The sequence below is a fragment of the Oncorhynchus gorbuscha genome, linkage group LG17 (genome assembly GCF_021184085.1).
Source record: "Oncorhynchus gorbuscha isolate QuinsamMale2020 ecotype Even-year linkage group LG17, OgorEven_v1.0, whole genome shotgun sequence".
NCBI classification, from domain to species: Eukaryota; Metazoa; Chordata; class Actinopteri; order Salmoniformes; family Salmonidae; genus Oncorhynchus; species Oncorhynchus gorbuscha.
The window spans coordinates 28,784,558-28,856,646 of record NC_060189.1 but is presented as its reverse complement, the minus strand read 5'-3'; the positions used below and the strand labels follow the sequence as shown (position 1 = coordinate 28,856,646).

At 42.5% G+C, this 72,089-nt stretch overlaps 2 protein-coding genes across 5 annotated transcripts in view; one reads left to right on the top strand and one right to left on the bottom strand.

Moving 5' to 3' along the window:
* The window catches only part of LOC124001452 (COMM domain-containing protein 8-like), a 17,564-nt gene extending 6,222 nt beyond the window's left edge, over positions 1 to 11,342 (top strand). For all 4 annotated transcript variants that reach the window (XM_046308190.1, XM_046308192.1, XM_046308191.1 and 1 more), the window contains exons 3-5: positions 7,164 to 7,316; positions 7,628 to 7,783; positions 10,673 to 11,342. In XM_046308190.1, the coding sequence (XP_046164146.1) occupies positions 7,164 to 7,316; positions 7,628 to 7,783; positions 10,673 to 10,693 (330 nt within the window). In that variant the 3' untranslated portion in view covers positions 10,694 to 11,342. The remainder of the gene's footprint in view (positions 1 to 7,163; positions 7,317 to 7,627; positions 7,784 to 10,672) is intronic.
* Positions 11,343 to 15,687: 4,345 nt separating this feature from the next.
* LOC124001451 (gamma-aminobutyric acid receptor subunit beta-1-like) lies at positions 15,688 to 62,349 on the bottom strand. The gene is made up of 9 exons (XM_046308187.1): positions 61,644 to 62,349; positions 61,446 to 61,537; positions 61,238 to 61,305; positions 35,260 to 35,480; positions 27,146 to 27,228; positions 24,810 to 24,944; positions 24,413 to 24,565; positions 17,605 to 17,858; positions 15,688 to 17,433 (listed from the first exon to the last, which is right to left on the bottom strand). The coding sequence occupies exons 1-9, from the start codon at positions 61,721 to 61,723 to the stop codon at positions 17,059 to 17,061; spliced, it is 1,461 nt and encodes a 486-aa protein (XP_046164143.1). The 5' UTR covers positions 61,724 to 62,349; the 3' UTR covers positions 15,688 to 17,058.
* Positions 62,350 to 72,089: the final 9,740 nt, after the last annotated feature.

Here is a 72,089-nt window from a genome sequence, read left to right as displayed (position 1 = left end):
CACTCTAGTGGTAGCATGAGACGGAGTCTACAACCCACACAAGGCTCAGGTAGTGCAGCTCATCCAGGATGGAACATCAATGCGAGCTGTGGCTGGAAGGTTTGCTGTGTCTGTCAGCGTAGTGTCCAGAGCATGGAGGCGCTACCAGGAGACAGGCCAGTACATCAGGAGACGTGGAGGAGCAGGAGGAGCACTGCCAGAGCCCTGCAAAATTACCTCCAGCAGGCCACAAACATGCATGTGTCTGCTCAAACGGTGAGAGACGGACTCCATGAGGGTGGTATGAGGGCCCGACGTCCACATGTGGGGGTTGTGCTTACAGCCCAACACCGTGCAGGACGTTTGGCATTTGCCAGAGATCACCAAGATTGGCAAATTCTCCACTGGCGCCCTGTGCTCTTCACAGATGAAAGCAAGTTCACACTGAGCACATGTGACAGACGTGACAGAGTCATGAGACGCCGTGGAGAACGTTCTGCTGCCTGCAACATCCTCCAGCATGACCGGTTTGGCGGTGGGTCAGTCATGGTGTGGGGTGGCATTTCTTTGGGGGGCCGTACAGCCCTCCATGTGCTCGCCAAAGGTAGCCTGACTGCCATTAGGTTCCGAGATGAGATCCTCAGACCCCTTGTGAGACCATATGTTGGCCCTGGGTTCCTCCTAATGCAAGACAATGCCTCATGTGGCTGGAGTGTGTCAGCAGTTCCTGCAAGAGGAAGGCATTGATGCTATGGACTGGCCCGCCCGTTCCCCAGACCTGAATTCAATTGAGCACATCTGGGACATCATGTCTCGCTCCATCCACCAACGCCACGTTGCACCACAAACTGCTCATCAGGAGCATGCCCCGGCATTGTAGGGAGGTCATACAGGGACGTGGAGGCCACACACACTACTGAACCTCATTTTGACTTGTTTTAAGGACATTACATCAAAGTTGGATCAGCCTGTAGTGTCGTTTTCCACTTTAATTTTGAGTGTGACTCCAAATCCAGACCTCCATGGGTTGATAAATTTGATTTCCATTGATCATTTTTGTGTGATTTTGTTGTCAGCACATTCAACTATGTAAAGAAAAAAGTATTTAATAAAAATATTTCATTCATTCAGATCTTGGATGTGTTATTTTAGTGTTCCCTTTATTTTTTTGAGCAGTGTAGTTACGAATCGAACATTAATTAAATGAGTTGACTCTTCACATGGGATGATTTTGCTGAATAACCAAAGAAAGGGAATATTGAATGATCCATCGCATCTCCCAAAAACGCTTTCAACATACATCTGTAAAATGATAGTCTAGAAACTAAAGCTTTGGTTGTCTTCCTCTCAAACTTGCATGTCTTCTCCCTGGACCTCCTCAATGTCCAGCTCTTGAACATCAGACTCTGAGGCCTCATCTTCACTGTCACTTTCCAACCTTGTTGAGGATGGCTCGTTGTCAGGCTCAAAAAAATCTAATTTGGCCGGATGGCCACCAATTTTTCAACCCTTGTATTGGTCAGCCTGTGTGTGTGTTCCCAAACAAGGATGACGGAGGCAACAGGGGAAAGAGCCTCAGAGCCACGAAGTCCCTTCCACCAGGTGGCTGATGATATATGTTGGAACGACATATATGTTGGCACAATATACCATATTTCATCTCCATCCCAAAGCCCTTGCTTGGAAGTGTATTTTGCCAGACTGCCAAGAACCTTGCCCTCATCCAGGCCAAGGTGGTAATACACGATAGTGATGCCACCATAGGCTTTGTTGATCTCTGCACCAGACAGGATGCTCTTGCCAGCATACTTGGGGTCCAACATGTATGCTGCGGCGTGAATGGACTTCAGGCAGAAGTCTTCGTGCTTTTTGATGTATTTCAGAACTGCAGTTTCCTCTGCTTGGAGCAACAGTGAAATGGGCAGGGCAGTACAGATTTCTTCTCAAGCAGAGTCTGAACATCAGACAGTATGGCATTGTCTCCCTCAATCTGTGAAATGGCTTCTGTTATAGGTTTCAGGAGTTTCAGGCTGCTTACCACTCTCCCAAAATACATAATCCAGGAGGATCCTCTTGATGGGGCTGTCCATATCAGCAGACTGTGATTTGGCCATTTCTTGGAGAGACTCCTTCCCCTCCAGGAGACTGTCAAACATGATGACAACACCCCCAACATGTGTTGCTGGGCAGCTTCAATGTGGTGCTCTTATTCTTACTTTGCTTGGTGAGGTAGATTGCTGTTATAACTTGATGATCCTTCACATACCTAACAATTTCCTTAGCTCTCTTGTAGAGTGTATCCATTGTTTTCAGTGCTATGATGTCCTTGAGGAGCAGATTCAATGCATGAGCAGCACAGCCAATGGGTGTGATGTGAGGGTAGGACTCCACTTTAGACCAAGCAGCCTTCATGTTCACAGCATTGTCTGTCACCAGTGCAAATACCTTCTTTGGCCCAAGGTCATTGATGATTGCCTTCAGCTCATTTGCAATGTAGAGACTGGTGTGTCTGTTGTCCCTTGTCTGTGCTCTTGTAGAATACTGGTTGAGGGGTGGAGATTATGTAGTTAATTATTCCTTGCCCACGAACATTTGACCACCCATCAGAGATGATTGCAATACAGTCTGCTTTCTCTATGATATGCTTGACCTTCACTTGAACTCTGTTGAACTCTGCATCCAGCAAATGAGTAGATAAAGCATGTCTGGTTGGAGGGGTGTATGCTGGGCGAAGAACAATCAGACATCTCTTCCAATACACATTGCCTGTGAGCATCAGAGGTGAACCAGTTGCATACACAGCTCAAGCATCAGCATTTCTCTGACTACGTTCCTCCATTGAGTCAAAAACACTTCTGATTCCAGGACCATGAGCTGTTGCTATCAATAAGGTGTCTGATTAATAATTTCACCTCGAATAGAAGTAGAGGGACTTTTGTCAGAGGTTGACTGTTGTGAGCACTGAGGGAACTTTATGCACTTGGCCAGATGATTCTGTATCTTTGTTGTATTCTTCACATATGATTTGGCACAGTATTTGCAAATGTACACAGCTTTTCCTTCTACATTAGTTGCAGTGAAATGTCTCAACACATCAGACAGTGCCTGTGGTATTTTCCTGTAAAGATTAGGAAAAAATGAGTAAAAAAATTAATAAATACAATTTCATGTACAGATAGATTAAATAACTCCTTTGTAAGATAAATGTTTCAAAGTAAGGAAGTAGGTGAATTAACACTCCTCAGTTAGCAGGCTCTATCTAGCAAGCTAAAACCCACATGGTAGCAAGAACTAACTAGCAGAAATTGTTAACAAGTTAGAAATAAGTTCGATTTAAACACACTTTTCTGTAGGCTACTATTTACTAGTTAACAAAAAATCATGTATGTCATATAAAATATATTCACCCAACCCAGTATTGTAATCAAAACTTACCAGAAAGCATGTAGTCCTTGGCTCAGACAGTGTTGTAGTAGTGTGGGCTCAATAGCATCTCATTAGTGTGCAAGATCTTGAGAATCAGCTGTACATGTGATGGAAGAGTGCACTGCACATGTGATGGAAGAATGCACTGTGCATGCAGAGGTTTGCAATTCCATTGCATTGGGGATAGTTTAACCAAAATATGTGAAAAGACCTAGAATTGCCTTATGTGTATCCCACAAAAAAGGTTCACTGTTATAAGCTAACTTTTTTGACGAATTTAAGCAAAACTTCCAATGGAAAATTTCCGGGGAAATTCTGGAAATTTACCAAAAACTTTCCGACCCTTTGCAACCATAGTTACAGTTCATATAAGGAAATCAGTCAATTGAAATGTTTTCATTAGGCCCTAATCTATGGATTTCACATGACTGGGAATACAGATATGCATTTTTTGGTCACAGATACCTTTAAAAAAAAAAAGTAGGGCGGTGAATCAAAATCAGTCAGTGTCTGGTGTGACCACCATTTTCCTCATGCAGCGCGACACATCTCCTTCTCATAGAGTTGATCAGGCTGTTGATTGTGGCCTGTGAAATGGTGTCCCACACCTCTTCAATGGCTGTGCGAAGTTTCTGGATATTGGCGGGAACTGGAACACACTGTTGTACACGTTCATCCAGAGTATCCCAAACATGCTTAATGGGTGAAATGTCTGGTGAGTGTGCAGGCCATGGAAGAACTGGGAAAATTTCAGTATCCAGGAATTGTGTACACATCCTTGCGACATGGGACCGTGTTTTATAATGCTGAAACATGTGGTGATGTCGGCGGATGAAAGGCACGACAATGGGCCTCACATTATCTCTGTGCATTCAAATGACCATCAATAAAATGCAATTGTGTTCGTTGTACGTAGCTTATGCCTGCCCATACCATAATCCCACCTCCACCATGGGGCACTCTGTTCACAACGTTGACATCAGTAAACCGCTCGCCCACACAACGCCATACAGGTACATTGGAAACCGGAATTCATCCATGAAGAGCACACTTCGGTGGCCACTGGCATGCTGGAGAAGGTGAGCATTTGCCCACTGAAGTCTGTTACACCGCCAAACTGCTGTCAGGTCAAGACCCGGGTGAGGATGGCGAGCACTCAGATGAGCTTCCCCGAGATGGTTTCTGACAGTTTATGCAGAAATTCTTCAGTTATGCAAACCCACAGTTTCATCAGTTGTCCGGGAAGCTGGTCTCAGATGATCCTTCAGGTGAAGAAGCCGGATATGGAGGTCCTGGGCTGGCGTGGTTACACATGGTCTGTGGTTGTAAGGCCGGTTGGATGTACTACCAAATTATCTAAAATAACATTGGAGAAAGCATATGGTAGCGAAATTAACATTCAATTATCTGGCAACAGCTCTGGTGGATATTCCTGCTGTCAGCATGTCAATTGCACGCTCCCTGAAAGCCACAGATGTCTCAAGTTTTGTGTTTTGTGACAACTTCACATTTTAGTGGCCTTTTATTGTTTCCAGCACAAGGTGCACCTGTGTAATGATTATACGGTTTAATCAGATTTTTGATTAGCCACACCTGTCAGGTGGATGGACCAACACTTTGTGTTGCATTTATACTTTTGTCCAGTGTAGTTTCGTTTGTGCAAAAGTAATAGTGGGAAAAATAGATAGGATCATTTTTGAATAAGTTCCTCTTTCTGAGTAATATTCAAACAGATTTAACCTCCAAGCCACCAAGTGCTTTAAAAATGTGTATATAGTTACAGATCAGGTGAAGGTGATGAAACAATTCCAAAATGCCATAATAACCCTTTGAATATGGACAAGTATGGCAATTAAGCTGTTGATGGTGTTACATATCAACTGGGTGCTGAGAGGATCTGTCAGTCCTTCCTAACATAGTTATGGGAGAGAATGAGAACTGCTCAGAGATGTCACTATAAGGCCAAAGGTGATTTTAAAACAGACACTGAGTTCCTTTGCTGAGCTGTGAGAACTGTGGATGGATTAGCAACATTGCGTTAATTTCCCATTACAGTGGAAAGAAGAAAGCATGTGCTAATAAAATCCATTCCAAATCATCCTTCCTGTTTGCAAAATGGTCATTTAAGTAATACTTTAAGAGAACATAACAAATAAATGAACTTTTTTGCAAAAACTTTCGGTTTAGGGCAAATCCAACTCGACACATCACCGAGTGAACCTTCCATATTTTCAAGAATTGTGGCAGCATCATCATGTTATGTTATTATTGTCACCGGCAGGGATTGGGGAGTTTTTGTCAGGACCAAAATAAATATGAAAAACGTAGTATTCTGAAGACCTCACACTAGGATATAGATTTATGTTTGAGGGCAACAAATGATAAAGCCAAAGACACACGAGTGGCCTTCCGTGAGGTGTTCAGTGATTCTGAGTCGTCTAGTCTCAGCCCTGACTTAAATCTGTGTGAAAATCAGTGACAATACTGGAATATTGCTGTCCATCAATGATCTACAACCAAATTGAATGAGCTTGATCAATTTTGACAATAATAATGGATAGATGTTGCCCTAAGGGCTGTGCAAAGTTGGCGGGACCTTATTCAAAATCATTTTCAGCAGTAATTTCTGCCAAAAGTACTTCCATCAAGTATTAACTCATGTCAGGGATGTGAAGACCTACTAAATAAATACATTTTCATTTAAAAAAAATAAATGTTTCTTTCACTTTGAAAGTGTGAAGTAGGCTGTCAATCAGTGGGGTAAAATCCCAATTTAATCTCTATTTTTTTAGATTTTAATTTAAGGGACCAAACTGTGACAACTGTGTAAAGGTTGTGTAGATTTTCTCTAGGCACTATATGAGTTAATTTAGTAGCGAAGTTATTTCAGTAGCGAGTTATTGACAATACTAATGAAATATTACAGGGACATAGACTCATCTGTTTCAGTTTCAAAACTAAATGTTTTATGTGTAAATAGAATTACAGGCAGACTGAAACAAGACCAGCCATTTGATATTCATTGCACAATCACCAGCAGCTGTGGCACAAGATGGGAACAACGAGCTGCGGAACATATTTACAAAAGTCATGTATTAATAAATATTGTATGTCCAGTGTTGACAGTTTGTGTATCATGTGTGTTTAATGTAGGCCAATGTGCAGGTAACTGCCAAAATAAAGGAAACACCAACATAAAGTGTCTAAATAGGGCGTTGGGCTATTAAGCCACCAGAACAGCTTCAATGCTCCTTGGCATATATTTGACTAGTGTCTGGAAATCTATTGGCGGGATATGACACCATTCTTCAATGAGAAATTCTATAATTTGGTGTTTTGTTGAGGGTAGTGGAAAATGCTGTCTCATGCGCCGCTCCAGAATCTCCCGTAAGTGTTCAATTGGGTAGAGGTCTGGTGACTTGCACACATTCTTTAAACCCTCTATGCTCCTTTACAAATTCACTGAGATGTATTCTAGCCATGGTACCGAAAATAATGGGCAACTGGTATTTTAAAATATGACCCTAAGCATTATGGGATATTAATTGCTCTACACCTGTGTGGAAGCACCTGCTTTCAATATATTTATATATTTTGTATCCCTCTTACTGAAGTGTTTCCTTTATTTTGGCAGTTACCTGTACCATCCCACACAAGTTATTTTGAATTTGAACTGTGTAGTTTGCCAATAAAATTGAATATACAGTATGAGAGATTTATTGATTACTGCAACTGCCAACCTCTTCTGCTTTGGGCAGGTGCTGGCATCGTTGGCAGACGTGGGCAGTGGGTATGGGGAGGCTGTGCTGACTGTCCTGAGGGCCAGACGAGAGGAGATCCGTCAGGCGCTGGTGGAGAGGACCAATAACGTGTCCAGCTCTACCCTCCAGGATTTTGACTGGCAGATAAAGGTGAATTCCCTGCACTATAGTGAGGAGACAACAATCTCCGTTTGATTGAGAAACTGATTGGTCAGGACTCCCTTGAAAAATATATATATTTTTTTATCTCAAAGGAATATCTTGGTTAAATACAGGTCAAATGAAAAAAGTGTTTTTACTTGGTATGCAGAAATTCAGTGAGAAATTATGCTTTATCAGTCATTGATTTGGGGTGAAATACTGAGTTGTAATGGTTCACTACCTATCTACTACTGCTACCACAATGATTTCTATACATTTGAATCCTAAGCCTTTCTCGCGCTCTCTGTTTCTCTGTTCAGCTGGCATTGTCCAGCGATAAGATCTCATTTCTCCATACCCCTCTACTCAACCTCCGTTTGGATGTGAAGGAGAATGGTGCCCTGAAGCCTCTGTCTGTCGAGATGAACAGAGAGGAATTACAAACACTCATCAGCTCATTGGAGGCTGCCAATAAGGTACAATCTTCGGGGGGACACATGCATGCACTTATACACAAATTATTAGGGTATTGACTTGTGTGCGTCATTTCCGATCGAATGCGTTTGTGTCTGTGTCAGTGTGTTTGTCCAATGTTTCAGTTGTGCATAGTTATGCAAAGCATGTGTGTGAGTGCTTGCATGTATGTGTGTGTGTGTGTGTGTGTGTGTGTGTGTTTGAGTTTGACCAGCATCAGTGGAGGGTATAATTTGGATGGGTTGAGAACAGTTTTCATGGCAGTTCCACCAATAGTCTAATATCATTACACCTACTGATGTCAGAGGCGCAAGAGCCTGTGATTTCTGCCAGCCATTGTGCCTTCATTCACTTAATGTTTTTTCCCCCAGTCTCTCCATATTCCCTGTCGTATAAGACATTTGTATGTATGTATATACAGAAACATATTCGTATCCCAACTGCAGTTCAGTCTGACTGTACACTCCTCCCACAAGTCTCCAGAAAACTTGTTTTTGGACAGAGAGTTACCTTTTCATTAAAACGTTAGAGGACAAAATGTCCTAGCGTGTGAGAAACATGTTTGCTGGCCTCAAATGCTAGTCAGCTAGCAAATATTTAGAAGCAAATGTAAAATTGTTTAGCGAGTCATGCTAACCCGTTGCAATCCGTTTAGTGTTGATTGCTAGCTACAGATGTTAGCTGGCTAGTTAGCTACAATAGTTAGCTACAGCCATCAGTTGTTGTGTTATCATATTTTGCCTATTCCACCGTTTGTAAAAGGCATACTGGCATTTGAATATAGCACATGAATAGGGAATCTAGACACACTGTGGACACGAGACACATTTAAATGTACACTATCGTTCAAAAGTTTGGGGTAACCTAATGTCCTTGTTTTTGAAAGAAAAACAACATTTCTTGAACATTAAAATAACAACAAATTGATCAGAATTAGTGTAGACATTGTTAATATTGTAAATGACTACTGTAGCTGGAAACAGATTTTTTTTACGGAATATCTACATAGGCCCATTATCAGCAACCATCACTCCTGTGTTCCAATGGCACGTTGTGTTAGCTAATCCAAGTTTATCATTTTAAAAGGCTAATTGATCATTAGAAAAGCCTTTTTCAGTTATGTTAGCACAGCTGAAACCTATTGTGCTGATTTAAAGAAGCAATACAACTGGCCTCCTTAAGACTAGTTGAGTATCTGGAGCATCAGCATTTGTGGGTTCGATTACAGGCTCAAAATGTCCAGAAACAAAGGACTTTCTTCTGAAACTCAACAGTCTATTCTTGTTCTGAGAAATGAAGGCTATTCCATACGAGATATTGCCAAGGAGTCGCCTCTTCACTGTTGACATTGAGACTGGTGTTTTGCGGGTACTATTTAATGATGCTGCCAGTTGAGGACTTATGACGTGTCTGTTTCTCAAACTAACTAAATGTACTTGTCCTCTTGCTCAGTTGTGGTTAGCGCCAGTTTGCGCTGTTATTTGAAGGGAGTGGTACACAGCGTTGTACGAGATCTTCAGTTTCTTGGCAATTTCTCACATGGAATAGACTGATAGTTTCAGAAGAAAGTTATTTGTTTCTGCCCATTTTCAGCCAGAATGCTCCAGATACTCAACTAGTCTAAAGAAGGCCAGTTTTATTGCTTCTTTAATCAGCACAACAGGTTTCGGCTATGCTAACATAATTGCAAAAGGGTTTTCTAATGATTGATTAGCCTTTTAAAATGATAAACTTGGATTAGCTAACACAACGTGCCATTGGAACACAGGAGTGATGGTTGCTGATAATGGGCCTCTGTACGCCTATGTAAATATTCTGTAAAAAATATGCAATTTCCAGCTACAATAGTAATTTACAACATTAACAATATCTACACTATTTCTGATCAATTTGATGTTATTTTAATGGACAAAAAAAGTTGCTTTTCTTTCAAAAACTAGGACATTTCTAAGTGACCCCAAACCTTTGAACAATAGTGTAAGTATAGATGCATGACTCATTCGGAATTCCATAAACAGAACTCTATGATCAGAATACTAAAGCTGTGTGAACTGTCAAGTCTAGACACGGCCCTAGAGAGCCCTTCTCCTATATATACATTGATCTTTTCTTTGACAGCATAGGCCTCAAAGGTACTGCCTATCTCCAGTTTAAAGTAGTCAACTTATTATTCTACTTTTGAGTTTATTGGCAGTTTGTAAATAAACAAAAAAATGGTCATTACAGCTACCGTGCTGGAGTGTGTATAGTCTGAACAGGTATAAAGCCAATGTTGGTGATATACTGCAACCTGCAGTTATGGATTGTTTGCCTAGGAATGTAATTCATTGGCTGACCCCCTCCTGCTGATCTGGGTTCTTTCTAGAGCCCGACCGATATATCGGTTCACCAATATTAGCCTTTTAAAGCTATATCGGTATTGGCTGATAACTCCACTGATAGCCTCTATTCAATAAATAGGATGAAAAAAGGGAATCTCATGCTTATCTGAAAACTTGCTGCCATTCTCATGATGTGTCATTATTGTTAAAATGTGTGATATCAACATTTGAAGCATAGTTATTGGACAATTGCTCTTCTGGGTGGCAATTTGAAAACAGTGTGGGGAAAATTACACTTCTTCAGTTCCCTGCTGTTAAACAGTATATCGGCAAGTTTTGCCCCTCAAAAAATCAGAATCGGACCCTAAAAATCATATAATTCGGGCTCTAATCCTTTCTTAACCCATAGTAAATCCCACCAAGTTGACGACTTTAAAATGGTGGAAGCCCTCAATGGTGCTGTCTATGCTAATGCAGGATTTGTAGCACAATAGCTCTCTATCCATCTCTATGTGCACACTTTACCTCTGTGTGTGTATCCTGACAGTGTGTGTGTTTGTGACCTTACAGGTGGTACTACAGCTGAAGTGATGGCGTCGATGGACATTTCACTGTGCCCTTTTTATTTATGGCTCTTATTAAGGGGACATCATAGAGGGACACTGAGCTATGATGCAGGGGAACAACTCTTAGCCTTCAACCCACTAGGCACTGATTCCTTACGCCTCGATCACACCTACAGCGTCATTGCACAAAATGAAACACAGCAACATCTGGATATGTGTGCAACAAAAGTTCAACATTCACCTTCTGCTACCATTTCTGTCAATCCTTCTACACATATAATTTGATGCATACGTTTGATAAATCCAACGCATGCACCACACAGAACGCACTGCGACTGCCTCTGCAACGCACATGCAGTGTTCCATTGGAAATTAATGTACTTCTGGTGTACCAAAACGCAACGATGCTGTCTGTGTGAATGAATTAAAAAGCATTGAATTTGTATAAGCATGGGATAGTGGGTGTTGCACCATATTCCTTTTCTTCCATTTCTTTTAAATCCATGAGGGGGAGTGAATGAGTGCACATTTTGGGGAGAAGGTTAGAGAATTGTACTGCAGCCTAAGATATATTCCCATGACTGCAGCAGTCTTTTTTTGTACTTGTTGTTTTGCTGTTTTTTGTTGTTGTAATCCATTCCATTACTGTATAAAAAATGAATGTTTAACCTTTATTTGACCTTTTCTTCAATGGAATGCATTTTAGAGCTCTAGGCTGTCTCCATACTCTGAAATGTCTTCATCTCTTTGTCTCTTGTCCTTCCTGATCTCTGTTGATTGGCTAGGTTAAAATATTGGCAAGGTCATCCATCTCCAGAGGCAATGTTATATATCAGACCAAATAATACCCCTTCCATGAGGGTTGCACTAACGTTATATATCAGACCAAATAATACCCCTTCCATGAGGGTTGCACTAACGTTATATATCAGACCAAATAATACGCCTTCCATGAGGGTTGCACTAACGTCATATATCAGACCAAATAATACCCCTTCCATGAAGGTTGAAAAGGCCCTTTTCATCTGTCTATTGAATATTTAATACAGATCACACTGTGCAAAATCTTCCTTTGCGTATGCCTGTGTACTAGTCAGCATGCCTATGATGTTATGCATGAAAACAGCAGTGGGGGGTAGTGAGTTATTGAGGGCCTAACTTTCCCTGTTTTCCTAAATTCATCACATCTGGACCACAATATGGCAACGCTATAATGTTTTGATGAGATATAAAAAAAGACCACGTTGCATGAGAATCCAGTGCGTGTTCTAGTTTGCCATATACAGGATTTGCAGTTACTGTAGTCTTTTTTAATAGAAGTAACCTGGCCTTGCAAGATTGGCTAGGTATTTAGAGGCAGTGAGACCACAGAGGTGCATCTTGCGTGAACAAATACACACAGAGTGCAAATGATACCGTGGCATTCTATTGGGTGCACGAAAATGTTTTACATAATGACCAAACCGGCTCCGTGCCTGCATGTTGAGTTTGTCTATCCCCACCAGACAGATCAGGACACGCAGGTTGAAATATCAAACATTTATTTGGGGACAGGTCAAAACACAAATGAAATATTCATGGGAATTTAACTTGCTAGCTTGCTGTTGCAATTTAATTTGTCCTGGGATATAAACATTGGGTTGTTATTGTAGCTGAAAGGTTATTTTTGTTGCTGGATCTTTGTAGAATTTGGACAAATTGAGTCACAAAATTGTGTGTTCTATACTCCAACAATTAATCCACAGATAAAAGGGGAGACCTAGTTAGTTTCTAATAATCTCTCCTCGTTCAGTCTTCTGTGTATTTTATATGGTGGTTGGAATCCAACTTCAAGGTCACTCATGTGGGTATATGCTCTTAAAAACGAATGAGATGGGAGAGGCAGGACTTGCAGCGCAGACATTCGCAAACAGTTTGGATGAAATGATTGAATAACGTGTACATTTTTATTTTGCAACGCTCACGCACACAAGGCGGGCGGTGTGGTCAGCATGTTATGGGCCTAATAGTAAAGATGTCATTTAACTGTAAAAATGTGTTACATTTTAATGTGGCATGACATTTTCATCTGATTGTCAAGAAATCCCTTAAAAAGTAGGCTACCTGCGCACGTTCGTCCACTAATTCCAGCATCCAAACAGTGCCCTATGCACCCGCCATTTGATGAATGGAAAGAGACATCTGTTACAAACACTACATTCGGCGCTTGTCATTAGGCCTACACAGTGGTATGTATTCATGGAAGCCATGCTTCCCCCAAAATGTTAACAATAAAACAAACCTATTAAATCATTTCTGTATTTTTAATAATTTTCCTTCAATTCGCAAGTGGCTGAATGTATCTGATGCTGCCTGACCAAAAAGACATGGCATACTCCTTTTGGCCAGACAGCATCAGATACATTGGCTACACATACTGAGACAGAGGGGCGCTGTTTCACTCAATCTGATGCTTTCTCGGGAGAGACTGATGCATCTTTCTGTCGGTGCACGTCTCTTCAAATTATCAATATTTTTTTTATAGAAAGTCCCCAAAGTTGGACTTTTTGGTGCCTTTAGGGGAACTCCTGTCTCATTCTGTAATACACACAGACACACACACACACAGACACACAACCAGAAGCATAATGCCCTAAAGCTTGTTTAAGAGAAGATGCAAGTGTCCTAACGCCCTGCCAAATGTTGCTTATGATTTGATCATGTCTCAGCTTATCCTGCTCGTCATTGTCCTCACGAGGCGGTCCTAAAAGGGTCATGGTAACCATGTAAACTGAACTTCAGTAATGTTACACAGGCCATAAAAACAAACTAAAACATGTTTTTTCAATGCAATAACACTTCGGTCATTGTAATGAGTGTTACATAGCCTATATGTCCGAAGGCTTCATTTGAAGACCCCACAATTGTCACATGGTTTCACTCGCTTGCACACACACTGCCCACTGTGTGGAAGAAAGGCGATCACATCCAAATGAAGCTCCATAACTCATCTACACGGATTCCCTCTAGCTGCGGACCATTATCACATGGTGACGTTTGTGTCCTAGCCATGCCCCTACAGTAGATGGCAGCCTGTCTGATTATTAATGAGAGTGGCACTACAGCGCATGGCCCTACTAACTGGTCTAATGGCATTACTCTTTGCTTAGTCGCTGGAGATTTATCTTTGACCTTAGATCTCGAGGATACTGTAGATTGCCTTGTAAAGATGCTAGTACAGAATGGTGTATACTATTAAGTTCAAGTTAATTCTCCCACGCATCATGTTTTCGCAAACAGCACTATATTGGAGACAAACTAAGAGATTTTGAGTTAGTATTGTTAAATGAGAGTGAAGCTTTTATTGGGTTGGTGAGATGTCAGTTATTTTATTTGAATTTCTTACCATCTCAAACAAAGGATTTGTATGATTGTGTTCTCTCTTACACACAAACACCCACACCCACACACACACACACACATTCCCGGTCGCACATGCTTGCTTGTACACATGTTACCAAGCAGAAAAACACACATGCTTGCTGACAAACACGCCAGGACACTCAAACACACTCTTCTCTCACACACACACACACACTCCTTTATACATGAGAGCACATATAGAGCACGAGAGAAAATTGTACAGTAATTTCACACAATAGAGTTCAGTACATTTCATTATCCCTTGGAAGCTTGAGGGAAGCCAGTTGTTAAGGCTTCCATTTCACTATGGCCGTCCAAAGAAAACATGTGTCCCATCTGTTTCTGTATGTGAGAGTCTGCTGAGTGGAAAGACCATTTTATTGTTCACCAGTCCATAGAATTCCATTTCGCCTGAAAACAACGACAGTAACGGCAACGAAACCAAACTTGCAGGACATTTTCTGCAATGAATTCACAGATTGTCATCATAAATGCTGGAATGTCTGACTACTACCTACTTTGAGTATGTATTTAGAGCGACATAAAAGTCAGTCTGTGTTGTTGACCGCAGTTTCATTTCTTAATCTTCTCTAAAAAAAAAAAAAAAAGTACAAGTTTATTAATTTTAAATTCTACACACTAGTTATAAGTTAAGTTAAACCCTGTGAAAATATTGAGATTCTTGTTAAAGGCACAATATTCAGCCATGAGGAGAGAGCACACTGCTACTTATTGTGTCATGTAGAAGCCTATCTGGTTCAGCTTTTTTTTGGTAAGCCCTGATAACACAAGCAGTTCAGATGTCTACTTGGAATCCACCTGCTATTATAATAATTAAGTAGTTACATCAAAGTAGTCATTGGCCATTTTGATTGCTATGCAAAGCAATAGTCATGGGCAAAACCATTTTAGCCATGGAAAAGTACTCTGATATATTTGTAGAGGGAAACTCTACCATTGTTTATTCAGAAAAAAAAATGTCATTTTTAGTTCCAAATGTGAGAAAAATTTCATCATCTGAGGACTGTAGAAATGGACGAGCCAGATTTTGATGTGGCGTGGCCAGCCAAACAGAGAACCCTGCAGGATGTTATCAGAGTGTAGATCAAAGTTAGGATCACATAGAATGCTGCGTTGCCAGTTTAGCTTTTTTCCCCATCATCCAAATTGTGAGGTGACAAATTATGTAATGAGTCCAACCTACGCTAATTTAATTTAAACCACACAACCTACTTATATAAGCTATTATGGCACTAATTGCTGCCCTTTAATGCTACAAAATTACACCTTTACAACTAGGCTATAGCTACTTATCCTATTTGTTTTGTTGAACTAATATAGTAGACATTCTAGCACAGCTTTTTCTACAATTGCAATAAAACCAACAATGAAACCAGCAATGAAACAAGTAGGAATTACAGGGAATTGTTCAGGTTCATACAAGTATTCATCAGTCTTGAGTAGTATAACAGAGGAGTCAAGAAATCCATTGAAATCCAAATAACTCTAGACCATCGCGCCTGTTTTTTTATGCACTAAAGCAATGAGGTCAATTGATTTCCATGCCAAATCTTATAGGTGTAGAACACCTATTGCTATTCTATGCCAGTTTTTTAAAAATGCTGGAACAGTTTTCACAGGGGTCAAGGTGTTTATGAGTGGAATTTAGTATAATGCTAATGTTAACGTTAGTAAATCTACTTCAAGTGTTTGCCATTTAACAAATAACTTTTTGAATAGCTGAGCTGCACTTTAGAATACTATACTTTGTGCAAATATGCTATACACTACTGTGTATTTGAAAAGATGTTGTCTTGGCTGCACTTGGCTCAACCATCTACAGCATGTATTATCAGGGCTTGCATGTTTTGATGTGGTTTCGAAAGCGTGGTGACATCATAAGTCATTCTTTACCTGATTTCTTTTAAAGAAAATTACATTTTACATGCTCACAGACGCTGTGAGAATAGATACAAATTTAGTTTTTTGAGATTAGTCTATTTCCAATTCACTTCTGTCCTGTACTTACGCTAAATGCAATGCTTGTTGTTCAAAAGCACACAGTAGAATGATTATAATACAGGTAGGCTCAACTATGGAGGCTTTGCTAAGCTTTTTATACAAATGAAAGAAAACAGGCTTTGTTTTACAGTGCAAAAAGCTGGTAAGTGCACATGCACCTAGCATAAACCAACAAAATCATGTCACACATTAAGAACATGCAAGGTAGCATGTTCTTCAACTCGCTGAATACCGCCTTAGTCACAAGGTGGGGACTCAACACAATGAGAACTGCCTTAATCATGGTATGGAGAGTTAATACTTCATTGAGGATGAACTTAGTCATAGCATGTTGTTAAACCAAATGAGGACTACCTTATTCACAGAGATGGAGTTCAACCAAACAAGGACTTCCTAAACCACAGGATGAAGTTTAAATAAGCAAGGATTTACTTCAATCACAAGATAGGGTTTAACCAAGAGAAAATTGTCTTTGTTATTACCCACAGTTTTTGCACTGGGCTTTTTTTCTCTTTAGAAGCAAATAAAAGTTGTGTTACAGTCCGCATGCAGAGAATGAGAGGAAATAAGTTGAGAACAGGATTTCCAATAAATAAAATTCAGTTGCAGCCAAAGAGTAACAATAAAGTCACCAAAGTCTATTTTTGGCACAAAGTTCAGACTTACAAATGCAGGCTTCACCGAGTCTTTAATTCTGTACTAATTTTCACTATTTCTATTTTTTTACGGATGAATACAGCAAAAAGGTGAGAGAATTTATTAAATAAAATTTATATTTTTTATATATATATATATATTTATATAATATATTAAAATGTATTTACATTGAAAAGACATCCGCTTCGCATCGCATTCCTCAAACAGAAGTCATATAAATGGGGCTGAATTTAACGCCCCTCTCTTTTACCCTCGCTGTACAAGAACCTAGCTAGCTAAACAAACCTCTAGTGAGAATAGCCATGTCCCTTAGTGGACGTAGTACATCCAGTAGACCAGGTTGAAGAAGGTAAAGGCGATGGGGAAGATGACGCGAGACCACTTGTCTATGGCGTTGACATCCGTCAGGTCTGGGATCTTGACTTTGAGCTGCGACGCCCTCCTCCTCAAACGACTCTTCTTGTGGCCGACAGGCCGGTCGAGGGCCGGTCGACCATACAGGTCTCGGCTGGCCATGGGCTTGCGGTACTGTATGCTGGCGCTGTCGTAGGAGAACATGGTGGCCCGCGGGTCGTTGAGAGCCCCTATCATCTCGGCCCCGGTCATCCCGGCCATGCCACCCATCCCACCCATCTCGTTACGGATCTCCAGATTGGTCAGGAGGATGTTGCCATGGGCGTCCACCTGGGGAGGGAGATGGGAACAGGAAGAGAGGTCACAATATATTACAGAACACAACAGACCATGAGATTTGAGCGTTTGAAGTTTGGAAAACGTTTAAGCTCATAATGCCAATTCTAATCTCTTTCGTCGATTTTAATATGCCAGAGACGCAAGATTACTCCCAATCCCTACCTGCACTTTGTTACTCTCCAGACGGCTCTTGTTTTCATTATTGGTTTTAGCTGCTTTCTCCGCCACCTTTTTCTGTAAGTGAGGCCCCCGACCGAAGAAGATGTAGTTAACAAACGCGTACTCCAGCAGGGCCAGGAAGACAAACACGAAGCAGCCCATCAGGTAGATGTCTATAGCCTTGACATAGGGGATTTTGGGTAAAGTCTCTCTCAAGTGGGTGTTGATCGTGGTCATGGTCAGCACAGTGGTTATACCTGGTGGAGGAAGGGAAATGAAGGAAAGGCTCAGGGTCAGGGTTAGTTTAGGGTTCAGATGAGGGCACTTCAACTCCTATACAGGGTGTGGAGGCTTTTGTCTTTCAAGACACATGCCCTAAGTAATGGGAGACTTCTGAGTACCACCATATACAGTGCATTCGGAAAGTATTCAGACCCCTTGACTTTTCCCACATTTTGTTACATTACAGCCTTATTCTAAAATGGATTCAATAGTTTTTTCCCCTCATCCATCTACACACAATATCCCATAATGACAAAGCAAAAATAATGTTTTGCAAATTTATTAAAAATAAAAACCGGAAATATCACATTTACATAAGTATTCAGACAGGCCCTTTACTCAGTACTTTGAAGCACCTTTGGCAGCGATTACAGCTTTGACTCATCTTGGATATGATGATACAAGCTTGGAACACCTGTATTTGGGGAGTTTTTCCAATTCTTCTCTGCAATTTAAAAAAATATTAAAATAAAATGTAACCTTTTTAACTAGGCAAGTCAGTTAAGGATGGCCTACCGGGAACCGTGGGTTAACTGCCTTGTTCAGGAGCAGAACGACAGATTTAAGAATGGCAGATCTTCTCAAGCTCTGTCAGGTTCAATTGCTGCACAGCCATTTTCAGGTCTCTCTAGAAATGTTTGATCGGGTTCAAGTGCGAGCTCTGGCTGGGCCACTCAAGGACATTCAGAGACTTGTCCCGAAGCCACTCCTGCGCTGTCTTGGCTATGTGCTTAGGGTCATTGTCCTGTTGGCTGTTGAACCTTCACCCCAGTCTAAGGTCCTGAACACTCTGGAGCAGGTTTTAATCAAGGATCTCTCTGTACTTTGCTCCGTTCACCTTTCCTTCATTCCTGACTAGTCTCCCAGTCCCTGCTGCTGAAAAACATCCCCACAGCATGATGCTTCACCGTTTAAATTGTTTTGTTTTTTTTACCTTTATTTAACTAGGCAAGTCAGTTAAGAACAAATTCTTATTTTCAATGACGGCCTAGGAACAGTGGGTTAACTGCCTGTTCAGGGGCAGAACGACAGATTTGTACCTTGTCAGCTCGGGGGTTTGAACTTGCAACCTTCCAGTTACTAGTCCAACGCTCTAACCACTAGGCTACGCTGCCGCCCGTTGGGATGGTGCCAGGTTTCCTCCAGATGTGACGCTTGGCATTCAGGCCAAAGAGTACAATCTTGGTTTCATTAGACCAGAGAACCTTGTTTCTCATGGTCTGAGAGTCGAGGTGCTTTTTGGCAAACTCCAAGCTGTCATGTGCCTTTTACTGGGGAGTGGCTTCCGTATGGCCACTCTACCATAAATGCCTGATTGGCGGAGTGCTGCAGAGATGGTTGACCTTCTGGAAGGTTCACCCATTTCCACAGAGGAACCCTGGAGCTCTGTCAGAGTGACCATTTGGTTCTTGGTCACCCCCCTGACTAAGGCCATTCTCCCCCTATTGCTCAGTTTGGCCGGGCGGTCAGCTCTTGGAAGAGTCTCAGTGGTTCCAAACTTCTTCCATTTATGAATGATGGAGGCCACTTGGCTTGGTTTTTGCTCAGATATGCACTGTCAACTGTGGGACCTTATATTGACAGATGTGTGCCTTTCTAAATCATGTCCAATCAATTTAATTTACCACAGGTGGACTCCAATCAAGTTGTAGAAACATATCAAGGATAATCAATGGAAAGAGAATGCACCTGAGCTCAATTTCAAGTATCATAGCGAAGGGTCTGAATATGTATGTAAATAAGGTATCTGTCGAATAACCTGTTTTTGCTTTGTCATTATGGGTTATTGGGTGTATATTGATGAGGAAAAAAAGATGTGTATCCATTTTTGAATAAGGCAGTAATGTAACAAAATGTGGAAAAAGTAAAGGGGCCGGAATACTTTCCGAATGTACTGGGGGAAAGGATGTGGAAATGCCCCCTGCATGACTTGAAGATCCCTTCACCCCAATAACGCAACCCAGTCCAAAGCTGCATTTTAAATGCATTGACTTCTGGATGGGGTACACGCTCAGAATGCTAATAAACCACTCATATTATTGGCTTTGTATTAAACCAAATTGTGTGAATAAGGGGAAAATGATGAACTGTTTGGGATCTGAAGGTGGTTCATACCATTATGTTACCTACGTTGACCTGATACATACCTTATCAAATTTACCTGTGAAAATGTCAGATGACTGTGGCCATCAGTGCCCGTCACATGCATGACACCTCTGAGGTCCAGGTGAAAACACTGGACAAGCATAGATCCAGAACATCAGAGCAGTGTGATATTCTATTCTAGTGCGACAGTCCTCAGAAGAGCAATACACAGGTAGATAGTGCCTTGGTGTGAAGTTGTCACTCAGCCACAACGTTACATTCACTGTGACACAGAGACTCTTGAGAGCCTGAGTTGACAAGAACAAGCTGACCGAACTCTAACATGGCTCAGTACACAGGCATTCCAATCCCTCATACACTTCACCTCATATCAGTCAACTGCTCACTTCACACAAACAGATGGATGCAAAATAGTGCCCTGCATTAGCTAATTGTACTGGGATCACAAGATTCAAGATCACACTTCGCGTGTTTTTTTTTGTTGTTGTTGTACAATGGTCTACACAAAATTATTACATTAAAATAACATGAGTTTCATGTCATTATCAGTATATAAGACGTAGGTTTGTAATACTTTAGTATACACAACTTTGTACACCAATGTAGGCTACATGTATGAACTGTATAAAATGATGTACAGTATATTACTCACTTAGGCGTGAGACTCATAAAGGAAGAGACACGCTCCTGTAATACTCAGCCATGCATAATCAGTTCCACATTAGATACAGCGCCGTGAAAAAGTATTTGCCCCCTTTCTGATTTCCTCTACTTTTGCATATTTTTGATTCTGAATGTTATCAGATCTCCAACCAAAACCTCACATTAGATAAAGGGAACCTGAGTTTACAAAAAAATCAAATAATGTATACTTAATGTAATTAACAAAAGGTATGCCACACCCAATTCCCTTGTGTGAAAAAGTAACTGTCCCCTAACAATAACTGGTTGTGCCACCTTTAGCTGCAATGACTGCAACCAAATGCTTTCTGTAGTTGTTGATCAGTCTCTCACGTCGCTGCAGAGGAATTTTGGCCCACTCTTCCATGAAGAGCTGCTTTAACTCAGCGACATTTGTGGGTTTTTATGCATGAACTGCTGGTTTCAAGCATCTTAATTGGGATTAGGTCTGGACTTTGAACAGGCCATTCCAAAACTTTGTTTTGTAGCTTTTTAACCATTTTCATGTAGACTTTTGTGTGTTTTGGATCATTGTCTTGCTCCATGACCCAGCTACGGTTCAGTTTCAGCTCACAGACAGATGGCCTGACATTCTCCTGTATAATTCTCTGATCCAAAGCAGAATTCATGGTTCCTTCTATTAAGGCAAATCATCCAGGTCCTGAGGCAGCAAAGCTTCCCAAACTATCACACTACCACCACCACCACGCTTGACCGTTGATATGAGGTTCTTACTGTGGAATGCAGTGTTTGGTTTTTGCCAGATATAACGAGACCCATCTCGCCCACAAAGTGGACTGAAGTTAGCCAAAAAGCACCTGGAAGCACCTGAATGATCATCAAGACTCTTGGAAAAGGTTTATATGGACAGATGAGTAAAAAGTATAACTTTTTGGACAACATGGGTCCCATTATGCCTGGAAAAAAACAAACACTGCATTACACAGTAAGAACCATATACCAACGGTCAAGCATGGTGGCGATAGTGTGATAGTTTTGGTTCATGCTTGAAAACCCACTGAGTTAAAATAGTTACACATGGAAGAGTGGGACAAAATTCCCCCACAGCGATGTGAGAGACTGATCAACAACTACAGGAAGTGTTTGGTTGTAGTCATTGCAGATAAAGGTGACAAAGTCAGTTGTTGAGTGTAAGGGGGGAATTACTTTTTCACATAGGGGCATTAGGTGTTGCATAACGTTTGTTTATGATAAAAATTAAATAAGTATGTAATTGTTGTGTTATTTGTTCACTCAGGTTCCCTTTATCTAATATTAGGTTTTGGTTGAAGATCTAATAACATTCAGTATCAAAAATATGCAAAAGTAGAGAACATTTTAAATACTTTTTCACAGCACTTTAGTTCGTAGTCAAGATTCAACATTTTTGCACGTACAGTACCAGACAAAAGTTTGGACACACCTACTCATTCAAGGGTTTTTCTTTCAAAGCTGTAATCAAGACAGTGTGGCTACTTTGAAGAATCTCAAATATAAAATATATTTTGATTTGTTTAACACTTTTTTGGTTACTACATGACTCCATATGTGTTATTTTATAGTTTTGATGTCTTCACTATTATTCTACAATGTAGAAAATAGTTCAAATAAAGAAACCCTTGTAAAGCACACCCCCAAGCGTGCCATCATCTTGATAACAGTAAGCCTGCCAGACTGCACATTATAAACAGCAGGCATTAAAGGTGACCGAAGAGTGTGAAATACTTGGAAAATGTGACCACATTTCAGGCATTTGATCATTCAAAGCACATGCAGTATCTGTATATGCTGTATGTGTTTTCTTTAAACCCAGTAGCCTGTATTAGTGGATACGTCCCAATCAGAAAAAAATTGAACACAACTGGAGCCACAATTTTTGTACCAGGAACAAGGACCGGAAGCAGCGTTATGGTATTTAGCCAAAGAGTACAGGAGCAGTAGTCGCTCTAGCTAGCTTAATAACTGTGGCGTTAAATATTTACACTTTTACAGTTAGTTAGTTAGCAACTGTTTCTTCACTAGCTACAGTAACGCTCCCTCATAATGCCTCCCAAAATGTTGTTTACTGATTCTCTAGTTCTCTGCTCGTTCCAGAGAAGGTCTAATGAGTTTGCTTTTGTACATTTCAGCTCTCACCTTAAACTCAGGTCATATCCCTGATGCACACCAATGAGTCAGTAGCTAGTCAGGGGTGTTTTTTGTAAGGGTACAAACTGCCTCAGGGGTAGGACAACCATGAATGTGAGGCCACAAGGACACACTCTGCTGAGGGGTGTGTGTTTGTGTGCACACTCAGGGATGACTGAGAATTTCAGGATTAATCTCTGACCTCCATGTTTTGGGTGTAAGGAAACTCATATTCCCATGGGTCGGTGGATGGGGTAAAATAATCACTGTGTTTTAGAGGATGAATACTGTACCTTTGGGGCTGTGTGTGTCATTCAGACTGTGATACATCTTCAGACTGTGATGCATACCGCCTTGGGGGCAGTGTGTAAGTAGAAGTTCTGCCTAGGGGGTAGTGTTAGTGTACACTCTGCCTAAGGGGGCTGTGTGTGTGTAAGTATACACTCTACGCTACCTAAGTGGCTATGTGCAAAGATACACTCTAACGAGAGGGATGTGTGCTATATGCCCATAGGGAGCAGTGTGCAAGTATACACTGCCTTGGGTACTGCGTGGAGAGACATTCTATGCTCTGCTGTGTATAGGGGCACCTTCTGCCTGCCTGGGAGGCAGTACAACACAAGCCTACAAAGACAACGACCTAACCCCCCCCCCCGGACAGCCCATAGAATAACCCTAAGAGAAAGACCTAAACCCCCCACATGGACAACTCATAGAATAACCCAAAGACACCGACCTAAACCCCCACATGGACAACTCATAGAATAACCCAAAGACACCGACCTAAACCCCCCACATGGACAACTCATAGAATAACCCAAAGACAACGACCTAAACCCCCACATGGACAACTCATAGAATAACCCAAAGACACCGACCTAAACCCCCACATGGACAACTCATAGAATAACGCAAAGACAACGACCTAAACAACCCCCACATGGACAACTCATAGAATAACCCAAAGACACCGACCTAAACCCCCCACATGGACAACTCATAGAATAACCCAAAGACAACGACCTAAACAACCCCCACATGGACAACCCATAGAATAACCCAAAGACACCGACCTAAACCCCCCACATGGACAACCCATAGAATAACGCAAAGACAACGACCTAAACAACCCCCACATGGACAACCCATAAAATAACCCAAAGACAACGTCCTAAACAACCCCGACATGGACAACCCATAGAATAACCCAAAGACAACGACCTAAACAACCCCCACATGGACAACCCATAGAATAACCCAAAGACAACGACCTAAACAACCCCCACATGGACAACCCATAGAATAACCCAAAGACACCGACCTAAACAACCCCGACATGGACAACCCATAGAATAACCCAAAGACACCGACCTAAACCCCCCACATGGAAAACCCATAGAATAACCCAAAGACACCGACCTACAGCCCCCCACATGGACAACCCATAGAATAACCCAATGACACCGACCTACAGCCCCCCACATGGACAACCCATAGAATAACCCAATGACACCGACCTACAGCCCCCCACATGGACAACCCATAGAATAACCCAATGACACCGACCTAAAGCCCCCCACATGGACAACCCATAGAATAACCCAAAGACACCGACCTAAAGCGACTCTGGCCGCAGACGCGTCATAGTTGATCCAGAAGGAGACCCAGGATAGGATGGTGATCAGGGTGGAGGGCATGTAGGTCTGTAGGATGAAGTAGCCAATGTTCCTCTTCAGCTTAAAACTCAGAGAGAGCCTCGGGTAGGAGCCTGGGAGACCAAACACAGTTTTCACGTCGGAGTAGGATAAAGTTTCCCCCTAGACGCTGAACTAAGGTCAGTTTAGCATTTAGGGGTAAGATTATCCTATCTTTGTGCCTGAGAGAACTTCTACCCGGTGCTTATGTGGCAGTTACATTCTGCCACATTCTCTAATGTTAGACACTCTTAAGTGGAACATCAGAAACTTTAATTAATAATAGACTCTTGTAAGGGTTAGTAATCAGATTGTTACCTGTAGCAAACACTGCTTTTGTGGATTGGATGTGGTAGTCTATAATAGAGAATTGGGGAAGTTCGATGTTCTCCACCCCAGTCACTGAATTATCACCTTTCCAGTAGAACTCGATGTCATCAGTGGTGTACCCATCTGTGAGAGGGAGAGACTGTTACATCATCTAAAATGGACAGACAGAAGGCTACCTACCGTATGTCACGGGTGGTGTACCCACCTGAGAATCTGACAGAATGGAACGCCATTCAACATAGACAGACAGGCAGAAAGCTGCAGTGTCATTGAGAGTGTACTTGTCTGAAGCGCTGGGTCAAGTCTTTTTCTAACACTTCTCTTTGCCTGGTATTAGATGGAACAGGAATGAAACAGTCAGTTATTGGCCTTTCAGTAATTAGGCAAACTTAATTGGACTGCGTTGGCTTTTTCTCCCATCAGACTCCTCCGCTTATCTAAAGGGAACCGCAGGATTTCAGGGAATTAGCTGCTTCTCCTTACTGTCTGTACTCAGTGGTTTTGTCTTTCTTTCCCATTCCCCATTTAATGTATGCGTGAGAGGGTCTTGGGTTATCAGATCACCCCTGAAGCCATAAGGGTATAGGAGAATGACATGTAAAGAAATGTGTAGACCAATATGGAGATTTTTTTTTTTAATGAGACTGCGAAGAATAAAACAGCAGAACTGGATGTTTTCCCATGTATCAGTGTCCACAGCTAGAAACTGGACCAGATTGTCCACAGCTAGAAACTGGACCAGATTGTCCACAACTAGAAACTAGACCAGATTGTCCACAACTAGAAACTGGACCAGATTGTCCACAGCTAGAAACTGGACCAGATTGTCCTCAGCTAGAAACTGGACCAGATTGTCCACAGCTAGAAACTGGACCAGATTGTCCACAGCTAGAAACTGGACCAGATTGTCCACAGCTAGAAACTGGGCCAGATTGTCCACAGCTAGAAACTGGGCCAGATTGTCCACTGCTAGAAACTGGACCAGATTGTCCACTGCTAGAAACTGGACCAGATTGTCCACTGCTAGAAACTGGATCAGATTACCCACAGCTAGAAAATGGACCAGATTGTCCACTGCTAGAAACTGGACCAGATTGTCCACTGCTAGAAACTGGATCAGATTACCCACAGCTAGAAAATGGACCAGATTGTCCACTGCTAGAAACTGGACCAGATTACCCACAGCTAGAAAATGGACCAGATTACCCACAGCTAGAAAATGGACCAGTTTACCCACAGCTAGAAGCTGGACCAGTTTACCCACAGCTAGAAGCTGGACCAGATTACCCACAGCTAGAAGCTGGACCAGATTACCCACAGCTAGAAGAAACTGGACCAGATTGTCCACTGCTAGAAACTGGACCAGATTACCCACAGCTAGAAACTGCAAAGTGCAAAGGTTGGACCCGATATTTCCCATTAGGGTATAAAATGAAATAAATTAGAACAATTTAAATGAAGATAATAACTTAAGGCCTGGCCACATCAGTGCTAGCAGCGTTGGTGCATCGAAGAGTAGTAAAACCGTAGTCTTTATTGTTGCTTAAAAATTATTATTACGCTAGGTAATTGTATGTCATAATTAAGACAGATGACATGATAGAGGGTTTGAGTAAAGTGTTGCCAAAAGTATTAAATATATCAACCCGGTCAATTCATTAATCTAGCAGCTCCACAAAATCTTATAGTGATTTCCAGAACCTTGTCATAATACCCAAAGCCAAGCGTCCACGTCTGTGCAGATTGATTTAACTATGCATGCAGGTACCATCTATTATTTAAATGGCACTCTGGCCAAGTTTGATTTAACAAGAAACGACCAGTTTGCATTAGTTGGCGTAAAGTGCTGTAGTTTTTTTCCTGCTTAATGTACGTTATGTCCTCGATGGGAGAGATATTTTGCTACGGTTTGGAATAGATTAATCCCTTACCTGAGGCACATAGACCTGTGTAACAGAAGAATGTGTGAAAATGAATAGACTGAGAGAAAGTCATCATGAGATGTGTAGATTAAGTGAAACAGAAAGTAATTGTAAAATGTAGCTTGGGCCAGTTTCAGTAACCTAGATTATGCCTATTCTTGGACTAAAAAGCATGCTCAATAGGAAATCTCCATTGAAAGTGTGTTTCACTACATGAATAGCCTCGATCTGGGTCTGGAAACTGTCCCTTAGGGTTTATTTAATAGCACCCATAGAGTCACATAGACCTCAGATCTGTGTGTAGGGACAAGCTTTCGTAAACATGCCCAGTATTGATAAATGGCACAAGTGAAGCTGAGATAAGTCTCTACAGTGATGTTACACACACACACTGGCACTCACAGCTCTCGATCTCCAGGGTGCAGTTCTGCTCGTCCAGAGGGTATCTACGCAAATCCATCATGCAAGCTGCCGTAGTGGTGATCCTGAGAGGGGGGGCGGGAGCAATAACGAGAGGGAGGGGGGGGGAGTAGGAATGTAGAGAGAGAGAAGTAGAGGGGTGGGGGAAGGTAGACATTCTATAATTTTCTTGTATCTAGCACAGAAATGTGAAATATACCCCCACATCCCATTGGACTAATGTCTCACAAACCCGTACCATGATGTATGTCCTTACAAGTGCAGAGCATACAGTATCAAATCTGTGTGAACACACATACTGTATATCATACACAAGGAGTACAGAGAAACAAGAGAAAATATAAGACCTACTTAAAATGTCGTTTTTTGGGGTGTGTGTTACATTCCATAACATTTTATAAAAACACTTTCAGGTGCACAGTGAAAAAGGTTGACCTAATAATGGAGAGAAATGAAAAACGCATCCTTCTCGCACACAATGACTCAGGAAGCACACACAGTACATACTCAGCATTCTATTGCACAAATCCCTCCTTGGTTTCACTCGAAATTGAACTCTCCGTTTCTCACCCATAATTGCCTGCATACTGCTTAAGTCATGACTGTGCCCTCCCTCTTTGAAATGCTCCATGTTCCATCTTAATTAGCACTATGATTAATTAAGAATGAACACAAAAAATCCAGGCAATCGGTGGACTTTAAAATCCGTGACTTATTCGCTTTGAGGTCTCATTTGAAGGAGCACACTTCAATTGGACTATTTTGGTTTGAATTTGTGCTACACTGCTTTCATTCTTTTAGTATTGATTCAACCCAAAATGTTCAGAAACAGTGAGATTGCTGTGCTTATGTACTCATTGCGTTAATTCGGTCTCTGACAGAAAAGGGTCAAGGTTGTGGCCACACGCAGCCATGTTATTACAGGCTGCTTGCCGTGGGGTTGGCTGGTCCTTGGAAGGGAAAGGGTCAGAGTTACATCTGTTGTTGTGTTCTCTCTGCTCAGAAACCACATACGATAAGAATAGGATGTCGTTTTAATATTGATTTTAATGTAAACCGCCGTTGCTGAGTAAAGGATTAAACTTAAAGCATAGTGTGGAGGAGTCACTGTTCATAGCTAATCAAAATCATTGCGCTCTCTGAAGCTTGGCTGGTACATAAAATCCGCAAATTCAGACAAACCAAAAGGTGTAATGGGTCCTCACGTTGCATAAATTACATAAGATGTTCAGAGAATAAGTGCATCTAACATGTTTGCACATTGGTTTATCATTGTGAACAGGGAACCATTACTGTAAAGTGTGTGTCCCTTTTCCACTGCATAATCCGTGTAAAATGAGAGGAGAGGAGGCGCGCACACACACACACACACACACACACACACACACACACACACACACACACACACACACACACACACACACACACACACACACACACACACACACACACACACACACACACACACACACACACACAGACTGCCAGGATGTGAGTCATAGCCAGCAATGCATTCACCTAACCCAACCTGAGCCCTCTAGCTGTTTGAGACATTTCCAGGGATCCTCTGCAGTTTCCCCATTTATTCTCCAGCTTCTCCTGCCGCAAAATATCATGCATCGATGAGCACCTAAAACTCACTCAAGCTGCCACTCGTTTGTTTTGGGTGACAAAAGCATAGTAGTACATGCTAAATTTGAAATCCATCCCAATGCCCATCCCTATGCACCTACAGTACATTGATATGAAAGCATTGGATAGTCATCTCCAATATTGCCTATCAGAAGTCAAGGCTGATCTATAACAATACTGTTTACTATACCAATCCAATCCTTTCAGATCCAGATGTAGTCCCAAGGGGCTAGGGATGGATTTGGAATGTAGCAATACAACCACCCATGTAAAGGGCATTCTAAAAGTCCAGTGGTGGTCATCTGTGCATTAGTCCTGGTCTTCGTCCAATCCGAGAGCCCTGCCTTGTAAAAATGAATCTCACTGGCCCATAGCCATTCGCCTCACTGAGTGATAGCGAGTGTCCAGTGAGACCAATATCTGTCAATTTCAGCCGCAACGATGTTGAGAACTGAGAAGCCCTGGGCATGAATATTCAGCATTTCATCAAACATTTCTGCAGCTGAATATTCTTTGGCTGTCGACCATGTCTCAAACCCACCAGATGCATTAGGGTGGTCTGGATGAATTATAAAGCAGCTGCAGAGATGGGGTAAAAATAGAGCATCAGCTCCTCCATACCGTAGGGGTGTCAGTAAGGGTTTACCCTACTTTACAGCAGGGAGCTCGGAGCACTATGCCCACTCCCAATCTATTACCCCAGTGTGTAACATCCCCTCACCATCAGATCAATGCCGATCAGGAAAAGAGGTGGGCTTTGCATCCGTGACCATCCGTGATGGTAATAAGCGTCATGTTACGTGATAGATGTTACGGGTGTGACTGACTGCAGCATTAGTGTTGGTTTGTGTTTTCTGAGATGGCGAATGCAGTTGGTGAGTGTATTGCATTGTTCATGTGAGAGGAATCTTATCTACTGGGATGACTGATATTGGAGAAGTGATGCTCTGAAAATGTCTGCAGTTATACTAGTATAGTGGTTATAAGATTGTCATTTCATTTATCCAGGATATTCCACTCAGTAACGATTGATATTGTTTTCCAGGGGAAGAGGAAGGTAAAACATGCTCAACTCTATTGTCTTGCTTTAAAAATACAACAAACTGTAAAAGGGTGCTAGCTAGAAAGATGTTGTTCTGTTAAATAATCTAACATTTTACTGCAATTAAAGCTTTTTGTTATGACTGCTATACTTCATAAAATGTTAATCACAGACACACTCTTTTCCTTCACATGCTGAAGCACCGGGAGACGAGGTGGCAGTGCTGCCTAAAAATTAGTAATTACAGCAATGAGTGTTATGCTAGATTTGATTAAAAGTTGAATTAAAAACATGTTGCCATATTCAATCAATCTTCATTGAGCATAACTAATAGGCCTACTGTTTGTTAGCGTGTGCAGTGACCATTCCGACTGGCCATATGCGTATTGATGGATACATTCAAACGTGAAGGTAGCGTGGCAGCAGCCGTGTACTCTACAGTAAGTGGTGAGGTCATTCCAGGCAGCCTAAATATAGCCGGCTCACTGTAGGCAGGAGGCAGAAGCACACTGGCTGAATAATTGTGTGGTCTGCGGGGAATAATAATTCTGCAGCATTTCGAGTGTGAAGACGTCTCCCTGCTCAACGTGAAACTGGGAGAATTGTGTGTGAGGAGCGAAGCAGATGAAAGTCAAAAGTTGTCACAATGACATGCAAGTTATTTCGGTGTGCTCTCGCGAGGGAGGCGGGGAGAGAAGACGAGAGGAAGACTGAACGACAGAGTAGTACTCAGATTATACACAGACAGGCACTCACTCACAATGGGCCCAGACATCAGAGATAGACATCAGAGCAGGGGAGACACTGACACTGACAGATAGCCACATGAATGACATGCTTATGGGGCGTAGTAACTGTCTGTTAGTGTAATGTAGAATGACAGGGCTGTGCTTAAGACATGGCCATGGTTCAGGATGTTAGTCAATTAGTAATGCTCGACTGAGTATCATAACAATTACGTTGTGATGGTTCATAATATCCTAGCATTGCATGAATACGCGTCAAAGAAAATGACAATCATGGCATAGGATATTTAAGTGTAAAGTGCCTTAGGAAATGACAGAGCCATACCAAAGATATATTGTTTATTGTTAACAAACTAAAGTATTGCAGTAGTGGTCAGGGACATGGGTAGAACTGAAACATCATCAATTCCAGTAACTATAAACTGGTACCAACGAGGAACGTACACTACAGTACAGTACCACTGGGTAACTGGATACACTGGGCATCATTTACCTTTAAAGAGACGAGATGGGGACTGGAGATGAGAGACGAGCGGAGCAGGTTTTCCTGGTAGTCCTCCTGGGGAGAGCAGCGTATGGTTGGGGCAGACAGGAGCTGCCAGCGCCAGCAGGGTGACTCACCTGATCCTCCTGAGAGGCATGGCTATTGCTAATGAATCTCTCCGCAGGTCCGTGCCAGCCAGCACCCAGGCCACTGCTGCTCACCCAACAGGCTGACAGCTCAACTCAAACCAAGCTAATAATGATATTTTAATATATTAAATGTGGCTTTCTACAGTAGACTAGCTTGAAATGTCAATTAAAAGGATTTGTTAAAGGTACACTAAGCAATAAGACATCATCATACACATAGCGGGGCTACTTCCTGCTTACAGACGTCAACAACAACAGAATCCAAATCGGCCAAACTACTAGTTATGTGTGCATGCTCACACTGGCAAGAGCCATGGCAATATGTCTTGCTGTGTCTGATGATGTCATGTTGCTGAGTCTACCTTTAAATATGCCCTTCAAAGGACTAAGGAAGAGGCTGAAGGTGAGTTGAGTGTTGGCCTATAGACAGTTGGTGTGTGTATTGAATTTCAATTCAGTCAATTCATAGGGTGAATTGGATTTCAATGTGTAAACAAAGCGGTTGCATAAACATTGCTACGGCAGGTTTAAATCCAGCCCTAAATGTTACCATGATAATCATGTATATATTGGCACACATGTTCATGCCAATAAGGAGCATGCTGTTCAGCCACCTGGTACACAAAACCAAATCCTTTGGCGTCAACCAAAACAACAAAATGGTGATACATTTGCGTTCCCACTGGGCAAATCTGATTGAATCAACGTTGTATCCACGCAATAAAAAATAAAACATGTAATGTGATGAAGTTAAATCAACGTGGAAAACTGATTGGAGAATTGTGTATTCACCCAACGTTTAACGTAAATCCAATAACATGGTGACATTTTTGTTGATTTCACGATGAAATAATGTTGGTTGACAACTCAACCAAATGTAAATCAAAACTAGAAATTGAAATGACGTCTGTGCCCAGTGGGTTTTCACCAAATTATACTACAGTCACTATTTCTATGCACCAAAAATAACCCCTCAGATTTATAATGGGCACAGACAATATCATTTTTATTTAACAAGGCAAGTCAGTTAAGAACACATTCTTATTTACAATGATGGCCTAGGAACAGCGGGTTAACTGCCTTGTTCAGGGGCAGAACTCCAGATTTTTACCTTGTCAGCTCAGGGATTTGATCTAGCAACCTTTACGGTTACTGGCCCAACACTCTAACCACTAGGCTACCTGCCATCCCGTTTATGTAGCCATAAACCAATACTTAATCAAATCACACATCTAAGACCTTCCACTCCAGCACCATACCAGGTTAGCCACATGCTCGACTCCCTCTTAGCCCTAATTAACCTAACAAGCAACATAGATGTGTACAAAACACTGCAGCGTCTTCACAAAGACATGAACCACACAAGCTGCCTTTTAATCTAGACATTGAGCTCAATCACAACAACTCATACAAATGTAGCTAATGGGATTGATTGCCTGGTTGTCGTTAGCTTCTGCCATGATGTAACCTAGCCCGAGACCTGAAGACAGATGTTAGTGCCAGATGTTAGCTTTCAGAGGTAACGGCTAGATCAGAGACTTAACACTGTCCTCTTTGTGATGGGCGTGTCTCGCTGTCAACACAGGTTTGATTCCAGTCAATGGTCACATTGGTTCCGTGACTTAGATCACATGCCAAGTCTCTTATCAGCAGCTGAGGTCACTGATGAGCTGATAAGGTTAAAGGGAGATGTATATGAGTCAAATTACAGGGTTTAACTGTGGTGACGTCATTTTGCCTAAATCTTCGACACAGATGTTATCTCCCAGAACTACCAGCTAGCCTTTAACTCAGCCAGTTAATGAGCTACAGCATGGGGTGACTAACTCTTGCCCTTGAGGTCCTCAGTTTCCACTGGGATTCCTTTGCTCCCTCACACTTAATTGATAAATTCATGTCAGTGATTGGCTAAAGGAGGATTACTTTAATCCGACCCTGGTGGTCCCGGCAACTGCTGGTTAACGAAAACAAAACACAAATAATGCCTTCCCAGACAAACTATACTTTTTGGCTAGACCAAACATTCAAATGAGCACTAATGACAAAATCCACATCCACTGTCATGATTACAAGATATGCCACCCGACTAAAGTAATAAACATGTATTGGATCTTCCCTACAAACCCTAGAGATCTGCCTTCGTAGCTCAAAAAAAGGATATCTAACTACAGAAACTGTCAAGTCATCATTCTCCCCCACCAAAGCGCTGAATCCCTCTGATCTCCACTGCATTATTGACAGTGGCTGCCCTTCAGTTCCCTTCGTTAGCTCGGTGCGGCTCAGCACTGCAGAGGCAAGGAGGGTAGCATGTTTGCCTGACGACTCAAACTGAATTCCTCCGATGCCATCATTGAAGTCGTTTGTGGTGATGTCAAAATGAAGGGTGTTGTACAAAATAAGTAATCAGCGATTAGATCATCTCTAACCAATCAGAGTATCGAGGTCAATAACGATTTTTTTAAACAACGCTTTACCCACATGTGTTCTGGCTTTGGCCCAACCCATCTGTTTCTGGGACCAATCAGATGGTCTAGAATGTACTTCCATTCTCGAAATAGTCGGGGAGGTGCTCAGATCCAGACTCATTGTGGAGAAGAAATGAACATGTGTGGGTGTGGCGTAGCGTTTAGCGGGAGCAAGGAGTTTGGGTAGCCAGACAAGGAGCATGTAGCCTACAAGTTTACAATGCTTCCGTGCTCCGGACTACAGGGGAGTACGGCTCCATAAATGATTCCCCACCTGGATCTTCCTCTCACACACCAGAGTCAGAGGAGAAAGAGCAATGGCAGTTGTTTGATAAGGCTTTGAGGAATGGATGGTCTCCTTGCCTATGTGCAGTTTTTTCCAGTACAGTTGCAGCACACACACACACCAAGAGATGATGTGCAGGAGCTTCGGTTGCATGCTCTTAAAACCAACCCCCAGTCTGCAAAATTTGAAGGTCGGCTCTCATTATCACTCATAAGCTCACACAAATGCACACAGACACTAAGACGTAGACACGCATGCACGCACGCACGCACGCACGCACACACAAACACAGAGGTTAAATTGGACCGGATCCCGCCAGGTCCGAGACCTGGCACCTACAGTATGATCCAAATGAGAACCAGGCTGTAACCCAGTACCTTTGGTTATTGGAATTATCTAATGAAAAATGGTTATCCACATTTATCTTTCCACAGCCAACAACACGAGTAAGCAACAGCAAAATCAGACAAACCCATAGTAGAATAGTTGACCTATTCAATTGTTCAGCCTGTCACATTCTATGCCAGAAGATTATATTCCTCTCGAGGCACATTCAAATTGCGAGAGCCACACAGAGAAATATGCAGTCATTGTACAACATTCTTAATGCAGTTGTGGGAAAACACACCTTTGAAAACAGTTTTAATGCCCACTGTTAAAAGAGAAGGATCACAGAGCTTTCTAGTGTTACTAGGCTACACTTATTTCTCAAGTCCAAGAAATTAGTCAAATTCACCATTTGAGACCCTGAACTTTTAGCAGCGGCATGGTTTAGGCGCATTAGTCCTCGCCAATGACGTTGAATTCATAGGGAAGACAGAGGCTAAATGTAACACGGGTCAAGTATAACAGGTAAGCATACATTCACAGTACATGATCCTGAGTTGGCTGAGTGCCAGTGGAATGTTTTTATGACATTCAAGTCATCAATACATCAGTTGCTAACTAGAGTTTGTGTTCTGGCTAATATTTGGGCCCAATTGGATAAATGCAGATGGAAAACCCCCCAGCCTATTTATAGCCACACCTGCCTGATCATACGGACCAATATGTTACTGAGCTCATTTCTGGAAGGGGAAATTATATTTATGATGTCAGCATCTTTCTATTTTGGAGTAGAATGTCCTTTTTACATAGTAACCAGAACTGACACACCCACACCCACATTTTCTTTTATTGTATGGGAGGTCCTGGGAATCAAACCCACTACCCTGGCATTGCAGTAGCCACGCTCTACCAACTGAGCTACAGAGGAGCCCAAGACCACGTAACGCTGATACGCACACACTCACCTGAGGCCGTAGAGCACAGTTCCGTCTGGATGCAGTCGGATCATTCTGTTCTTCACTGTGACCCCGTGCACAAAGGATTTCTTATCGTTGATGAAGTAGGTGTCAGGGACCCAGAGCGAGTCAGCCACCCTGTTGTCCAGCGTCAGGTTGAGGGGAATCCCTGTGTAGGACAGGCGCTTGTCCCTCCAGGACTGCTGGAAGTACATGGTGATGGTGTAATCCTAGGGGGGTGGAAGAGGAAGAAGGGTTGGGATGGTTAAGCAAACAATAGGAAAGTACATGGTGTATTTTGTTTGTGGGAGGGATTGGCTCTCTGTTCTTGGATGGTTCACTGTGTGCCCATTTGTGTGTGGCACTGTGTCTGGGCCAGGGCCAGAACACACATGTGGGTAAACGTCCTTTGTCTGTGTGTTTGAGTAGATGTCTGGTTGGGTTGTCTGTGTGTGTAGCTAAGTGTGTGACTGACTACCTGCATGAGTGTATGAATTAGATCAGTGGTTGCTAACCAGGGGTACTAAGATTGGTGGTACAGGGAGTACTTGAGAAGACTCATGAGACCATAGGCATACTGGTAAAATACACATGAGGGGGTACTTCAAGAGCAAAATTCAGTTGGTTGTACAGTAACAGAAAACGATTGGGGGAGCCACTGACTTACAGTATGACTAAGTGTGTATGTGTGAGTGTGTTACCAATTATTCAGACGGAGTCTCTGCTGTCAGTCTGTGTTGCACTGCAGTCTCCCACACAGTATTTCTTTTTAAAAATAACTTGACACAACCACAGACTCTGCAATAAGACCACGTACTGCTGAGGTGAATGAAGTTGTGTAACGTCAGTTCTTATTAAGCACAGCAAACAGGCAACTCTCATGCCCACTCCATTTGGCCCCTCTGCTCCTTGGAGGGGCTGAGCATCTACAGTACTCTACCTCCATCACCTGCCCCATGGTCACACCTGTCACGCCATCCGTCCGGTCCTCAAACTCTCCCCTTTCTCTATACCCCTGCGTCAGCACCCCAAACATCAATCTAACTTCACTTTGAACTATCACCTGTTTACTCTGTTGTTCTCTCGGTTTACACTTACAGTGCCTATCATAAGTAAGTACTCACCCCTCTTGGATTTCTTCACGTTTTAATTGTCACAAGTGGGATTAAAATTTATTTAATTGCAATTTTTTGTCAAATGATCCACACAAAATACTCTGGAAGAAAAATTCTAAAACATTTTTTTTATTAATAAAAAATACATCTTGATTAGATACTGTAAGTATGCACCCCCCTGAGATAATACATGTTAAAAACATGTTTGGGGTAAATCTCTAAGAGCTTTGAACACCTGGATTATGCTATATTTGCCCATTATTAGTTTCAAAATTCTTCAAGCTTGGTCAAGTTGGTTGTTGACAGCCATTTTAATTTTGGTTGAATCTGTGCATGAAATTCAGTACTCGACTGAGAGACCTTATAGATAATTGTGTGTGGGGGGGTACAGAGATGGGGTATTAATTTGAAAATCATGTTTGTCAAATCGGAGGGCCTGTTGTCCGGACCTCTGGCAGTCTCTATGGGGGTGCCACAGGGTTCAATTCTCAGGCCAACTCTCTTCTCTGTATACATCAATGATGTCGCTCTCGCTGCTGGTGATTCTTTGATCCACCTCTACGCAGACGACACCATTCTATATACCTCTGGCCCTTCTCCAGCTGAGCTTCAATGCCATACAACTCTCCATCTGTGGCCTCCAACTGCTCTTAAATGCAAGTAAAACTAAATGCATGCTCTTCAACCGAACGCTGCACGCACCTGGTTAAATAAAGGTGAAATAAATGTTATTTTTAAAAACATTACGGAGAATTTTGTGTAGATCAGTGACCTCCCCCCCAAAATAGACATTTTACTGCAGCAAGTTAAATCAGGTTCACACAGAGTATTTCTTGGTAGTCTTAAACAAATCTACTTTGAAACAAAAGTATACACTTCACACATGTTTTAATTTTTAATTTCACCTTTATTTAACCAGGTAGACTAGTTGAGAACAAGTTCTCATTTACAACTGCGACCTGGCCAAGATAAAGCAAAGCAGTTCGACACATTCAACAACAGAGTTACACATGGAATAAACAATCATACAGTCAATAATACAGTAGGAAGAAAAGTAAATATACAGTGTGTACAAATGAGGTAAGATAAGGGAGGTAAGGCAATAAAATAGGCCATAGTGGCGAGGTAATTAAGATATAGCAATTAAACACTGGAGTGATATATGTGCAGAAGATGAATGTGCAAGTGGAGATACTGGGGTACAAAGGAGCTAAATAAAGAAATATGGGGATGAGGTAGATGGATGGGGTATTTACAGATTGGCTATGTGCAATGATCTGTGAACTGCTCTGACAGCTGGTGCTTGAAGTTAGTGAGGGAGATAAAGAGTCTCCAGCTTCAGCGATTTTTGCAGTTCGTTCCAGTCATTGGCAGCAGAGAACTGGAAAGAAAGGCGGCCAAAAGAGGAATTGGCTTTGGGGGTGATCAGTGAAATATACCTGCTGGAGAGCGTGCGGTGGGTGGGTGCTTCTATGGTGACCAGGGTAACACATAGCACATAACACCTGCATTGCTTGCTGTTTGGGGTTTTAGGCTGGGTTTCTGTACAGCACTTTGATATATCTGCTGATGTAAGAAGGGCTATATAAATACATGTGATTTGATTTGGTTATGCGCCTAAAGAAATAAGACGTGTGTATCGTGTCAGATATATGTATTACATTTTGAGTGTGCATCCCAATATTACCCTTTATATACATCACAGAAGACAGAAATATAACTCAACCATTTGACATAGAAACATCAGATTTTCTGCGAAAAAAAGAAAAACATGAATATTAATAACATTCCACCCATGAATGAGGCCTCTAGAGGGGGCTTTGGTCATTTGACTGCATCTATTTCAATCCCACATTTGTAACTCAACAAAATGTGGAAAAAAAATCTAAGAGGGTAAATACTTATGATAGGCACTGTATACTTGAGGGATGCATAAAGGCTTTATAAAAAGCTACATGCACAGTCATGATAAGCTTGATGCCGACATGAGCTATTGTTGTGTCTATCAATGGCTAAGCCGGAAGGTTAGGTCGGTTTTCGAGATAGTTTAGATAAGTCAATGAGAGAGAAGAAGGATGATGTGTCAATAAACCTGAGGTGCAGTGCAAAGAGCTAATATTTAGTCTCTGCTATCAGCACACTGTCCGATATCAGAGGGTAACTTCCCTTGCATATCAATTGGTGTGCATGACAGTGTGTGTGAGAGAGGGGAGGCTATGGAATGATAATAACAGAGCTGATCATTAGGTGACAGAGACGGATGCCAAGGTGCATAAGGTCCTCAAGATCACTCAAGGTCTTTGAGAACAAGACGTGCTAGCAACAGCAAAACATCTGTATGAGAAAGATCTCAACTGTGTTTGTTGTAATTCGGTACTCTGTTGATATTGAAAATGGTGTGCCAGATTTATTTGCACCAGTGTGAAATTACAGAGGGAATTGTGTATAAATAGAAGAGCAAAAAGTAAAACATACTGTGGGAAAGAGATGAGAAAACTAACATGACGGTACATTTAATCACCATGTCTCATTTTAAAGTTCTTTGTTATATACAGTATACATTAAATGCCATTGCCTTTGAAGATACTCATTGTAACGGTTGAATACTTTATATGTTCAATTAGCTCTCTCTTTAGATGTGTTATCGAAGGTCAAGTGAGGTGTTCTCCAGGGCTCTGTTCTAGGGCCGTCTTAAAATCTGCTATTTTTGATCCACTGCTGTGGTTTGATCCAAGTGACAGCACTGCGGCATCTTTTCCCAATCTGAAGACTTGAGGTTGAGGGAACAGCAGAAAACAGGACAAACAAAACCAAATGATTAAAAATGAATGGAGATCATTTATATCAGCCATCCAAAAAGCCTTGCAGGCATTTTGATGAAACACACTTCAAAATGCTTCACTTAACTGCTGGTAACCTTTTCTGAGGGCTGGCAGGGGAGAGTTGCATCACTCCGGTTTCTATCAGTCTAATCTGGGTTGCAAAGCTGCAGTTAAGATTCCACTCACAGCGTTCAAGCTTTCCAGCATTAGTTGCAGTTTGCAAAGATGCTTATGCAGGCATTCCAGAACATGCTTCAGGGAAATAAACTTTCATGAAAAAAAGCTTATTGGAGACACATTTCCACATTTTTCTTTCTTATTCACAGATGAAGGAACAATAAGCTGGTTATCCAAGGACAAACTTAATGTTTTAAAATGCGAACACACTAAATTATTTGTCTGCTTTAAAGCATGTCTACTGCTTTTGCTTAGACCGGGCTGGTCATTTAAAAAAGTTGCTTCAGAACTTTGATACTTGATAAATGCCAATACGAGATTGATGTGTATGATCAAGGCCAAGAGATCTGTACCTGTCAACCCTCCGCCATGTGTAGGTGATAACTGCTTCTAGAATGCAGATGTAACAGTATTTACTTTCACTATTACACAAAAATGGAACCATCCTGTAATTGAGTTGGTCCTCTCAGTCCATATAAGCATTTCATCAATTAAATACAAGCTGTCATACTCAAATTTGCACGAATAAGATATTATTAACAGATTAATATCTATATTGGAGAACCTGCGAATTGTATGAAAAAAAACATGATAGATTTAGAAGGCTAATCAGTAAAGTACAGATACAAGACAATTACCGTACATGTAAAACAATAAATTACAGATAGGGGAATTACAAATCCACAGAAACTGTTAATGAGCAACATAAACCTGGGATGACATAGCTTTAAGTGAGAACTGCTGCCTCATAAGGCTGGGAACAGAGAAGAGGAGGAGAGAGGAGGAGAGAATGGGGGACGTTGCAGCTCTGTCCCTCATTGGGGATGAACATTTTCCTTGGATTCTATTATTAGAAACAGCTGTTCCCCTAGACGCCCGCTTTTCCATCATCACTCTAGCACCTCAGTGTTTCCACAGCAGAAAGTCTTAAACGTGAGCAGAATACCGTTATGCATATGAGAGAGCTAAAGCAGAGTGCCCGCTGCTGCACTGCACACACACACACACACACACACACACACACACACACACACACACACACACACACACACACACACACACACACACACACACACACACACACACACACACACACACACACACACACACACACACACACACACACAAAGGGAAATAGGGGCAGGCGTTGCCCTTGGCATGTTTCCTCTCCCTCCCATTTCCTTTGTTGATGTATGATAGGCACTCTTTAAAGTGAGCGCGCCCCTACTCCTCTCCATCTTTCACCGCACCGCGGACGACAACATGGGCTCTCTCCTACGCACGTAAGCACCGCGCTATCCCCTCTGCAGTGTGCTTCTTCGTGACCTAATTCCTCCCAATCCATGCCCATCTACGGGTTGCAGACTGTAATACATCACAGGATAGAGGGAGAGAGGGTGGGAGGAGAGGGGTAGAGTTGGCGGTGCAGTCTTCCCTTCCAGCCTAGTTACTGTAAAAACTTCTGCAGCATTTGGCAATAATAATGAAAACAGTTGCTGGCAACTGGGTCTGCAGATATTCATTGGATGAATGGTGCTCATTGCATGAGAGCAGCCTTGTTTCAGATTGTTCTGGGCATCATTGCAGTATTCACTCATGCATTCATGCATGGACGCACACATGCAAGTAAGCAAACACACACACAAAACACCAAATGTCACTATGGCGTACAGCTCCCTCAAAAGACTACAAAATGTCTGCATCTATTCCTCTGTTCTTCTGTAGTATAATCTTCGGATCATTTCCTATGCTTGTGTCTTGAGTGGAAATGTTGCATAGGACTTGTCCTGCTGTTACACTTTCCAAACATGGTTGGATCCCTGACAAAAACAGACATGATACACCATTCAGTCCCACTGAGGAAAGTTTTTGACAAAGGTCTCGGCAGCTTCTTCTGCTGTCGGACGTGCCGATGAAGAAAAGTCAAGCAACACAACCCAAGACTCTCACCTGTCAATCACATTTAAAGATCACCACCAAGTGGTTCTCACAAGTCAGAGGAATTACCAGCCTGCTTAGTGAAAAATGTTAGCTCCGCTTGCATTTAAAAACCTGTATAATGTTGTGTTGTTGTGTTTCAAGGTCGTCCAAGACTTCTCTTCATTAATTTACTGTCAATGAGTTATTGAGCAAGATTCGAGTCGTCAAGTCAATGTGCCTTCGAGACATGAGTGCAACTTGGGTGCACAGCATAACTAAGAACTCATATCAGATTGTGTAACTATGTGTTACTGCAGGTGACTGACTATATTGCGATTTGAGTGGACTGAAGCTTGTGTTATATGTCCTTGGATAGGAGGAGGGTTGTGATTGATTTAATAGTCAGGATGTACATTGAATCTACAGACACGTAAAATGTATATGTATGCATACCAGATATGGGGTCAAATTAATTTAAATTCCAATCTATTGACTGAATGAATTAGACATGGAGTTGGCTGGAATTCAAATTAATTTAACCCGAACTCAGGGGTCTATACATCTATTGCACACCTCCATATCCGCCACCCACCCACCCATGACCACGTCTTCCTATCACTTAAACCAATCGCCACCTTCTCCCTTGTTTCCATGCCAACACCTCCACATAAAGTCATACACATGTAAGAAAGTGACAATTCAATAAACTTACTGAGATTCTCTTGGTGGTGAGGAGAGCAGAAAAAGCCTTTCTCAGACTTTCTTTCCCTTGTGTCTTTCTATCTTTCAGATTTCCAGAGAGGTTTAGGTCAGTGGAGAATGATTACATTAAGCATTAAACCCGAGTGCCCTCTGTCGCTCCGCACTGTCGGCAGCCTCATGTTTTATCCCACGCTCCCACTGACTGGGCAGTACCCATGATGTTCCTTATAGGAAATGCTGCTCGACATCTAATCAGACGGGGAACCATTAACCTCCAGTCTAATGGGTCTGGAATTCTGACAGAGTCTACGAAGTTACACGAGGACGCTGTCATAAGGCTCTGGGGTACTCTCTGTGTGATGAAATCTTAGCTCTCAATCTTACTTACAAAATGGATCCATGAAATGCTGATCTCTCATTTTCTCACTTGCTATCAAAACACAAGAGCTTTCTAATATGCATTGTTGAACACTGTTGGAGTTCACATTGGTTTAGTAAAAAGGCTTACAAATAAGCAGCAAGACACCCCCAAAGTTTCTTCACACTAACATTTTGTGAATTCATAGGCTACTTCTGCAGAACAAGATGGTAAACAGTATGCACTCTCGACTGCTTCATAAAAAGGACCAGTGTACTGTACGACAAATAGGCAGCACTGTATGGTACCTTACCAGTACACTGCAGTACAGACAGAGCCAGTGACAGATTAGATTAAACGCTAAATTCACCCATCTGTTCTGGATCAGGTTCACCAAGGGGTTAAAGAAAATGAAGTAACTCGCTTTAAATTCATCTCACAGAGCTCTTAGCGCAAGAATGTCTCCACTCATCTCCTCATCTGCATTATTTCCAGGCCTGAATGGCGAGAGAGCACAAAGACAGAGAGCAGTTCCACTGCAGCAGTCTGCCTCGTATGGGGGAAATGTCACCTATTACTCTGCATACCTATCACTGAGCAACCCAACTTTCATATGGCACATGACGAAGAAAATGGAGAAACAGACACTCTGACACCGTCTTTGAGTCATCATCTCAGTTTATAGTGCCACTGACTCTCTACTCCCTCACTATTTTCAGAGAGATGAAATCTTTAGAGTACAAGGACCCAACCAGACACCCCATGACTCTCTCATACTGTAGTTACTGCAGCAATATAAATGTTGTACCAGAGACTATAGGAATATCGCCAATGGATTTATTGAAGTGAATTTGGGAGGGGAACTGGGACTCAAAACTCTGTACCTAGAGGTCGACCGATTGTGATTTTTCAACGCCGACACCGATTATTGGAGGACCAAAAGAGCTGATACCGATTAATTTGGCCAATTTCTTTTTTCATTTCTTTGTAATAGTGCCAACAATACTGAATGAACACTTTTCTTTTACCTTAATATAATACATCAATAACAATCTATGTAGCCTCAAATAAATAATTAAACATGTTAAATTTGGTTTAAATAATGCAAAAACAAAGTGTTGGAGAAGAAAGTAAAAGAGCAATATGTGCCATGTAAAAAAAAGCTCATGTTTAAGTTCCTTGCTCAGAACATGAGAACATATGAAAGCTGGTGGTTCCTTTTAACATGAGTCTTCAATATTCCCAGGTAAGAAGTTTTAGGTTGTAGTTATTATAGGAATTATAGGACTATTTCTCTCTATACCATTTGTATTTCATATACCTTTGACTATTGGATGTTCTTATAGGCACTTTAGTATTGCCAGTGTAACAGTATAGCTTCCGTCCCTCTCCTCGACCCTACCTGGGCTCGAACCAGGAACACGTCGACAACAGCCACCCTCGAAGCATCATTACCCATCGCTCCACAAAAGCCGCGGCCCTTGTAGAGCAAGGGGAACAACTAATCCAAGTCGCAGAGCGAGTGACGTCACCGATTGAAACGCTATTAGCACACACCCCGCTAACTAGCTAGCCATTTCACATCGGTTACACCAGCCTAATCTCGGAAGTTGATAGGCTTGAAGTCATAAACAGCGCAATGCTTGAAGCATTGCGAAGAGCTGCTGGCAAACGCATGAAAGTGCTGTTTGAATGAATGCTTACGAGCCTGCTGCTGCCTACCATCGCTCAGTCAGACTGCTCTATCAAATATCAAATCATAGACTTAATTAGAACATAATAACACACAGAAATACGAGCCTTTGGTCATTGATATGGTCGAATCCGGAAACTATCATTTCGAAAACAAAACGTTTATTCTTTCAGTGAAATACGGAACCGTTCCTTATTTTATCTAACGGGTGGCATCCCCAAGTCTAAATATTGCTGTTACATTGTACAACCTTCAATGTTATGTCATGATTATGTATAATTTTGGCAAATTAATTACGGTCTTTGTTAGGAATAAATGGACTTCACACAGTTCGCAACGAGCCAGGCGGCCCAAACTGCTGCATAAAATAACTGACTGCTTGCACGGATCGCAATTTCCCTAATTATAAGAAATTCATGTTAGCAGGCAATATTAACTAAACATGCAGGTTTAAAAAATATATACTTGTGTATTGATTTTAAAGAAAGGCATTGATGTTTATGGTTAGTTTTGGTGCAACGACAGTGCTAAATCATCACCCGTTTGGCGTAGTAGGCTGTGATTCGATGAGAAATTAACAGGCACCGCATTGATTATATGCAACACAGGACACGCTAGATAAACTAGTAATATCAGTAGTTAACTAGTGATTATGTTAAGATTGATTGTTTTTTATAAGATAAGTTTAATGGTAGCTAGCAATTTACCTTGGCTTCTTGCTGCCCTCGCATATCAGGTCGTCAGCCTGCCATGCAGGCTTCTTGTGGAGTGCAATGTAAGTCAGCTGATTAGAGCGTTGGACTAGTAACCGTAAGGTTGCAAAAACGAATCCCCAAGCTGACAAGGTAAAAATCGTTCTGCCCCTGAACAAGGCAGTTAACCCACCTAGGCCTTAATTGAAAATAAGAATGTGTTCTTAACTGACTTGCCAAGTTAAATAAAGGTGCAATAAAATGAATTAAAAAATAAAGAAAATCAGCCAAATCGATATCCAAAAATACCGATTTCCGATTGTTATGAAAACTTGACTTCGGCCCTAATTAATTGGCCATTCCGATTAATCGGTCAACCTCAAGCACCTACACTGTGCTCCTACACTGTCCTCTCTAGGTTTCTTCCTAGGTTCCTGTCTTTCTAGGGAGTTTTTCCTAGCCACCGTACTTCTACATCTGCAATGCTTGCTGTTTTTTTTCTGTTTTTACCTTCTTTTTTTTAAACCCCTTTTGTCTCCCTAATTTTGTGGTATCCAATTTTTAATAATTACTATCTTATCTCATTCCCTCAACTCCCGTACGGGCTCGGGAAAGACGAAGGTCGAAAGCCATGCGTCTTCCGAAACACAACCCAACCAAGCCGCACTACTTCTTAACACAGCACGCATCCAACCCGGAAGCCAGCCACACCAATGTGTTGGAGGAAACACTGTACCTGGCAACCTTGATTAGCGCGCACTGTGCCCGGCCCGCCACAGGAGTCGCTGGTGCGCGATGAGACAAGGATATCTCTACCGGCCAAACCCTCCCTAACCCGGACGACGTTAGGCCAATTGTGCGTCGCCCGGTCGCGACCGGCTGCGACAGAGCCTGGGCGCAAACCCAGGGTCTCTGGTGGCACAGCTAGCGCTGCAAAGCAGTGCCCTAGACCACTGCACCACCTGGGAGGCCACTGTTTGGGGTTTTAGGCTGGGTTTCTGTATAGAACTTTGTGACATCTGCTGGTGTACATAGGGCTTTATAAATACATTTGATTGATTGATTGTGCAGTGCCTTGGTTGTTCTTTTCCAGGGGTAAATCAAATAAAACTGTCAATCAAACCCAGGTGGGTGGGCTCCTGCGTCCTCAGTGCTTGGACTCCTGATCATGGCATAGCATACAGTAGCATGGGCAACAGATTTTGAGCTGAGATGAAGATGTTTGAACAGAGAACCCACCCCTGACACCTTGATCTTTCCCACTGGTGAGATGAAGTGCTATCGGCAGAGCATCACATAAATCCTCATCCTTAGAAGGCGGCGGACACATCAATCTCCCAAACAGATCAATAACTCCTGACCACAAGCCACTATGAGGGCTTCATAAGGTGCTCAATACAGTAGCTGCAGTGGAGATACATAAGGTGCAATGACAGGAGGAGTAGTGGGGGTTCGTAAGCTTCCTCATACTAACAACCGGGCCTACCATGGGGAATTCTCATTCAGCATAATCACATTTCTTGGCTAACCAGCGCAACATAGCACACATGTCGACAAGAGCGAGGGCGTTACCTATATTTTCATTAACAACCCAATAAAGTGATTATTGCCTGCCTGCCTGTGCTGTTGATTGATTTTGGCACAAGTGGGCTTCCATGGGGCCTGGGAGAGAGTTCTACAGTATATTGAGTGTGGCTGTCACTTCATGAGAGTCATGGCTGTACTAACCGTGCACGTGCGGCAGCACTCCTACCTCTCTAACCTTGACAAACAGAGATGCTACTTTCAAATCTTCCCAAAAATCTGAAAAGAAATGGACTGTGACACAAGAGTCAAAGCAATTCCACGGCGGTTGCCATGATAACAAAACAGCTTTTGTGCATCGCTAACAAACACAACTTTTACTTGACGCCACTCAAGCTTGTAAAAAGTGAGGTCCTCACATGTCAAACAAACAAACCACTAAAATCTAGGTACAGTCCGCAATATAGTTAAAGGAAGAAAGCCCAAAGAGAAAAGAAAGGGAGTGTGGGTCGGAGAGAGGAGTAGAGAGAGACAAAGATAAAGAGAGCCCAGCACCAATTCATTACAGTATCTTACACCCGCCACAAGGGGAGAATGACCTGCTATTTCGTAAAGTCTTAAAGTCTTAAATAGAGCAAAGAGCGCTCAAATCTCTCTGATGCTACAATCCTGCAGAAATCAGACCATTAAATCATCTGAAAACAAGACATCCATTATATCAAGTCTCAAACACATACTAACTTAATCAAATACTCCTTTAATCTCTAGAAATACTTATTATTAACTGAACAGTAATCCTGCAGCCTTTATTACCTCTGTGATACACTTCCCCATTGGGAAGCACTACTTTCATGTAGGCAGTGTGACATCCTGGCGACAAGCAACAATGTAGGTTATCCAATACCTGAACACATGCAGCAGCCCTTTTCCAATGAATGTTTGAGGTCGCTCAGGCAGAAATGTTGCCACAGCCAATCACTCAACTCAGGAAGAGAAAGAATACGAGTCTGACCCTTGTGACCGCACAGAAAACCTCCTACAGCTCATGTCGCATCAGTATCGTCTCGTTACTAGCCGGTTGCCTTTGACAGCACAGCATGTCTGATGACTAAGGCCGGTAAGAGTGAGACAATGACCTGAAATATCCTTGTATAATCCTTTTGGTACTGCCACGTTTTGCCGCTTAAATCAGCATACAGCCCGGCCTGCCTCAGACGAATTTCAGTGCCACTGCCAGGTTGTATTTTTTGTTGAAGAAGTAAGGGCCAAGTGGAATTACCCTCCTGTGATTTGGTAAAAATACAAATAAAGCCTTTACACTATGCTTTTTACCTGAAACAGTCATGCTTAGGATAGCATTACATCTCTATGATGAATCTCTGTAGCAAATGAACAGTACTAGCGTTATATGCAAATAACGCAGTACCACGGTTAGCATTATCTGAACTCAAAGCTAACATAAGTTGTTTGTACTTATCCAGTCTATGTAGCCTAGGCTGAGTGCTTTTAAGATGGATGTTCAAGAAATATATATACTCTATTTTAATTTGTATTCGGTAATTGTGATGCATTTTGGCCCATTTCCTCACATACTAGAGTACACATGCTGAGCCGCATTCTAGGGGTACATAGTAAGCATGGGGATCGACCTTGAATAATACAATCAACACATTTACTGTCTCATAACCATGTCCCAATAACCCAATTCAACATATATAATATATTGAATGTGTAAACTGCTCTTCCAACCCTTGATGAGCTCACAAACTATATAATTGTATCTGATACATGACTTGGCTGTTAATTGTCTACTAAACAAGCTATAGCCCCTCTTGCCGTCCTTAGCTAAATCTGTGAGTCGCCTGCATTTGCGCATCACATTTTCTAAAGAATGTCATTTCTAGTTCAAAATTGTGTCTTCTCCAAAGACTGTTGATTTTCTATTTGAATAAAAATCCTCTTCTTAGTCAGCTGTGTCTTGCACTTCTCCCTGTTTGCTCCTCTATATTTTTCCTTTGCTAATCTATCACAAATGTATTTCACTTTGGGTTAGACCAAAGAAGTGCGTTGGCATCCGTCAGGGATAGTCAAGCGGCTTTAGCTGAGGAGCTTTAACAAAAAGCTAATGGGGTGTGAAGTCTGCAGAGAATTTGACAGAAGTGGGAGAAAAGGAGTTTCATTAAGTGGGACATCCTCTATGAATGAGCGACGTTAATTTTCATAAAAACAACAACAACAACAACAAACATTTCTTACCCCTTCAAGCATCAAACGCTTAAAAGGTTACACCCGGACAGGACATTATAAAAAGCTGGGACCTGTTTCTTAAAAAAAAAAAAAAAGCAAGAACAAAAGAGTTTGATGATCAGATTGATGATCAGATTCATGAATTCGATTGGACTGCAATGCAGTCGTTGCAGAAGGGAGGGAACCACAGCGCAGGGATAGCACACGAGGACCATATTGAAGGGAATGCAGAACCTCAGACACAATTCATAGCATTGAAACCCCTGAAGAAAGCTGTAGTCTACTGCTCTTGATAAAGACTACAGCTTGAAATGGAAGGTTAACTGTGCTGAGTCTGCCAATATACTTACAGGAATGTAATAAATACATAGTTTTAGTGGGACCAATAACCTTGACTGTCTGGAGTGCAAAGTATGCTGTCATTTAAGTATAGAATAGTAGTAGTATGATGTGCATACCTGATGGTGGAACGTTGGTGCAAAGAACCTACAATATGATAGTCGAGTGACAGTCAGGTATTACTCACAACCTTTATTTAACCAGGTAAGTTAGTAATGACCTGGCAGGGTTGTGGGGTTCTGGTGGGAGAGAGATCCTGCCAACAGATGAGAAAAGGTCAATATTTTTTTTTAAACATGATCACACAGCTCTTAGTTTAACCCAGAAGAGCTGTAATTCGAAGCCACAATCGGAAGTGCTGCCCCTGCATTAGTTTGTAAACTTTGCAAATGGTTCTTGCGAAAATGTAACTGCCACTTAGTTATTTCGTAGTAAGCACCCTCCAAACCAAAAACGAGGGTGTGGTTTTGTGATATGTGATTTAGAAAACATACGGTTGTACAATGTACATTCAGAAACATTTCTAGATGCAAACATCCAATGCAGTCCAAATCTCAAGTAGCTTGTCATAAAAAAATACAGTGCTTGCCCCCCAAAAGTATACTGGGTGACAGTGATGTTGCAGGGTGTAAAGTACACGCAATGAAATAGCAATAGGCGTACTATAGAATATAATCCATTTATATTTATATTGTGACCAGTATGACTAATGTTTCGGTGTGGCCTTTCTCAAGGAGAGCCGGTGCCAAATGTCTCCATCAGACAGAGCATAATAAAACCCCCTCCAGCCTCCCAGTCTCATTCACATTAAAATGCAAAACTGGGGAGAGGCCACAGAGGCACAATCAATGACCCATCCAGGCTGTTAGGCTATCCAATCAGAAGTCCTCTGGACCCGGCTCAGAGAAAACAGCACCTTCCATTTTTGCGAGCAGATTTTGTCGGTAGGAATCCAACCTAATAAACAATTCATAACCTTGGCTCAAGATGACAGCTCATCATTGACTCCGCAAACTCTGTCTACATTTACTTGGCAAATTTCGTATCTCATGTGGAAATGACTTATGTATGAATGCTATGAATGTAAATAATGGGAAAGGCTTTGTTCAAGTGCAAGCCTGTGACTTACACTTTATAATTCAATGAAGCCTTTTAACAATGGAAGGCCACTTCTGAAGGGAAGCTCACCTGTGTAAAGCTCCTGCATGCACTCTACTATCGGATGTCACTAATAACTCAATAGTAGGCTACTCAGTAAAGGGATCCATTTCTTTGGATTAATGGGTTTCAGACAATCCAAAAAAATATGTGTTTGAAAAAAAATATACAAATGTGAAATGTATGGAGGCATTGCCATTGATACTCAATGGCCAGTTGAATGAACTGAAACACAGATACTAAGGGTCTATTCAATCAGATCCGCTTTAGCCGACATCCGCATGGCTGATGTTTTGAAGGTGTCGGGTGTGGAACTGCATTAGAGCTGTCAAATCCACAAGCAGCTCCTGCCATTATACCTAAAGCAGACATTGCCATTGGCCGCACGGAGTTGCATTAAGAGAAATCCCATGCAGGCTTGTTTACAAGTTCAAACACTGGAATGTGAGACATAATCTAGAGCACAATTAGGCTGATAGAAATACTCATTATTTTGTTGAATAGTTGAACAATTTTCAATTTGAGCATCATTATTATTCTATATATAATGTTTGTATTTTTGCCCCCTCTCTCCCCCCAATTTCGTGACATCCAATTGTGATCCAATTACGATCTTGTCTCATCGCTGCAACTCCCCAACGGGCTCGGGAGAAGCGAAGATCGAGTCATGCGTCCTCTGAAACATGACCCACCAAGCCGTGCTTCTTAACACCTGCTCCAATGTATCGGAGGAAAAACACTGTTCATCTGACAACCTGAAGTTAGCTTGCAAGAGCCCGGCCCATCACATTTAACGCGAGTGGGAAGGGTGTGGCTTTGTGACAATGATCAAGAGCAGCTGCTCACCGATTTGACAGCTCCAATGCAGTTACACATCTAACATTGGCAAAACAACAGCTATGTGGGTGTCGGATACCGCTGGTTAATGCATAATCTGATTGAATCTAAGCCTAAATTATAATAATTTTGTGCAAATAGTCTGTTCTTCATAAATGATCAATTGTGTTGAAACGAGATATAATGATCTATTATAGATATATTAAATATGTTATTATAGCTATTACTTTGGTATTATCATTATTGAACTGAAAAGGTTCACCAATCAAAAACAAAATGGGTATTTGAGAGGCAATTGTGAATATCATTAGTGTGTTTGAAAGAACTATAGAGTTGAGAATCTTCAGGACCTTACCAATGATGAACATTGGACAAATGCTTAACCTTTTCACATTAGTTACTGTAATGCTATTGCCTAACCAGATTTTCCTACAGGCATGATTTGCAGACTGTTTGTGTATACTGAAGGTTATGACTCAGTCCTGCTGGTAGAATACTGCTAGCCAGTGTCATGTCCACAGTACTGCCAAGTCTGACCAGGAGGAAGCTTTGCTGATCAGCCACAGTGACTGACTGACTGACTAGCTGGCAGTGCGTGGCAATCCCACCCTGTTACTATCACAAAACACCACATGATCTCCAGTGTGTATAGCATACAACAGTATATGCATGTACTGTATGTAACAAGCGCCAGCAACACACACATACGTCATATTCAGAGCTACAGTAAAGCCATACCGTGACAAGATTTGCAGTATATCATTTAACCTGTGATAAAAAAAATACTGATACTTGTGATACTTTTGGAAAGTATTCAGACCTCTTGATTCTTTCCACATTTTGTTACGTTACAGTCTTATTCTAAAATGGATGAAATCATTTTTTCTCCTCATCAATCTACACACAATACCCCATAATGACAAAAAAATAGGTTTACATTTTTTTTTTGCTAATTTATAAAAATGCTAAATTAAGTATCACATTTACATAAGTTTTGAGACCCTGTAGTCAGTACTTTGTTGAAGCACCATTGGCAGCGATTACAGCCCGAGTCTTCCTGGGTATGACGCTACAAGCTTGGCACACCTGTATTTGGGGAGTTTCTCCCATTCTTCTCTGCAGATCCTCACAAGCTCTGTCAGGTTGGATAGGGAGCATCACTGCAGCATCACTGCAGCTCTCTTTTCAGGTCTCTCCAGAGATGTTCAAATGGGTTCAAGTCCGGGCTCTGGCTGGGTCACCTCCCTGACCAAGGCCCTTCTCCCCTGATTGCTCAATTTGCTCTAGGAAGGGTCTTGGTGGTTCCAAACTTCTTCCATTTAAGAATGATGGAGGCCACTCTGTTCTTGGAGACCTTCAATGCTGCAGAAATGTTTTAGTACCCTTCCCCAGATCTATGCCTTAACACAATCCTGTCTCTGAACTCTATGGACAATTCCTTCGACCTCATTTTTTGCTCTGACATGCACTACTAACTGTGGGACCTTATAGACTAGAGGTCGACCGATTATGATTTTTCAATGCCGATACCGATTGGAGGCCCAAAAAAGCCGATACCGGTTAATCGCCGATTTTTTTGCAACATTTATTTGTAATAATGACAATTACAACAATACTGAATGAACACTTTTCTTTTACCTTAATATAATACATCAATAAAATCTATTTAGCCTCAAATAAATAATGAAACATTCAATTTGGTTTAAATAATGCAAAAACAAAGTGTTGGAGAAGAAAGTAAAAGTGCAATATGTGCCATGTAAAAAAGCTAACGTTTAAGTTCCTTGCTCAGAACATGAGAACATATGAAAGCTGGTGGTTATTTTTAACATGAGTCTTCAATATTCCCAGGTAAGAAGTTTTAGGTTTAGGTTTAGGACTATTTCTCTCTATACCATTTGTATTTCATATACCTTCGACTATTGGATGTTCTTATAGGCACTTTAGTATTGCCAGTGTAACAGTACAGCTTCTGTCCCTCCCCTCGCCCCTACCTGGGCTTGAACCAGGAACACATCGACAACAGCCACCCTCGAAGCATCGTTACCCATCGCTCCACAAAAGCCGCGGCCCTTGCAGAGCAAGGGGAACAACTAATCCAAGTCTCAGAGCGAGTGACGTCACCGATTGAAACGCTATTAGCGAGCACCCCGCTAACTAGCTAGCCATTTCACATTGGTTATACCAGCCTAATCTCGGGAGTTGATAGGCTTGAAGTCATAAACAGCTCAATGCTTGAAGCATTGCGAAGAGCTGCTGGCAAACGCACGGAAGTGCTGTTTGAATGAACGCTTACGAGCCTGCTGCTGCCTACCACCGCTCAGTCAGACTGCTCTATCATATATCAAATCAAGACTTAATTATAACATAATAACACACAGAAATACGAGCCTTGGTCATTGATATGGTCGAATCCGGAAACTATCATTTCGAAAACAAAACGTTTATTCTTTCAGTGAAATACGTAACCGTTACGTATTTTATCTAATGGGTGGCATCCCTATGTCTAAATATTGCTGCTACATTGTACGACCTTCAATGTTATGTCATAATTATGTACAATTCTGGCAAATTAATTACGGTCTTTGTTAGGAATAAATGGACTCCACACAGTTCGCAACGAACCAGGCGGCCCAAACTGCTGCATAGAATAACTGACTGCTTGCACGGAACGCAAGAGAAGTGACACAATTTCCCTAATGATAAGAAATTCATGTTAGCATGCAGGTTTAAAAAATATATACTTGTGTATTGATTTTAAAGAAAGACATTGATGTTCATGGTTAGGTTTGGTGCAACGACAGTGCTAAATCATCACCCGTTTGGCGTAGTAGGCTGTGATTCAATGAGAAATTAACTGGCACAGCATTGATTATATATAACGCAGGACACGCTAGATAAACTAGTAGTATCAACCATGTGTAATTAACTATTGATTATGTTAAGATTGATTGTTTTTTATAAGATAAGTTTAATTCTAGCTAGCAACTTACCTTGGCTTCTTGTTTCCCTCGCGTAACAGGTAGTCAAGCCTGCCATGCAGGCTCCTCGTGGAGTGCTATGTAAGGCAGCTGATTCGAGCGTTGGACTAGTAACCGGAAGGTTGCAAAAACTAATCCCCAAGCTGACAACGTAAAAATCTGTCGTTCTGCCTCTGAACAAGGCAGTTAACCCACCTAGGCCTTAATTGAAAATAAGAATGTGTTCTTAACTGACTTGCCTAGTTAAATAAAGGTGTACATTTTTATTTTATTTTAATTAATTACATTTATCGGCCAAATCGGTGTCAAAAAATACAGATTTCCGATTAATCGGCCTTTCCGATTAATCAGTCGACCTCTAATATAGATAGGTGTGTGCCTTTCCAGATCATGTCCAATTGATTGAATTTACCACAAGTAGACTCCAATCAAGTTGTAGAAACATCTCAAGGATGATCAATAGAAGCATGATTCACCTGAGCTCAATTTCAAGTATCATAGCAAAGGGTCTGAATACTTAAATAAGGTATTTCATTTTTTAAATTTTTTATTTTTTTAAATGTGACAAAAAAAACTAAAACCTGTTTTCGCTTTTTCATTATGGGGTATTGTGTATAGATTGAGGCGCAAAATATTTCATTTAATCAATTTTAGAATAAGGCTGAAACTGTGGAAAATGTGGAAAAAGTCAAGGGGTCTGAATACTTTCCGAATGCACTGTATATATGCATGCATGTAACCAGTGGCGACCCGTCACTCAGTACAGTTGCAGAGACCCACATGTTTTGAGCCGCACATTTTTTGCACAGAAAAATATATGATTATTGTAATAATGAAAATGTCAAATATATTTTGGGGGAGGGGGGTTGTCTGTTTTGCTTGATATTTTGGCATTAATACGTGTCACATATCAGTTTGCAAACAATGTAAAATATAAAAATATATAATTGAGTTAATAAAGCCTCCATACAAACATGGCCTCTTTTTTGCTTTCTTGAGTAAGGCAGCTCCAAAATGCAGGTGTTTCATCCTAGATCAGTGTTTTCTGTTTATGGTGGGGCAGCTAGCGGAAAATACGGAGCATAGGGGTTGGTAATGTTCTCTAGTTACACCGTGATTGGCTCAGTGTCCTGTCACTCATGGGGAGAGCTGGAAAATTCAAGCCCCTTGGATGCTGCCATAGAATTACATTAGAAGTGCCAATCCAAAAAGGCTCAAGGTCATTGGCCACAGATAAAACTACGTCAAATCACTTTATACCTACAGTAGCGTTGATTGGACTGATCATGTCAATATCATACTATCTTAGCTAGCAGTCATCATCATGAATCAAGTCGATAATTTACTGGCACATCCTTTTTGATCCTTGTCATTGAAGAGTAATAATGAAGAGAAATTATAAATAAAACGTATCGGTGCTCATCGGCCATTGGACATTAGCATTACACAACAAGTTGGAAATCGCAAATTCAACAATGAGTGGTTTGGAAGGGATCAGTGGCTAAATGCAAGCATTGCAAAGCAATCACTAGCCTGCTATTCAGTGGAGTGGGATTGTGGAAAAGGTTCTCTTTTCCAAGCTTAAAATGATAAACATTCAACATTGGCCATGCTGTCAATCCAGCATGATTTCTCCCGCGCTCTAAACAACTGTTGACTCAGAACTGGAAAATCGTATGTTTTTGACAACTGGGAAAAACGAGCTCCAACTGGGAAAATAAGTTTTGAACTGTCATCCAACTTGGAATTGTATGTCGGGAACTCTAGCCTCTTTCTAGAGCTACGACCTGAAGATCACTGACATCATCATGATTCAACCTTGTTTTTTTCCGAGTTCCCAGTTGTCTTGAAAGCACCATAACTCTAGAGAATGCCAGACTTTAATGACAAAGTTTGATGACAAAATTTGCCCATGAAGGACCGCCGCGCCATCTTCCTGTTCAAGTGAGCACAGCACAACAAGGTGAGTGTCACGCCCTGACCATAGAGAGCCTTTTTATTCTCTATTTTGGTTAGGTCGGGGTGTGACTACGGTGCACGGGCCGGAACCTCCTGCGACGGTGCACGGGCCGGAGCTTCCAAGCAAGGCGTCCAGTCCCGTTCCATGGCAGGAGCCCTCCTCTGCGCCGATGCCCAGTCCAGGCACGGTGTCCAGTCCCCAAAATTGCGGGTGGGCACACCCGGGGCCGAGCAGAGAGCCGTAGACCACCTGGGAGGAGATAGAGAGGTGGTAGGTCGACGCAAGGAGAGTACCAGAGCCCGCCTGGGATTCGTTGGAACAGTGTGAGGAGGGATACTGGAGAATGAAGTTGGCTAGGAGTATGGCGTTTGGAGGAACATGTCATCAGTCGGGTGAAACCTGTGCCGGCTCCACGCACTAGGCCTCCAGTGCGCCTCCCCAGCCCGGTACGTCCTGTGCCTGCTCCTCGCACTTGCCCTGAAGAGTGTGTCACCAGTCCGGTACCACCTGTGCCGGCTCCACGCACTAGGCCTCCAGTGCACCTCCCCAGTACGGTACGTCCTGTACCTGCCCCTCGCACGCACCCTGAAGTTCATGTCACCAGTCCAGAGCTTCCGGCGACGGTTCCCAGTCCAGAGCTTCCGGCGACGGTCCCCATTCCAGAGCTTCCGGCGACGATTTCCCCACTGGGTATTTGTGGGATCTTGTTTATGTGTAGTTGCCTGTGAGCACTCCCTAGCTTCACGTGTGGTTTGCTCTTTATATATATTTTTTACATTGCACAAATAAAAAGATGTGGAACCCATATCAAGCTGCGCCTTCGTCCGAATGTTATTACGACGATCATGACAGAAGATCCCCACCCACCAGGTGTCACGCCCTGACCTGAGATATCTGTTTTCTTTATATTTTGGTTAGGTCAGGGTGTGACTAGGGTGGATACGCTAGTTTTTGTATTGTCTAGGGGTTTTGTATTGTCTAGGGTTTATGTATGTCTAGAGTTTTGTAGGTCTAGGTATTTGTATGTTTATGGTGGCCTGATATGGTTCCCAATCAGAGGCAGCTGTTTATTGTTGTCTCTGATTGGTGATCATATTTAGGTAGCCATTTCCCTTTGGTGTTTGTTGGGTTCTTGTCTATGTGTAGTTGCCTGTCAGCACTCATTTGTAATTTGTATAGCTTCAAGTGGCGACGGTTCCCAGTCCAGAGCTTCCAGCGACAATCCCCATTCCAGAGCTTCCTGCGACGGTCCACGGGCCGGAACCTCCTGCGACGGTCCACGGGCCGGAACCTCCTGCGACGGTCCACGGGCCGGAACCTCCTGCGACGGTCCACGGGCCGGAACCTCCTGCGACGGTCCACGGGCCGGAACCTCCTGCGACGGTCCACGGGCCGGAACCTCCTGCGACGGTCCACGGGCCGGAACCTCCTGCGACGGTCCACGGGCCGGAACCTCCTGCGACGGTCCACGGGCCGGAACCTCCTGCGACGGTCCACGGGCCGGAACCTCCTGCGACGGTCCACGGGCCGGAACCTCCTGCGACGGTCCACGGGCCGGAACCTCCTGCGACGGTCCACGGGCCGGAACCTCCTGCGACGGTCCACGGGCCGGAACCTCCTGCGAGGCTGGACCGCTCCATGGCAGGAGCCCTCCTCTGCGCCGGTGCCCAGTCCAGGCATGGCGTCCACTCCAGCTCCAAGGCCGGAGCCTTCCTCTGCGCCGATGCCCAGTCCAGGCACGGTGTCCAGTCCTGCTCCAAGGCAGGAGCCTCCCTATGCGCCAGTGTCCAGACCAGACACGGCGTCCAGTTCTGCTCCACGACAGGAGCCTCCCTCTGCGCCGGTACCCAGTCCGGGTACAGTGTCCAGTCCAGCTCCATGTCCAGAGCCTCCCTCTGCGCCGGTACCCAGTCCGGGTACGGTGTCCAGTCCACCTCCAAGGCCTGAGTCTTCCTCTGCATCGGGGTCCAGTCCGGCACGACGTCCAGTCCAGCTCCAAGGCCGGAGCCTTCCTCTGCACCGAAGTCCAGGTCAGGTGTCCAGTCTCGCTCCATGGCAGGAGCCTTCCTCTGCGCCAATGTACAGTTCAGGCACGGCCTCCAGTCCAGCTCCAAGGCTGGAGCCTTCTTCGGGGGCCGATGTCCAGGCCAGGCACGGCGTCCAGTCCCGCTCCATGGCAGGAGCCTTCCTCTGCGCCGGTGCCTGGTCCTGGCACGGCGTCCAGTCCTGCTCCATGGCAGGAGCCTTCCTCTGTGCCAATGTCCAGTCCAGGCACGGCGTCCAGTTCCGCTCCAAGGCCGGAGCCTTCCTCTGCGCCGGCGCCTAGTCCGGGTGCGGCGTTCAATCCAGCTCCACGGCGGAGGTCCTCCTCTGCGCCCTGGCCCAGTCCGGGCACAGTATTCTACCCGGCTCCATGGCCAGACCTGTGGTCTGGGCGGAGTCAAAGTCCAGTCCAGGCACGGCGTCCAGTCCCGCTCCAAGGCCGGAGCCTTCCGCTGCGCTGGTGCCCAGTTCGGGTGCGGCATTCAACCCAGCTCCATGGCCGAGGTCCTCCTCTGCGCCGAGGCCCAGTCTGGGCACGGCGTTCTACCCGGCTCCATGCCTAGACCCATGGTCTGGACGGGGGCAAAGTCCCGCACCAGAGCCTCCACCGATGCTGGATCTGCGTGATGAGTGGAATCTTCGTCCCGCACCAGAGCCGCCAACAACGCTAGACATTCACCCGGACCCTCCCCTATAGAGTCAGGTTTTGCGGCCGGAGTCTGCACCTTTGTGTGTGTGTGGGGGGGGGGGGGGGGGGGTGACCATTGAGAGCCTTTTTATTCTCTATTTTGGTTAGGTCAGAGTGGGTAATCTAGGTTGTTTTATTTCTATGTTGGCCTGGTATGGTTCCCAATCAGAGGCAGCTGTTTAGCGTTGTCTCTGATTGGGGATCATATTTCGGCAGCCATTTCCCCACTGGGTTTTTGTGGGATCTTGTTTATGTGTAATTGCCTGTGAGCACTCCATAGCTTCACGTGTCGTTTGCTCTTTATTGTTTTTTTGCATTTCACGAATAAAAAGATGTGGAACCCATATCACGCTGCGCCTTGGTCCGAATGTTATTACGATGATTGTGACTGAGTCCAAAAATTTATTGTATGCTGCTGCATAAATTATGTAATATGCCAGGGAGATAGTATTACTTCCTTAGCTAGAGTATACATACGGGTATGTTGTGTAATAAGCTGTTGTAGCCCATGTGCCTCATCCTAATAACTTGGTCTATTTTTCCCTCTTAATTTGGCCTGTTCTGATTTGGTGGTACACATGTAGCCTATAACCTGTTTTAGAGAAATGTTATCCTCGAATATTGTAAGAGATTTCATTGTCTGCATATATGCCCCCTTTATTTATCCTTCGGTTCTGACTTGGTGTATAGGGAGAACACTAAGAACGGTCCATGTTCTGAATTCTGTCGCTGTACATTTCAAAAGTGCTGAACAAATAGTTATATTGACTACATCCGTCCTAGCTAGCTCATTGTTGTCTTAATCTAAATTACGGATTACCTCTTATCCGCTTGTCGTCCCCTTATGCCATAGTTTTGTATACTCAATTGTCACTAGAAACCACATTTGTTTAAGCAAGTCAGCTATGTTTTTTTAAAGTCAGTAAATGAGGCTAAATTAACTGTTTTGCTACCAGACAAGGCCCCGCTGATAGCCAGGTGTAGCAGTGGTAATGTGTTGGGACTGCTGTTGAGATTCTGCTGTTGGGACAGCTTTGTGTAGTTCCTAAGAGTTTGTGGGCACCGTTGTGCAAAGCTGTCATCAAGGCAAAGGGTGACTACTTATACAAGAATCTAAAATAGAAAATATATATTGATTTGTTTAACACTCTTTTGGTTACTACATGATTCCATGTGTTATGTCATAGTTTTGATGTCTTCACTATTATTCTACAATGTAGAAAAATGTAAAAAATAAAACCCTGGAATGAGCAGGTGTGTCCAAACTTTTGGCTGGTACTGTATATAGACTGTGTGTACAAAACATTAAGGACACCTGCTCTTTCCATGACATAGACTGACCAGGTGAATCTAGGTGAGAGGTATGATCCCTTATTGATGTCACTTGTTAAATCCACTTCAATTAGTGTAGATGAAGGGGAGGAGACAGGTTAAAGCAGGACTTTTAAGCCTTGAGACAATCGAGACATGGATTATGTAACTGTGTCCTTCAGAAGGTGAATTGGCAGTAGGTGCCGTGGGGCAGCATACACAAAGTTTTCAATACTCCTTATTCTTATAACATTCCTATTTGTTGTAAATATATTTTTTATCTGCTTACACACACTGAGACACAAGTTGGTTTTGTGAGCATGCCTGCTCATTTGTACATTTATACGAAAACACTCAGCCAGACACCTTCCAACATTTAAAAAATGTTTGCAACATTTTCTTAGAACATCACTCTATATCCAGTTGTCATGCAATTTTCCGGCGGTTTTAAGACACTCGGAGCCATTTTAAGAATATTCCCATGACATTCCCAGAAATTGTTGTAGACATATCTTTGCAGACCACATTTCGGCCATCAAAATGGGAATGCAAAAGCTCCCAGAGCAATATTATTGTAAAGACGGCAGTTTTAGGTAATATCATGAAAACCTTGAACTTTACCCGACATTCCATAAACACCGCTGAGCAGAAAAAAAGTGTTTTCTTCCTTTACATGCAAGCATACACACACACTTTACACTCATGTCTACTGTTACTATTTTTCTTTACATATGTAAGACCAGTTGAACCAAGCATGATTTCATTTGTATCCATCACTGGCACCCTGACAATGCTGCTGCATTCATATGCACACACTAAGTGCCCAAATTCAGCATCACAAATTGTCTCTACTGGGCCTCCTTGTTGAGTCACTGACAACGTTATGTAATTACTGCATTGAGGCCAAACCAGAAAACATGCACAATATATCAGTCTCCTCCTAGTCACTTTATCCTCTGTCAGAGTGGGTACTGTATAGAAGACACCTCACAGTAGGTACACACGTGTGTAGAATAGCTCAATTGGAAAAATCGATGTGCAGCACCAATGCTCACTGTCTTTATATATATCGGTAATTATCTGTCTTTACTGGTTCTGACACCACAGGGAAGTTAATGCATATGGATGGATTTGACACATTGCGGTAGCTTCTCCTTGCTGCTGAAATGCAGTGAACCATTTTGGTCAACGTGAAAACGTTAGGCCTATACTAGTGGCCAAACAAGGGCAAATACAAAAATACAAGGATTTATCATTACATCTAGAAGACAGTGGCATGGAAGACGCACATCTGCAGACATTAGAAAATGACCCAAGCGGTTATCATGTGTTCTGCGTTATCATATTACTAGGCCTATCTAACATGTGTTGCACGAGGCACATCTCTCCCTTACAAAAAAACATTAGGTAGGCTACTTACCATGTTGACTTCAGAAACCATGTCGATACTTGCGATATCTATGCTCATTCCAACGTCCACAGGGGCACCTTTAAATCGCAAGTAGAACACAGGTATCAGTGGCATTTTAATCAGACAGCTCGCCGACACGACAAATTAATCTAAATGCGACTTGTTATTAGTCATTAGCCAGCATTGGGTAGACTTCACCCGAAAAAAAGGAGTTTACCTCCAAAATCAGGCCTCAGACGAATGTCATACCCCTTAAGCAGTTTGTCCACGGTCGCTTTCACAAATGACATGTTGCTAGGCTCGTTGGCGCTAAAGGGAAAATATATGGTATTGATTCAGAATCTTAATCAAAAAATGCAGAGTAATGGACTGGCAAGACAGGCAGAAACAAGACATCACACCCGTGGGATCTCACCTTTGAGCGCCGCAGACCATGGCGACCATTAGGAAAAGACAAAAAATCTCCCAGCGTCCGCGGTCCAAAGCCGTCCACATCACTAACTTTGATCAGAGAGATAGATGACTTTGAGCGAAGATTTCAGAAATGCAACTTTGTCACAGGCTGCCCAATTATTCCAAGACAACGCATGCGCGTCGTTTTACCAACATTCAAATTGTATTTGCACAAAAACACGCTATTTCGTTAAAAAATCGGCGACTTCGATAGAAAAACGGTATTCGCGTTTCACCTGAGCTGTCGATGCTGGCACAAGAAGGGGTCGCCGGGCTGCATGCAGTAGCTGAACCGTATCAATATGCTAGGCAGATCCCATCACCTCCGGCTAATTCGAGCATTTCAGCAGACACAGCAGTGTCCGGGGCAGATTTGCATCAAGCAGGTATCCCTGTGTTGGTCGGCTGAAGATCTTAAAATAATAAGCATTGAACGCGGCTCTCCATTCACCTTTAGTCAGCCCTATGTGGGGCATCGTGCAAAACAAGCACGTCTGAGGAGCTGCGCAATTTCTGAGGTGTACCTGTACGCCCGAGCTCACTCGTAGCGCATTCCATTCGCCACTCGTCACGGGCTAGAGCCCAAGTTATTTTTATTTTTTTAAACCCAGAAAACGCATTACAAATCGCAACGCACCAATAATTATTTAATGAGAGAAGGATGAGCTATTGGAGCTGCAATGGCCCTTGCAGCTGCATGACGTGCTACAGGACTATGCTACAGAATGTATAAAAGAAATGTTCTGCTATTTCTAGTGATGATATTGACAGACATCTGACTAATTTGCCGAATGAAACGAATTTTCATGTTACTGGTCACCTTGTGCTAGACCACATGATTATTTCAGGTTAAATCGTGGGGGGGGGGGGGGGGGGGAGAGATACCATGTGCCAGAAGTATCAGTTCTGTGAATCAATTGGTGGAAAAATGCATTTGACTTATCCTTGGTCTTCATACTGGTTTAGCTCTCAGGTTGTCTCCAAGGACCAATACGTGGCCATGTAGTATGGGTTTGGTGATGCATCACAGGACAGAACTGTTTAAAGATTCATGACTTCTGTTGGGTAAAATGGTTCAGCATCAGTTGAAGCCTACTTGCTAGGGAGTGAGGAGCAGTGGTGGATTGGCCATCTGGACCATTTTATAGGTGGGTGGACAGGCTGAAAGAAAAAAACACACATACAGTACCAGTCAAAGGTTTGGTCACACCTCCTCATTCAAGGGTTTTTCTTTATTTACTATTTTCCACATTGTAGAATAATAGTGAAGACATCAAAACTATTAAATAACACATGGCATCATGTAGGAAACAAAAAAAGTGTTAAACAAATCAAAATATATTAAAAAAGTAGCCACTTTTTGCCTTGACGACAGCTTTGCACAAACTTGGCATTCTCCCAATCAGCTTCACCTGGAATGCTTTTCCAACACACTTGAAGGAGTTCCCACATATGCTGGCCACTTGTTGCCTGCTTTTCCTTCACTCTGCGATCCAACTCATCCCAAACCATCTCAACTAGGTTGAGGTCGGGTGATTGTGGAGGCCACGTCATCTGATGCAGCACTACTTCACTCTCCTTGGTTATAGTCCCACTCAGCGCAAATGACATGGGATAGCATATCGCTACAAAATGCTGTTGTAGCCATGCTGGTTAAGTGTGCCTTGATTTCTAAATAAATCACTGACAGTGTAACGAGCAAAGCACCATAAGACCAGACCAAAGGACAGATTTCCACCGGTCTAATGTCCATTGCTCGTATTTCTTGGCCCAAGCAAGTCTACTCTTCTTATTGGTGTCCTTTAGTAGTGATTTCTTTGCAGCAATTTGACCATGAAGGCCTGATTCACGCAGTCTCTGAACAGTTGATGTTGAGATGTGTCTGTTTCTTGAACTCTGTGAAGCATTTATTTGTGCTGCAATTTCTTAGGCTGGTAACTCTATTGAACTTATCCTCTGCAGCAGAGGTAACTCTGGGTCTTCCTTTCCTGTAGTGGTTCTCATGAGAGCTAGTTTCATCATCGTGCTTGATAGTTTTTGTGATTGCACTTGAAGAAACTTTCAAAGTTCTTGAAATGTTCCAGATTGTCTAACCTTCATGTCTTAAATAATGATTGATTGCCGTTTCTCTTTGCTTATTCGAGCTGTTCTTACCATAATATGGACTTGGTATTTTACCAAATAGGGCTATCTTCTGTATACCACTCCTACTTTGTCACAACACAACTGATTGGCTCAGACACATTAAGAAGGAAAGAAATTCCACAAATGAACTTTTAAAAAGGCACACATGTTAATTGAAATGCATTCCAGGTGACTACCTCATGAAGCTGGTTTAGAGAATGCCAAGAGGATGCAAAGCTGTCATCAAGCCAAAGGGTGGCTACTTACAAGAATCTCAAATAGAAACAAATATTTTGATTTGTTTAACACTTATTTGGTTACTACATGATTTCAAATGTGTTAATTGCATAGTTTTGATGTCTTCACTTTTATTTTACAGTGTAGAAAATAGTACAAATAAATAAAAACCCTGGAATGAGTAGGTGTGTCCAATCTTTTGACTGGTACTGTATTTATTTTCGGGGGAAAAAGAGAGTGATGCAGCCCATTGGCCTGTTAACATGTTTTTACCTGTGTGGTACAGCAGAAGTGGGCCGGTGTAGCTGAAATGCCAGAGTCTAATTTTGTTCCCAGTCCGCCACTACATCCAGTTTTAAAAAGTCACTAACCATTTTCTAATTTCCTAGACATGTGATAATGAGTAATACCCATAAGTGTGAACAGTCTCATGCCTGCAAACCAGGGTTGTCAATTCCTCTTATTGGACACCAACTGGATCCCCCCCAAAGGCATATCCCTGAAGCCTATGTGTTTCATTCTTTGTGTGGCTCTCAAATGAAAATGAACTTAAATAAGAACTTAGATGATAATTATTCATGGTGTAGACTGCCTTAGACCTTGCAAGTACTGTATGGGTGTCTAGAGTGGAAAGTAATGGATTTGGTTTTATGTTTCGAACAATAAATGTACAATAAAATTACACAAGGTTAGAATGATGATGGTACTGGGTACTCCAATAGGCGATCAGGGTAAACTCAGCAAAAAAAGAAATGTACTCTCACTGTCAACTGCGTTTATTCTCAGCAAACTTAACATCTGTAAATATTAGTATGAACATAAGATTCAACAACTGAGACATAAACTCAACAAGTTCCACAGACATGTAACTAACAGAAATGGAATAATGTGTCCCTGAATTAAAGGGGGGGTCAAAATCAAAAGTAACAGTCAGTATCTGATGTGGCCACCACCTGCATGAAGTACTACAATGCATCTCTTCCTTATGGACTGCACCAGATTTGCCCGTTCTTGCTGTGAGATGTTACCCCACTCTTCCACCCAGGCACCTGCAAGTTCCCGGACATTTCTGGGTGGAATGGCCCTAGCTCTCACCCTCCGATCCAAAAGTTCCCAGACGTGCTCAATGGGATTGAGATCCGGGATCTTTGCCGGCCATGGCAGAACACTGACATTCCTGTCTTGCAGGAAATCATGCACAGAACGAGCAGTATTGCTGGTGGCATTGTCATGCTGGAGGGTCATGTCAGGATGAGCCTGCAGCTGTGATGTTCGGATGTACCTATCCTGTGTAGGTGTTGTTGCACATGGTCTGCCACTGCGAGGACGATCAGCTGTCCGTCCTGTCTCCCTGTGGCGCTGTCTTAGGTGTCTCACAGTACGGACATAGCAATTTATTGCCCTGGCCACATCTGCAGTCCTCATGCCTCCTTGCAGCATGCCTAAGGCACGTTCACGCAGATGAGCAGAGACCCTTGGCATCTTTCTTATGGTGTTTTTTAGAGTCAGTAGAAAGGCCTCTTTAGTGTCCTAACTTTCCATAACTGTGACCTTAATTGCATACCGTCTGTAAGCTGTTAATGTCTTAACGATCGTTCCACAGGTGCACGTTCATTAATTGTCCATGGTTCATTGAACAAGCATGGGAAACAGTGTTTTTACCCTTTACAATGAAGATCTGTGAAGTTATTTGGATTTTTACGAATTATCTTTGAAAGACAGAGTTTAGTTACCTGTGCTAGTTAGTGTTCATAGTTGCTTCTCATTGCCTGGATAGGAACTGTCTATGGTTTTGAAAACCTTATGGTTCCTTTCAGTGGTGCTGAAAAGACAGCCAATCGGGGACACATCTTCACTCACACCTACTGCTGACTAATTTCTGTTTATCTGCACTGGAGGAAGACTGGTTTGGAGCTGTCCATAGCACTGACCCTGAAAAGTTTATGGCCCCTAGTGGTACTGAAAGGATAGCTACCATGGTCACATTCCTTCCACCACAGGTAGTGCTCCTGATTGTTTGCTGTTCTGCACTGAATGAAGTCTGGTTAGGTGCTGAAAAATGTATGGCCCCTTGTGGTGCTGAAAGGACAGCTGCCATGCTGCATGTATGTTATGGGCCACACACCTTCACCAACACCCAGTGCTTTAGACTCTGCATCTCATTTCATTTGAATCATTTGATATAGTTTCAGTTCATGTTTGTTTTTAAACCTTGAGATTTGGTTGGTAGGTCAACTAGATGCTCCTAGACATTTTGTAATAGTCATGTTCCATTTACTTCATTATGTCTTCTTGTGATAAAAGTAAATGTTGCACCATGCAAGCTTATATTTCTAACAGTTGCCTTGCAATGTATCTCTACGATAATGTGATCGTCAACAAGAAACAAAATAGAAAAAAACAAGGTGGTATTATGTTCCTTTATTGTTCTGTTCTTCTCATCTCAGACTGTCCGTTGATTTGATTGTGAGTCACCTCCATGTTTGTACTATTGTAGTCAATACACAAAAGGTACAGAACAGCAATCAGTGGCCACAACAATGCTGTATATTCAACCCTAGTGCTGCTATTATGTTGCCATGTCTAGCTTTCCTTCCCTTCTACTGCTACTGTAGTCTACCTGGCCCCCTTCCCCCTTCCCCTCCTAGGCAGGCAGAGGTGTTGCCCATGTGACTTCTGGCACCAGCTGCCTCTTTTCCCACTTTTACCCTCCATCCTCCTCTTCCTCCTCCCCTCTTTCTGACCCCCCCCCCTCTCTCAACCCCCAGAGGCAGGGCATCTGCTCTCCCCTGCCCTTGGTGGTGCGTTAGATAACAATTTGGAAGAATGTCGGTAACTGTTCGTATCACACTGAAAATTGACCAAGAAGAGTGTATAATGGACATGCTGTTCATATCTAGTTTCAAGTTGTTTATGTCACATGCTTGCTCTTTCCCAACTGTGCATGAATCAATATCAGTTGTACTATATAAAAATAAAAATAAAGTAAAGTAGAACACACAAGAAAGTAAGTAAGATATATGTATGTATTATTATTTAACCTTTATTTAACTAGGCAAGTCAGTTAAGAACAAATTATTATTTTACAATGAAGGCCTACCCCGGCCAAACCCTCCCCTAACCCGGACGACGCTGGGCCAGTTGTGCGCCGCCCCATGGGACTCCCGATCATGGCCGGTTGTGATGCAGCCCGGGATAAAACTAGGGTCTAGTGATGCCTCTAGCACTGAGGTACAGTGCCTTAGACCAGTGCGCCACCCAAAATGTATACAGGGTCAGTTCCAGAGTCAGTACCAAAACCATATTTACAATGCGCAGGGATATTGGAGTGGGAGTGTTAGATATGTATAGGGGTAATGAATAAATAACTAAGACTAAGCTAAGACTGTCTACAAGCCGCCGTTACATCTTTATGTCCTTGGGTTGTCCCTCTCTGCAGCCTTTCACCATGTCAAATTATAATGAAAACTGACCTAATTGTTTTTTTCATTGTTGTTTTTCCAATGCTGCTCTTATGGGAAGCACCACGTCTCCAGTTGTAACATGAGATGGATACCATGTTTTTGTGCTGCTACCATGTTGTTGTCATGTTGTGTTGTCATGTGTTGCTGCCTTATGTTGTTGTCTTAGGTCTCTCTTTATGTAGTGTTGTGTCTCTCTTGTTGTGATGTGTATTTTGTGCTATATTTATTTTTTTAAATCCCAGGCCCCCGTCCCCGCAGGAGGTCTTCTGCCTTTTGGCAGGCCGTCATTGTAAATAAGAATTTGTTCTTAACTGACTTGCCTAGTTAACTAAAGGTTAGATACAAATAGAAGGAATTTACATCCCCAGACTAATCCATTTTTCTAGAATGGATGTGTACCAGATTAAAAGTCTTCAGTGAATAAATTGATAATGCCGTGCACCATTCACTAGCTTTCTGTAGTTGATGATGTATTTTCCCTGGGATGCGCTGATGATGTGCATTATTTGCTCAGCTAGGTTTCATCTCTGTGCTAAGTGTCATCACAACAGCTGCAGAGAAGACCAATGTGCACATTGTTGACAGGGCTCATTCATAATGGCTGTTGTCAGGGCCACAGTAGCTGACTTCTATCTTTTCACCAAGTATACTCTGCAGAGAGAGACACCATACACATTAATTATCTTATTCCTGTGTTTGTCAGATCACTCTCAAACTTCCAAACAGACTTACCGTAAGTTAATGGTGATATAAAGTGACATATACTGAACGTACAATACATGCTGATATGTTTACTCTGTCATGGGGATACATATATAACTGCTGTTTCCAATGACTAAATACCTTTGGGCCATTGCAGCCAGTGTGACTGTGTAAGTTTCTCACCAAGTTGTCATGAAAATAAAACACTGAATATGAATTACTGTAAATCTGAATCAGAATCTGCTCTGATGTGTTTTCAGTGTGTAAACTGTATGGGAACTAACCAATGCAAAGACTTAGCCACCCTAGGCAAAAGTGCTGCATAAGTGAATGCATGCAGTATAATGAATGAATGAATGCATCATGAGTCATACACTTGGCTACAAAGGTCACATGTTCACAATGTCTAATTACTGTAGTTAATAAGTAACATATACAATTAGTGAACTAGGTCACTCACTAGGTCAGAACTAAGTCAGACACCTGCTCATCGAACATCTCATTCCAAAATCATGGGCATTAATATGGAGTTGCCCCCCCCCCCTTTGCTGCTATAACAGTCTCCACTCTCTGGGAAGGCTTTCTACCAGATTCTGGAACATTGCTGCAGGGACTTGCTTCCATTCAGCCATAAGAGCATTAGTGAGGTTGGGCACTGATGTTGGACGATTAGGCCTGGCTCACAGTCGCCATTCCAATTCATCTCAAAGGTGTTCGAAGGGGTTGAGCTCAGGGCTTTGTGCAGTCTGTCAAGTTCTTCCACACCGATCTTGCCATACCATTTCTGTATGGACCTTGCTTTGTGCACGGGGGCATTGTAATGCTGAAACATGAGGCTTTCCCCAAACTGTTGCCACAAAGTTGGATGCAAAGAATTGTCTAGAATGCCATTGTATGCTATAGCATTAAGATTTCCCTTCAATGGACATAAGGGGCCTAGCCTGAACCTTGAAAAACAGCCCCAGATCATTATTCCTCCTCCGCCAAAATTTAAAGTTGGCACTATGCTTTGGGACAGGTTGCGTTCTCCTGGCATCCGCCATCCCCAGATTAGTCCGTTGAATTGCCAGATGGTGAAGCGTGATTCATCACTCCAGAGAACGTGTTTCCACTGCTCCAGAGTCCAATGGCGGCGAGATTTACACCACTGCAGCCAACGCTTGGCATTGCGCATGGTGAACTTAGGCTTGTGTGCAGCTGCTCGGCCATGGAAATCCATTTCATGAAGCTCCCGACGAACAGTTCTTGTGCTGACGTTGCTTTCTGAGGCAGTTTGGAACTGGATAGTGAGTTTTGAAACCAAGGACAGACAATTTTTATGCGCTACGCACCTCAGCCCTCAGCGTCCCCATTCTGGGAGCTTGTGTGGCATACCACTTCGAGGCTGAGCCATTGTTGCTCCTAGACATTACCACTTCATAATAACATCACTTACAGTTGACCGGGGCAGCTCTAGCAGGGCATAAATATGACGAACTGACTTGTTGGAAAGGTGGCATCCTATGGCGGCGCCACGTTGAAAGTCACTGAGCTCCTCAGTAAAGCTATTCTACTGCCAGTGTTTGTCTATGGATATTGCATGGCTGCATGCTCGATTTTATACAACTATCAGTAACAGGTGTGGCTGAAATAGCCAAATCCACTAATTTGAAGGGGTGTCCATGTAACCGATGTGAAATGGCTAGCTAGTTAGCGGTGGTGCGTGCTAATAGCGTTTCAATCGGTGACGTTACTCGCTCTGAGGCCTTGAAGTAGTTGTTTTCCTTGCTCTGCAAGTGCCATGGCTTTTGTGGTACGATGGGTTACGATACTTTGAGGGTGGCTGTTTGGCTGTTGTCAATGTGTGCAGAGGGTTTCTGGTTCGAGCCCAGGTAGGGGCGAGGAGAGAGAAGAAAGCAAAACTGTGAGATTGATGCTGTTGACCCGGATCACTGGTTGCTGCGGAAAAGGAGGAGGTCAAAAGGGGGGTGAGTGTAACCAATGTGAAATGGCTAGCTAGTTAGTGGTGGTGAGCGCTAACAGTGTTTCAATTGGTGACGTTACTCGCTCTGAGGCCTTGAAGTAGTTGTTCCCCTTGCTCTGCAAGAGCTGCAGCTTTTGTGGAGCAATGGGTAACAATACAGTTGTTGATGTGTGCAGAGGGTCCCTGTTTCGAGCCCAGAGAGGGACGGAAGCTTAACTGTTACATCCACATACTTTTGTATATATAGTGTATTTGGAATGGCTATAGATGATGAGTCATTTTACATTAAAAAAACAAGTAGGCTAAAGATACAGTGAAGTTAGTGAGTAAGAATGTAAGATTAGGCCTATATCAGTGGAGGTTGCTGAGGGGAGGACAGCTCATAATAATGGTTGGAATGGAGCAAATGGAATGGCATCAAACCATGTGTTTGATATATTTGATACCATTCTACTGATTCCACTCCAGCCATTACCACAAGCCCATCCTCCCAAATTAAGGAGCCACCAACCTCCTGTGGCCAACATGTAGTAATATAAAAATACCATGAAATATATAAAGCATAACAATCAATAAATAATCAATCAATATCCATTTCAAAAAGAGAAAGTAAATAATGTATTCACTGTTATTTATTTATTTGTATACAAATTCATATTATAACATACTGTTGATTTACTTAGGATATCAAAATACATCAAACAATATCAAAAAGGTAATCCCCACATTGGTAGATCATATAAAGGAGGTACATTGAACAGGAGAGGAATGTAATTGAATTGTGTCTGTTAAAGTAAAAGGGAACTGTAAAAACTCTATGCCCTCTAGTGGTTTGAAATATGTCAAGCCCTTTAGCTGACACTGTAACTGTGAAGCCACTGTCTAATCATTCCATCATTTTCAAGTACCGAAATGATAATAACTGTATACAAATATTATTTTTGCCATTATGTCTTGGTGGTTTGAGTGCCATATAACTCTTGTCCCACTGCAAGTAGCCTAATGCAGGTAAGCAGATTTTAACTGCAGTATCAACACAACCATCTAAACATGCAAATGCAACTGAATCTCATTATAATCATCATGATTGATCTAAAGTTTGCTCACATTTGTAATTTGAAATGTATGTATTTTTTGCCTCAATCAGTATCGCGGAAGTTCATCGCTATATAGTGTGATTGAAATGTAAAAGCAATATCCGATGAGCCGACAAATGCAGGGTTTACCGTGAATACAGTCTCACTGGAACAAGCATGATGCAAGGCTCAACAACACACTAATCGGTCCCAGAGAAATATTGTCTGACCTCTATCGACATCTAGTTGTGGAATGTGCTTCCTACAACCATAAGCACAGTGTACATTGCCGGCCATACACTTACAACCACATCTCCAGACAAGTGTTTCCCAAGGTCAGGGGTGTGAAATGCAGGATGAAAAAGTATGGCGTCTTTCCCTTACGTTTGAATGACATCATGAAAAAAAGACGTCTAGTTAGCTGATGTAAAAATATTTAAAAAGCCAAGCTTTTCTTCACTGGCCTGGTTACACATCCACCATAGCTGCTGGAACCATGTTGTGTAGGACAATGTGAAAAATATCTGGGCCAGAATATTACAGTTAGGGTTGGTACAGTAGTATAAAAAGGGTATAGCTAAACTGTATTTGTACTTCACCCTCAGTGTCTTTAGAGTCACCAATGACATGAAACATAGAAAGACTTTGAGTGGACTGTGGAGTCAGCTCTAAAAATAAACATGTGTGCTTCATTGTGTGTGTGTGTGTGTGTGTTTGAAAGAGAGAGCAAGTAAGCAAAAAAGTGGGGGGTGAGAGGGAGAGTGAATGAGAAAGCAAGAGGTCGGGAGAGTGCAAGAGGAGAGAGAGAGCAAGAGGAGGGGAGAGAGAGAGCAAGAGGGGAG

What these genes read in the sequence shown, in the direction of transcription:
- LOC124001451 (XM_046308187.1), bottom strand. Translation starts at nt 61,723, where the DNA reads ATGTGGACGGCTTTGGACCGCGGACGCTGGGAGATTTTTTGTCTTTTC. An exon ending in TCTGAGGCCTGATTTTGGAG is followed by an intron (nt 61,306 to 61,445) that starts GTAAACTCCTTT and finishes TGCGATTTAAAG; the next exon opens with GTGCCCCTGTGGACGTTGGA. An exon ending in TGGAGAGTAACAAAGTGCAG is followed by an intron (nt 17,434 to 17,604) that starts GTAGGGATTGGG and finishes CTCCCTCCCCAG; the next exon opens with GTGGACGCCCATGGCAACAT.